Below are 72,089 nucleotides of genomic sequence, written 5' to 3'. Positions count from 1 at the left end.
TAATTGGAGCGAAGTGGGAGGGAACTGTGGAAGGCCAAGATGCGTCACCACGCGGAAATCGCATAAGTCTCCCTCCTTGCATGCACATGCACACGCGGATTATAAAATCCAGCCCACGCGCATCTTTAAATATCTACTCCATTATTCATTAGCTCACCATTATCCCCCTATTTATTGACCCTTTCAAAAAAATGTAGCAGATTGGTGAAGCATGACTTTTCTTGGGTAAATCCATGTTGGCTGTGTTCCATTAAACCATGTCAAGCTATATGCACTGTAATTTTAATCTTTAGAATAGTTTCTAGAGCATTTTCAAGTTCTAAGGTAAGGATGTTATGGAGACCAATGACATTTTTCTGAGCCAAAACAAGTTAGTTTTACTTTTTTGGCCTTTACTGAAGGTTTTAATCTTCACTAGTTCCATCTCTGCTTCTTCAGTTATTTTAACTTTCTCAAATTCTGCATAGATTACTTGGGATTACTACAAATCCAATACTGTACATCCATGTCTTTTCACCTACATCTTACCACAAAGTTTTGTAGTAATCTAAATAGCTACCAAAACTATTGAGACTGCTGCCAAAAATCCAGCCTTCTCCATCCTTGAGTTCTTGCTGGATGGTGCCCAGCCACCACCAATTTGGTTGTTTTCTGAGGAGTGTAAACTGTTAGTATCAACCTGGCTATCCCATGGCCAGTGGTATTGTTTCATGGTGCTTCTTTTATCCACCTTTTGTTTTGTTTTCTCCATATCTTGTCTCCCTTTACCTCTGCTCTTGAGGAAGCAACGGGTGGGTTGTTTGAAACAGTGCAACTACCCAAATCTGTTTCTACTACTGTCATAGAACATGAAAACAGATAAAAATCATTAGGGCCTATTTAGTCTGTCCAATTTAGTTTCTGGTGTAGTGCCATAGTCCCTTGCTGATCTCAGACTTTCCCTGTACATCTTCATGACTAGGGATCCTTCATGTTTAACCCATGATTTTTTTAATCCCCACCATCTCCACTGGGAATCCATTCCATGCATCTGCCACTTATTTTCTGAAGTTGTTCTTGAGTCTGCCCTCCCCGTTGATGCTCAAACATGACATCTTGTTCTAGAACATTCTTTCCTCTAAAAATGTTTTGGTTCTTGAGCCTTTTTCTGTCTCCATCATGCACCCCCCCCCCCCCCCCCCCAACACACACACACCACCTTTTACAACTAAACTAACAGAGTGATGACCTGGTAAGACATTCTTGCAGTGCTCTACTTATTCCTTACAGAAGAACATAAGAACATGTCATATGGGTCAGACCAAGGGTCCATCAAGCCCAGCATCCTGTTTCCAACAGTGGCCAATCCAGGCCATAAGAGTACCCAAAACCTAAGAAGATCCCATGCTACTGATGCAATTAATAGCAGTGGCTATTTTCTAAGTCATCTTAATAGCAGGTAATGGACTTCTCCTCCAAGAACTTATCCAATCCTTTTTTAAACACAGCTATACTAACTGCACTAACCACATCCTCTGGCAACAAATTCCAGAGTTTAATTGTGCGTTGAGTGAAAAAGAACTTTCTTTGATTGGTTTTAAATGTGCCACATGCTAACTTCTTGGAGTGCCCCCTAGTCTTTCTATTATCTGAAAGAGTAAATAACTGATTCACATCAACCCATTCTAGACCTCTCATGATTTTTTGAGATGCAGCGACCAGGATTGTTCACCATATTCAAAGTGTGGTCTCTTCATGGAGCGATACAGAGGCATTATGACATTTTCTGTTCTATTCACCATTCCCTTTCTAATAATTCCCAACATTTGGTTCGCTTTTGTGACTGCCGCAGCCCACTGAACTTACAATTTCAATGTGTCATCCTCTATGACGCCTAGATCACTTTCTTAGGTGGTAGTACCTAATATGGAACCTAACATTATAACATTATAACTATAGCATGGGTTATTTTTCCCTATATGCATCACCATGCTCTTATCCACATTAAATTTCATCTGCCATTTTGATGCCCATTTTTCCAGTCTCACAAGGTCTTCCTGCAATTTATCACAATCTGCTTGTGATGTAACTACTCTAAACAATTTTATATCATCTGCAAATTTGATTACCTCACATGTCGTATTTCTTTCCAGATCATTTATAAATATTTTGAAAAGTAAGGGTCCCAATACAGATCCCTGAGGCACTCCACTGCCCACTCCCTTCTACTGAGAAAACTGTCCATTTAATCCTACTCTCTGTTTCCTGTCTTTTAGCCAGTTTGTAATCCACGAAAGGACATCACCACCTATCCCATGACTTTTTACTTTTCCTAGAAGCCTCTCATGAGGAACTTTGTCAAATACTTCTGAAAATCCAAGTACACTACATCTACCGGTTCACCTTTATCCACATGTTTATTAACTCCTTCAAAAAAGTGAAGCAGATTTGTGATGCAAGACTTACCTTGGGTAAAGCCATGCTGACTTTGTTCCATTAAACCATGTCTTTCTATATGTTCTGTGATTTTGATATTTAGAACACTTTCCACTATTTTTCCTGGCACTGAAGTCAGGCTAACTGGTCTGTAGTTTCCTGGATCGCCACTTGAGCCCTTTTTAAATATTGGGGTTACATTAGCTATCCTCCAGTCTTCAGGCACAATGGATGATTTTAATGATAGGTTACAAATTTTTACTAATAGGTCTGAAATTTCATTTTTGAGTTCCTTCAGAACTCTGGGGTGTATACCATCAGGTCCAGGTGATTTATTCAGTTTGTCAATCAGGCCTACCACATCTCCTAGGTTCACCATGAAAAGCTTGACTAGTACTCACTTTCAAACTCCCTCCCTAAGTGGGACTCAAACTCATGGCCCTCAGCCTATGGAGACACAACTGCCTCACTGCCTACCACCTCCTGGTCTCTCATAGACATACACCATACTAAAATTCTCTCATGAGATGATCTAGTGATATGATTACCATGATACTCACTTTGGAGGTCATTTATCAAAATGCTATAATGCGTTTTTGCATGCGTTAAGGGCTTATGGCATGCGAAAATTGCTGTTAATGCATGCCATAAGCCCTTAATGCATGTGAAAATGTCTTTAACGCATGCGATAGTACCATAACGTATGGTGCGATGCAAATCCAAAAAAGAGGAGGAGTGGGCTAACCATTTTGTAAAGTCCTATTGCACAGCTTTAATGCTGATTTTAGCTACACCTTTTTCAGTAGTGTTAAGCTGTGTTTTTAAAGGCCTGTTTTAGTGGATTCCTGGGGAGGGAGAGAACCTAGCCATAATGCCTGCACCCTAGATAGGTATTTATATCTCTATAAGAGGCCCCCTTAGTAACTCAAGGTGAGGTTTAGGTATTAGTGTAGGGGGTTAGGGGCCACTTTGACATTCAAAATGAGACATACGAACAGAACAGTTGTGAAGATTTGATGACCCTCGGAGTGAGGAAACTCACCCAAAGATGAGATTTGTGCAATGTTCTCTCAACCTAGCTTGATGTTACCCAGGTAGAGAGTCCATCATCGCCCATTGAAGGTTCAATAACCTAGTAATATAAATAAACGTAATGTGATAAGCAAGCTAAGTGCATTTTTCTTAATGAACTTTGTATAACAAATAAGAGTAATCAAGCTTCCATTTAATTTCTATGTACTCACCCCCACATTCATATTAGGGGACTAGAGAAAGGATTGATTTCTAGAATTGTTATAGATTGAATGATGTTAATTTTCTTTTCTTTTCTGCACAAAGATGGAAATGCTTTGTAATTATCTGAAAATCAATAAATTAAAAATAAAAAAAAAAGATAGAATTGTTTTTGAAATGCAGGTTGCAAATAGACCTGTTGCTCTTCCTTATCCCTTAGAAGCAGCCATGTTCCATAACCATGGCACTAAGCTAAGCCCTCCCAGTGCATCTCAATTAATTGCATTCAGTGTTAAACCAGGGGAAAAACTTTTCCTTTCATTTCTGGACTTTAACCCTCCAGGACATTATGTTCAGAAAATACCTGTCACAGAGGTTATTATTCCTATTATAAACCATTCATATAAAAACCAGTAAAAGCAATTTTTAAAAGTATTTTGATGACTCTGAATACTCTGGGAGGAAAAAAGCAGGTTACCATGGAAATTCCTGAATTGTAAGTAGCAGCTTCTGTGACTAGCAATTACACAATGGTTTGCAAAAGTAGCACCCAACTGTTGAATATTTGTTGTTCACTTGAGTAAATGTGGACTCATAAAACATGCCACAAACAATCTAGACTGACAACTTAAAAGATGAATTTTTGAAAGAGCTGCTCCTGTAAAAATCAGCACAAGTATGTCAATAGCACATACTTGCATATATGCTATTTTTAAAAACTCAAAATTCACATGTAAATAAGGGTCCATGAGTACATGTGAGAGTGTAAAAAAAGGGGTACCAAGGGGCAATCCAGGTCAGGGCCAATACGCATGAAAATTTTGATTTGAAGTGATTTGGAATGAGGAAAGGTACACAAAGATGGGATTTCTACAAAGTACTCTTGCCCTACCACCACAATCAGACATTCCTAGAATACTGTAAATAATGGCTCTTACTGTTAAGTTCCTTTAGACTTTCCTCCACCCAGTTTTAGCATCCTGTTTTATTGTAACTTCAGAGTTTTTCATTTCACTTGTTACAGTTCTGTTCAGTTATTTATTTTAATTTACACCCCCCCTTGTTTAATGTAAACCAGCGTGATGTGATTCTAATCCTGAATGCCGGTATAGAAAACCGCCAAATAAAATAAATAAATAAATAAATAAATAGCACCCAGGTAAAGACTGCATCAGGCTAGGGTGAGAATACATTGTAGAAATCCCACCTTTGTGTATCTTTCCTCATTCCAAATCACATCAAATCTTCACTAACGTGTACCGTGCTGTTTGTACATCTCATTGTGAATGTAAAATTGGCCCCAAAACCCTAGAACACCATAAAACCTTACATCGAGTTTCTAGATGACCCTCCTATAGTGATATAAATAGTTGACTAATATGTGTACCACCCTAGAGGCTCTCTCTCTCTCTCTCTCACTCACTCACATCCATTTTGGGCATAACGCACAGCTATCGCAGTTCATAATGCTAGGAAAAGGTGTAGGTTTTGCCCGCGATAGCATGTATAACACATCATTATTCATTACCACATTTCATTTGCTCCTCCAAAAATCTGCCCACCTGATGGACAGATAACGCATACGTTATAGCATTATCGCGGGCATTAGGGCCCTAATGCATTTTGTGAATGACCCTGTTAGCTAGATAAGTAGCATTTTAAGATTTATTCAGCTAAGTCCAGGCCAAATACTTTTAACATGTCATTGGGATGGTTTTCTCAGACTAAATCAGACCTTTCTCTGGAGTGGTGGCATTTTTTGAACTGGTGGTGATCTAGTCCATCCTCCTCCCTTCCTTTGTTCCGATGTTCCACATGAGAATTCAAACCTAGCAGGGTTGTCTGTTTGCTGAATTCCAATGGGGGAGGGAGCAGCTGCCTCTGTTTTTAGATTGAGAGCATGCAGTTTGCTTCCCATTCTTTTCTGAAATTTTGCAGTTGCAATTTTTAGTTTTCCTCCATCTCTCCCTCATTCTTTTTCTCTTGTACATAACAAGAACCTTGTTATGTTTATTTATTTATTTATTTATTTATTTTTTTCTATACCGATGTTCCTGTAAGAATACAAATCACACCGGTTTACAATGTAACTACAAAAATTCGCTTAGGAGCGTTACATAGAACAGTGAGGCATATAAATATGGAATGAATTATAACTTAACGTCTCATAAACTGTAACTTATCCTATCATATAACTTAACATATCGTAAATAGCTGAAAGAACTGAGACAACATAACTTAACCAGACATTTCAAAACATAAAATGGCGTCTTAGAGGAGTGCGTGGGAGAGATAGCTATGAAACATAGTAGGAGCGAATTGACAGACTGTGTTGAACTGAATGGGGTGTCAGTTCGGAAGAAAGAGGGGAGGAATTAAGAGTTTGAGGTGGCAAGAATTAGGAGTCTGTGAAGGCTAGAGTCTGGAGTATGGGAAGGATAGCATTAAGAGTCAGGGAAGACTAGGCTGAATAGCCATGTTTTAAGTCTTTTTTTAAAGGAAGATGGACAATGCTCTTGCCTGAGGTCCGGAGGTAATTCATTCCATTGATGAGGTCCTGCTGTCGAAAGTGCCCTCTTTCTTAAGGATGATTTTGCTTGTGGGGCAAACAGGGTGTCTTTATAGGCGCTTCTAATTGGTCTGGATGAGGTATGTGGTGTGAATTGAATAGTGGTGTCGATGGATGTGAGGTTGTGTTTGGCTTTATGTATGATTGTGAGGACTTTGAAGAGGATCCTATACTTGATGGGTAGCCAGTGGAGGTGCTGAAGAGTGGGGGTGATATGATCTCTTTTTTTGATGTTGGTGAGGATCCTGGCTGCTGAGTTTTAAACCATCTGAAAAGGTTTTATGGTGTTGGCTGGGAGCCCGAGCAAGAGGGAGTTGCAATAGTCCAGTTTTGAAAGGATGATGGATTGCAGCACCAGTCTGAAATCTTGGAGGTGAAGGAGAGGTTTTAAGTTTCCGAGAACTTGTAATTTGAAGAAGCAATCTTTCGCGGTGGTGTTCACAAAGTTCTTTAGGTTAAGCTGGTTATCTAGGATCACTCCTAGATCTCTGACGAAAGGAGAGGATTTAATAGTTGAGTTGACCGAATGAGAAGAGGGTGGTGGAGTTGGAGGTTTGGTGAGGATTTCCTTTGAGATGATAAGAATCTCGGTTTTGTCATTGTTTAGGACCAGGTTGAGGGTGGAAAGTAGAGGGTTAATTTCTTGGAGGTAGGTGGTCCAGTGGTTAAAAGTTTTTTGAAGAGAGTCTTTGATCGGGATGAGGATTTGGACATCGTCCGCGTAAAGATAGTGGGATAGTTTTAGCTTTGTGAGTAGGTGGCAGAGTGGTAGCAGGTATATGTTGAAGAGTGTTGGAGACAGGGAAGATCCTTGTGGGACACCCAGGTTGGAGCGGACAGGGGGAGATTCTTTATTGTTGATCCTGACTTTGTAGAACCTGTTGGACAGGAAGGATCTGAGCCAACCAAGGGCAGGATCTTTGATGCCAATGTCTGTTAGTTGTTCAAGAAGGATGTTATGATTTACAGTGTCAAAGGCGGCGGACAGATCGAGGAGAGCGAGAAGATAAGTTTGTCCTTTTTCCATGTTTAATAGGATAGTGTCTGCTAGAGATATGAGCAGGGTTTCTGTGCTACGTGTTTTTCGAAATCCGTGTTGCGTGGGGGAGAGAATGTTGTGCTCCTCGAGATAATCTGATAGCTGTTTGTTGACTATTTTTTCCATGATTTTTGCAATCATGGGAAGGTTAGCTATTGGGCAGAAGCTAGATGGGTCTGTAGGAGATAAGTTCGGCTTTTTTAGAATAGGTTTGAGAATAGAGAGCTTAAGAGGGTCTGGTACTGATCCTTGGGATAAAGAGAGGTTAATGATATCTGAGATTGGCTTTGAGATGGTGTTTGGGATGTTGAAGAGCAGGTTAGGAGGTATCGGGTCAGAGGGTTGTGAGGCTAGTTTCAGTTTTTTGAGGATATTTTCTACTTCCAGTGATGATGTTGGTTCGAACACTTCAAGCATTGAGTTTGGTTTCGGTGAAGAGGGGAGGACGAGAGAAGGTGTTCCAGGGGGCGTGTGAAATGTGGCGGTTAAGTTATTGATTTTTTTCTCGAAGAATTGTGCAAGTTCAGTGGCTTTGTTGAGTGCTAGGTCATCAGGAATGGTGGGGGGAGATGGCTTGGAGAGTGCCGAGACATATGCAAAGAGAGCTTTCATGTCGAAGATGAAATGGTGGATTTTCTTAGCAAAGAAGTCTTTCTTCATTCTGAGGATGGCGATCCTGTAAGTGTTAAGGAGGGATTTGTAGGCTGCAAGTGTAGGGGTGGATGGATTTTTTCGCCAAATGTGTTCTTTTTTCCTTAGGTCTTGTTTGAGGGCCTTTAGGTATGGGGTGAACCATGGTTTTCTGTTCTGGGAGGAGGGGCATATGACTTTGGTAGAGGTAGGGCAAACTTGATCTGCAACTTTTGTGGTGATATTGATCCATGATGGCTGCGTCTGCGTTTGAGAGGTCGAGAGGAATTAGTTCCTTTGAAAGGTGGTAGTTGAGGTGGTCAGAGGAGCAGGGTTTTCTAAATTGTATGGTAGTTTTAGGGAAGGATTGAGGAGGGTGCTCTTTGATCTTCATCGATGTGGAGATGATTTGGTGGTCCGACCAAGGGACTGGAGAGCTGTCAGGCGTGGAGGAGATAGAGATGCCGTCATTGATGAATATAAGGTGTGGCCCGCTGTGTGTGTGGGGCAGGTAACTATTTGAGAGAAGCCAAGGTAGCTGAGTGAAGAGAGTAGCGTTTCACAGTTGTTAGATTGTGGGGAAGCATCTACATGCAAATTAAAATCTCCGAATATGATAGCTGGTTTGGTTGCGTTAATGTGTTTCGTTATCAGTTCGATGATGGGAGAGGGGTTGGAATCCAGGATTCCTGGAGGAGCGTAGATAAGACAAGATAAGATAAGATGTGTTTTGTCTCAGTGGTATGTTACCTGAATTCTGAATATTTTGGTGTGCAATTGGTTTGACATTTACAAGGATATAATGTGTGTTCAGGTTTGGTGGGGGAAAAGTGAGCACCTTGTAAGGCAGTGGCAGGTCGACATGGTTGCTGATCCACTTGTGAAATCTCCTGTTGAGCTGTGGCAGAGAGGTTTGGAGTGTGGCGGTCACCCACCAGAGTAGCCTGGGAAGCTGGGTTTGGCTGTAGGTAGCATAATATTGGATCATGGCAGTAGCTTTCCCAGACTTGGGAAGGGGAGCTTTGCATCATGTTAAGTCTCATGTTGGCCTTGTTTATGGTTGATGTTGCTGTTTTGTGGGGCTTGGGTGGGGGCTTCAATAAACTGCAGCCATATTTGAATCTATTTGCTGTGTATTATATGTTTTTGGGAAGAGGAAGTGGTAGAGATCCAATTTGTCCCCAATGTACAAGATAGTAACATTCAATATTCTAAAAAAAAAAAAAAAAAAAAAAATCCCTCTAGGAAAGATTAATGGTAACATACTTGACATTCTTATTTTGTGGGCATAAAACCATCTTGATTTGTAGATCTAATCTACCCATCATATTAAAAAGAGGAAAGACTAATGAAAAAATGTATTACTCAGATTTAACAGCCTTTCTACATTGTAAAGAATAGTATTGTTCAATTTTTTTTTTTTAATATAATACCCACTTATTGTATTTAATAGCCTCGCGTTTTCACTGAGAATGAAAGCAATCCAAGAGAGATTACTTGCATAATGCATTTAAAAACATCACCAGAGTTTTCCAGGTTGATGCTATACCCTAAAATGTGGTACTAAGAAGATTTCAAATTGAAGAAGTTGGATTAGAAAGAATACTTACACTGATATAATATTCCTATACACTCATATGACAATGATAGCAATAGCTACAGGTTCTTACACCAAAATAAACAAAAGAGACAACACCTTTGTCTCTTACATCCTACAAGTTGGTATTTGGAAGAGATATGTGCGGGCCCGTGCCAGGTGCCCAGAGCCCTGGGTGACCTGGGGCAGGGCCTTGCTCTCGGCCGCACAGCCGTATTCTTTTTCTGACGACTCAGAACTGGCTGGCTTCCTGGCTGTCCCCGACTCCCCGATGATGGCGGCACCTGAAGGGGGGTGGACCAGCCCAGGGCTGGGTGAGCTACTGCCAGCACATCATCGGGCGCAGCCGGCCCCTGGCCACTTTTGATGATGTGCCGGCGGCCTTTAAGGGGCGCAGTGCTTCCCAGGGTGGCCCCTTTTTGCCGGCAACCATGATGCGGCCAGTTTCTCTCTTCCTCACTGTGCCAGCTTTAGCTTTCCTCCCTAACTCCAGCCCTCCCTTATAATTAAAATATATATATATATATATATATATATTTTGTTTTTTTAAAGAAGAAAAAAAGGGGGGAAGCTCTACTCACAGCTGGGCTGGTCGGATCATCAGCGGCTCCCCACCCCCACCCCCTCTTAAGGCCACTGGTTTATGCCAGCTGCTTGTGACATCCAGCAACTCCTGCAGATCTTTGCCAAAAAAAGAGAAGAAAAGAAGAACGGAGAAGAGGAGAGAGAAGAAAAGAAGTGGATAGCAGGCAGGAAGGAGCCTAGCTGCCATGAGGAGGCCATCTTGTAGACACATGGAGGAGTTGGCAAAGCTTCCCTACCCTGTGAGTAATTAGGATTTGCAAGGGCTTGAGGGGGAAGTTTTCTGCATGCAGAGAAGGGGCTGTCCAATGGAGCATGGTCAGTCTTATTGATCACAGAGTCAGCGGACCCAATGCACACTCCGCAAAGCAGGGCAAAAAGCAGGGCTCAGAAGGGTATGAGGCTGCACATGATGGACCCTGTGATACAGGAGAGTGTCTGTAATGAAGCACTCCTGCTGAGTGATGGAGGCAACCTGCGAGAGGATCTTAGCCATAGTCATCCTGCAAGGGCAGGAGCACCACATCCAAATGTGAGGATGGAACCCCTGCAGATCCAGCGCAGTCTTTCAAGCCTGGGCAGGAGGTTCCCCTGTTGCCAGCTCGACAGCTCAGCAATCAAACAAGTGGATACATGCCGGCCAGCCCTCAGCTTCAGCCATTCTCAACATGGCCCTCCTTACAGCTCAACTTCCCTCACTGTACAAGTCTTCCCCCTGATGCAGGACTTCATAGCATCTGGCCATGTGAACCGTGGTATCCGCTCAGTAATTGGAGCATCAACCCATACATATATAACCTGATTTTACAGTGGTCCCCTGTGGGCTACCCAGGGGGTGTTCAGTGTCCTCCATTCCCATGGGCACAATGGCCAGGGCAACAGGACAGGTGCTCCTCACAGGAAGGTCGGCAGAGATCGGCTGGCACATCAGCGGTGAGCATCAGTGGTGCAACTGACACCAAGAGTAGGATGTGAAACCACCACCCACCGACATGTGGAACCAGAGGTATAACGCCGAGAAAGCACCACTGCTACCAACGTCCAGGGTGAAGGTCCATTCATAGAAACATAGAAACTTAGAAATGACGGCAGAAGAAGACCAAATGGCCCATCCAGTGAGCTACTGCCAGCACATCATATTTTTTTTTTCTCATACTTCTGTTAGTCTTGGTTCTTAGTAACCTTTTGGTTCTATTTCCCTTCCACCCCCACCATTAATGTAGAGAGGAGTGTTGGAACTGTATCTAAGTGAATATCTAGCTTAATTAGTTAGGGGTAGTAACCGCCACAATAAGCAAGCTACACCCATACTTATTTGTTTACCCAGACTATGTAATTCAGTCCTTGTTGGTTGTTGTCTGTATATAGATCCACTTTTCTTCATTCCCCCTGCCGTTGAAGCAGAGAGCTATGCTGGATATATGTGAATTATCGGTCTTTCTCCCATGCCGTTGAAGCAGAGAGCTATGCTGGGTATGCGTGAAGCATCAGTCTTTCTCCCGTGCCGTTGAAGCAGAGAGCTATGCTGGGTATATATTGAAAGTTAAATATCAGGCTTATTTGGTTTGGGGTAGTAACCGCTGCTTTTTGTGAATGCAAATCTTTTTCCACATTTCCTCTTGCCGTTGAAGCTTAGAGCATTGTTGGAGTCGCATTAACCGAGTGTATGTTTATTGAATAAGGATATTATCTCCAGGCAGTAGCCGTCATTCCCGCGAGCCACCCACTCTTTATTCACGTCCTCTAGACTTTATGGATCCACAGTGTTTATCCCACGCCTCTTTGAAGTCCTTCACAGTTCTGGGCTTCACCACTTCCTCCGGAAGGGCATTCCAGGCATCCACCACCCTGTCTGTGAAGAACTACTTCCTGATTGGTTCTGAGTCTTCCTCCCTGGAGTTTCAAATCGTGACCCCTGGTTCTGCTGATTTTTTTCCGACAGAAAAGGTTTGTCGTTGTCTTTGGATCATTAAAACCTTTCAAGTATCTGAAAGTCTGTATCATATCACCTCTGCTTCTCCTTTCCTCCAGGGTATACATATTTAGATTCTTCAATCTCTCCTCATAAGTCATTTGATGAAGACCCTCCACCTTTCTGGTCACCCTTCTCTGGACCGCCTCCATCTTGTCTCTGTCTCTTTGGAAATACGGTCTCCAGAACTGAAACCAGTACTCCAGGTGAGGCCTCACCAAGGACCTGTACAAGAGGATAATCACTTCCCTTTTCCTACTCGATATTCCTCTCTCTATGCAGCCCAGCATTCTTTTGACTTTAGTTATCGCCTTGTCACATTGTTTTGCCGACTTCAGATCATTAGACACTATCACCCCAAGGTCTCTCTCCTGTTCCATGCACATCAACCTTTCCCCCCCCCCCCCCCCCCCCCATCGAATACAGTTCATTCGGATTTCCACTCCCCATATGTATGACTCTGCACTTCTTGGCATTGAATCTCAGCTGCCATATCTTCAACCACTCTTCCAGCTTCCTTAAATCCTGTCTCATTCTCTCCAGTCCTTCCGGCGTGTCCACTCTGTTGCAGATCTTAGTGTCGTCTGCAAAAAAACAAATCTTACCATTCAACAACCAGAGCATGATAAGAGTGGCCCCTGTGGAGGCAGAAGCTGCAGAGCAGAGCCCAGAGCAACAAAAGGGTGAGTTGTTGGGAGGGGTGGGCTCTTCTTCACTATCTCCTGGGGTTGAGGGGGATGGCCACGCAAGTAGTGAAGAAAAAGAGGAAGGGAAAATGGAAGCACGGAGACAGCTCCAGCTCCAGTGGTTCTAGTTTGACTTACAATTCTAAGAGTTCGGACTTGGAACGCACAGTGAAGCCGTGTACATCCAGGGAAGAGGTGACAAGAGGTTCTCTGGCGCTAATAAGTTTATCCCAGTTGGGGGAGAGTGTGTATAGGTCACTGCACAAGAAATAAGTAAACGGTGATACATTGGAAAGAAGACAGAGGCCATGCGAGAAGAGAAAGGACAAGAACGACGATCCTTCACCAGCAGTGACACAAAGGTTCCACGGAACATTATAAACTGGGTGCGAGCTTTCCTCAGAATGATGAGTATTGTTACTCTGGAAGATCCATCACAATGCGGCCCCATGCTCAGTTATGCTGACACCATCTTGGAGTCTTACAGAGAATATGAAGGGTGGGCCTGGCTGAACTATGACAATTGCTTCCGGGACTCGATGGAGGAAAATTGATTCATGTCTTTGGGGGTCGCAGGACATAAGCCTCTGGCTGAAACAAATGATGAATAAGGCGGTCAACGTGGTTAGCCAGGGTTGAATATCGAAGAAACCTACCACCACAACAGCAGTTCCGATTGGGTTTGCTGGTGCTTTAACAAGTCATCCTGCTCCTTCAAGGTTTGCAAGTTCAAGCACATTTGCTTGATTTGTGCAACTCCCCATCTGTACCAAGTGTACCAAGAAAGCAGCAACTGGGATTTCTGCCCCAGGGTAATGATGCTCAGAAATTTCAGAAGGCTCCCTCATCAATCAGACTGGACCAAATGCTGGACTGGCTGGCCCTATACACCAGGTGAAATGAGGTGATCAGGATTGAGCAGGGCTTCCGGGATGGATTTAGAATTCCATACCAAGGCTGTATTTGCAACATGGTGGCTAACAACACCCCCTCTATGTTGCATAACGCTGAGATCGTGCAAGACAAATTGAATGTGGAACTCGCTTTGGGCAGATTGGTGGGTCCTTTCCCCTCTCCTCCATTCCATGAAATGGTGTTATCACCTCTGGCGGTGGTCCCAAAGAAGGAGCTGGGAAAGTACAGACTTATTCAGAACCTCTCTTACCCTGCAGGGTTCTCCATTAATGACCACCTGCCTCAAGAGGAATGCTCCGTCCAATATGACAGTGCCATATCCCTTCTGAGGAGGTGTGGCAGGGTGGTGATGACAGCAAAAACTGACATCGAGTTTGCATTCCATCTTTTACCAGTTCACTCATCCAACTTCCCGCTGCTGGGATTGAAATTCCATGGGCATTTCTATTTCAACAAGTATATGTCCATTGGGTGCTCCATGTCCTGCTCCTATTTTGAGTCATTCAGCTCCTTCTTGAACTAGGTAGCCACGAGAGTGGCAGACATGGACAACATTATCCACTACCTAGACAACTTCCTGTGTTATGCTCAGGCTTGTGGACCCTTGGGCCGACGGGAGGATGGAATACCTTGGGATGATGGTCTGTAGGTTCTCCCGTCGGGTGGCGAGGCAGGAACAGAAGGCGTGACCAGCTGACCCTCGGCACAGGAGACAGAGGCGACTGAGAAGGCTGATGAAGAGTGGTGAGATGAAGAAAGGAAGCGTGTCTTCACCACTGGAAGTCTGCGATTCCCCCCAGGAGGAGCCTGTAGGGACCCAGACCGCTGGGACTTAGAGGACCTTTGAGAGGTCAAGGAATCGATGCAAGGGCTGACTGGAGCTTCGCCCTGGAAGCCCGCGGTCCCCCCGGGAGGAGCCCGTAGGGACCCAGACCACTGGGACTTAGGCGGGCCCTTGGAGACGGTAGTCCGGAAGAAGTCCAAGGTCAGTGCCAGAGGGTCGTCGCTCACCAGTCCGAAGTCACGCACCGAGGGATCACCACTTGCCAGTCCGAAGTCACACACCAGAGAATCACCGCTTGCCAATCCGAAGTCACACGCCAGAGGATCACCGTCAGCCAATCTGAAGTCAGAAACCAGGAACACCAAGTCGAAACAGGAACAAGGATCCGAAGCACAAGGAACTCACCAAAGCAAGCAGACTAGACAGCGCTGGAGAACGTTGCCAAGTCACTGAATGAGCAGAGGAAGCCTCCCTTTATACTTCCCCTGCTTAGGCTGATCAGGAACAGGTGAAGCTGGTTAAAGGGATCAGGTCCCTTTAAATCTGTGAAGGAGGCACGGCCTCGTGCCTAAGGATGGTGGCAGCCATCTTTGATTTCCCCCACGGAGGAGAGACGCTGCTGGACACCGCGAGGGGGGAGCAGGGATGGCTCCCCCTGCAGCGAGCAGCACCAAGGGCCGTGCCAGAGCGACGGCTTGAAGTCAGTACCCTCCCCCGGGGCTCCCGTGGTGGGGAACCGCCGCGGGCAAGGTAGGGGACTGCGGTCATGGCCTGCCATGGCCGCGGAACACAACATTCCTGTTCGTTGGTCTGGCCAGAACCAAGACCTCCTCCGTGCTTTTCAAGGAGTAGCTGAAAACTTTGGCGTACCATTGGCCCAAGAGAAGATAAAAGGCCGGCCACCACCATATATTTTCTAGGCATCGAGTTCGGCTCCGAGCGAATGATATCCAGACTTCCTGATGACAAGTTGTGAAAACTGCGAGACATCTTGGATCAGGCCACTTGAGCCAAAAAGCTCACACACAAGAGGTCCAGTCCATTTTGGGCTCCATTAATTTTGCTAACAGGGTGATTTCCATGGGAAGAGCATTCTTGCACAGGTTGTCAGCCGCCAATGCTGGGATACATTAACCACACCAATTTATCAGAATATCCAAGCCTATGAGGGAGGACTTATGCTTGAGGTTTTCCTTTTTGAGTGATTTCAATGGGGTGTCCATATGGCAGCAGCCCCCTATATCCAGCTGCATCTTGGACATTCAGAAAGACGCTTCAGGAGGTTGGGGATTTGGTTTATACTACCAGGGTGCTTGGTGCATGGTGCCATGGTCCACCTCCTGGGTCGAGGTGGGGTTGACAGCAAGCATCACATTCCTCGAAATATTCCCCATACTAGTAGCATTAGTACTATGGGCAGACAGGTTACATGATAAGCATATTGTTTTCTGGTGCAATAATCAGGCCGTGGTTTATGTGCTGAACAAGTAATTGGCAAAATGCCCCAGGGTGGCTGAGCTCTTGAGGCAGGTGGTGCTCAGTAGCCTGTCCATTAACACCACAATTAGAGCGTGTCATGTGCCTGGAGTGTGCCACAGTGTGAACATAAGAACATAAGAACATAAGAAAATGCCATACTGGGTCAGACCAAGGGTCCATCAAGCCCAGCATCCTGTTTCCAACAGTGGCCAATCCAGGCCATAAGAACCTGGCAAGTACCCAAAAACTAAGTCTATTCCATGTAACCATTGCTAATGGCAGTGGCTATTCTCTAAGTGAACTTAATAGCAGGTAATGGACTTCTCCTCCAAGAACTTATCCAATCCTTTTTTAAACACAGCTATACTAACTGCACGAACCACATTCTCTGGCAACAAATTCCAGAGTTTAATTGTGCGTTGAGTAAAAAAGAACTTTCTCCGATTAGTTTTAAATGTGCCCCATGCTAACTTCATGGAGTGCCCCCTAGTCTTTCTACTATCCGAAAGAGTAAATAACCGATTCACATCTACCCGTTCTAGACCTCTCATGAGGCGGATTCTTTGTCTCACACTAAATGGACTTTATTTCGAAACCAGGTACCAGGGACCAACAAGGTCAAACACCAGTACTGGAACATTTATGGCACATTGAAATCCAACCATACTAGACATGCTGCAACAATCAGTGGCTCACTCTACTTGGGATGCCTATTATAGGGGATATGCGAGAATATGCTCCTTCTTAAACCAGCACAGATGGGAGTCAGGACCTATGTCAAATGACTTCATTGTGGCATAAGTATCAGGGCAAAGGACGGTTGATTGTCTAGGAGTGCGGTTGTGAAACAGTTGGCAGGACTTGTCTTTTTTATGGAGGCGCAGGTTTGAGGTGACCCTACAAAGGGATTTCTGGTAAAAAGGATGATGAAGGGTTGGGCTAGAAAAATTGGCACAAAAAAGAATGGGAGGCATCCCATAACACATGATTTGCTGGTAGAAATGTATGTTTTGCGCAACATATGTGACTTAGAATTTGAAACCTGCCTATTTTGTCTTGCTGTTGCGAGTGCGGGGGTATGGTCATTTGCTCTAGGGGGATTGTGAGCCCTTGGACCAAGGCGTGGCTCAGGAAGGAGCCCCAAGACACACACTGTGGGAGGTGAGAGTGTTCAAGCACGGGCTGGAGCTGGAACAAGGCTGGACCAGGAACAAGACATGGAACATCAAGGACTGGAACTAGATAGGCTCAGACATCCACTGGACCTGCATGCACCAGTGAGACCCAGCAACACAATGCTACACATCTTGGAGACTGGAGAAGATATCCCAATAACAATCAAATAAGGTTACATGCTTCACTGTTCAAGGATTACTCACTTTCTATCCGTTCAACATATATGATTTTATATCGTTTACGATTCTGAACAAGAACACCAATAGTCACAAAATATATTATGTATACAGCCCCTGAAGCAGCCCCCTGTAAGGTGGCAAAACTCAGCCAGAGTTGGGCAATTATTGAGCAACTTGTCTCCAATACAATAAAGCAATTTTAAGGACTTTTCGGATCTATCCTCTTTTTGTTACCCAATCAATGATTGGATGCAGACATCCCATGCAGGTCAAGGACTCTTGACGGAAGGCCAGCAGACTGAAGCCAAAGTTGAATCCTGGCTGCAGGCGCCTCCTGCAGGTCGAGAAAAATAACCCAATGGAAAAAACCTGAAGACTGGCAAGAGTCAAAAATGATTCCTTAAGCAGAGACTCATGGATCAAAGAAGTCTCCAGGAACAAAGCAAAGAGCTTGGGAGACCTGGGTGCAGGCATCTCCTGCAGGTCGTGAAAAAAAAAAAAACCCAAGCACAATAACAGATGCTCCAGAAAGGAGTGGATGATGGAAAACAACTGCAGGTGCCTCCTGCAGGTCGTTAAAAAAAAAAAATATCCAGACACAAATTAAAACATTTTTGACAATGATCACAAGAAAAAATCCAGGGAAACTTGGACAAAAATTCTTGACAAGAAACAAGGTATCAAAGGAGTCCAGAGAATGCTTGAGCCCACCACGAACACACCCACTGAACTCATGCCTTCGAATCCTGTTGTGAGCTTGGGGGTGTGGTCACTTGCTCTAGGGGGATTGTGAGCCCTTGGACCACGGTGTGGCTCAGGGAGAAGCCCCAAGAAACACACTGTTGGAGGTGAAACTGTTCAAGCATGGACTGGAGCTGGAACAAGGCTGGACCAGGACAGAGATACGGAACATCAAGGACTGGAACTAGGCAGGCTCAGACCTCCACTGGACCTGCATGCACAGGTGAGACCCAGCAACGCAATTCTGGTCTCAAGAGTAGCCCTCCGGCCACTCGGTAGCCCTTCCGGACCTGCTGCTTGGGAACAACAAATGCATGAAGCCAGAAGGAGGCTGAAGGCAGAAACAAGATGAGACGTGGAAGAATTTGGAAGACTCAGACGAGGACTTGAGGAACTTGGAAGACTCAGACGAGGATTCGAGGAACTTGGAAGACTCAGACGAAGACTCGAGGAGCTTGGAAGACTCAGACGAGGATTCGAGGAACTTGGAAGACTCAGACAAGGATTCAGGATTCAGGCACTAGTACAGGGTGAGTACTGCACTGCTGCGTGCCCTACACAGCCACCATGGCTGGTCGCGGACCACACTGGAAGTGAAGCAGACTCCAGACAAGAATATGGAGACTTGGAACTGGTAACATGACAAAGATTCAGGAGAGGCCTGCACCGATGCGCACCCTCACAGCCATCTGTGGCTGGTTGCGGACCATGCTGAAGTGGAGCAGGTTCTGGCTTCAGTCTAGGGAATGGTCGGAAGAAGGAACAAAGAACTCTGAAGAATGGGAACAGGATTCAAGACTCAGGATTCAAGGATTCAGAACTCGGATTCAGGAACAGACCTCAGCATTAAAAGCAAGGGCATTCCGGAGACTTGGCAGCAGACATGAAGACAGGCCTTGGGCCACGAAGCACCCTACACAGCCCCCCATGGGCTGGTCATGGACCACAACGGTGATATGCCAAAAAAGGTGGATGAGCAGGAAACCTGGAAGCAGGACAAAGAGCCGAAGTCAGAAACATCTGGACTAGGACTGGAACATGGAACACCAGGAACATCAGGAGCATGAACATGGAACATCAGGACACTGAAGAGATGACGAAGGAACTCCAATGAAGAACAGGAACATCCATGAAGACCAGGAACCTCTAACATGGAACACGGAACCATCTAGACAAAGGCAGACCACGGAGGACCTTGACCAGACAGAGGAAGCATGACCATAAAGGTCCAATGCGAAGGCCCCGAGGAGAACAAGCTGAGCCCTTTAATAGGGCTATAGGAGTGACGAGGCGATGACATCATAGGGGCTGCAGGGCTTTTCCTGCTGCTGGTCCTTTAAATAAAATGCTGAGGCATGCACGTGCGCCTATGCAGGGCCCGAGGAGTGAAGCAAGTCGGCGTCAGCGGATTCCCTTCCACGAGAAGAGGATCAGCAGCATCTCCCCAGCCACATGGGGAGCCAGGGTGGACAGCCTCCTCCATGCTACAACAAGGAGACATCAGCGGCAGCATTCCCCGCTGGGGAGGAGGAGGTATCAGACGTGACAGAGCTTCCCTGCTGCACAGGAAGACAAAGTCTGCGGCAGCCCTCCCGGCCATGGAGCATGGCGTTGGCAGCGGCCAGGCCGCATTGAAGTGGCAGCAAGCAGCAGTGGACTGGGGCGGTAGTGGTGCGGTGGTCCAGGCCATGCAGTAGCAAGGTCAGGCAGCGATGGTGATGACATCGGGCCGGGTTAGTGAGTAAGGTGAGGGAGCTGCTCATGGACCTTTCCCGTGGAAGCAAGCGCAACACTTGCATTTACATTCGCCTTCTTTGGTGCATTGCGTATAAGTGAGTTGGTGGCAGCCTCTAAGCAGGATGAAGTGGGTACGGGCATTCTTATTAAGAATGTGAAACAATCAGGTCAGATCATTAAAATCCAGTGGGAGCACTGAGAGGAGAGGATCACCTTGCTGGTGGCTGAAAGGAATCAGTAAGTTTTGCTTGGAAAAAGCTTTTTTAAAGTATTGGGGAGAAGTAAACTATTGGGTATATTATTTAGTGTGTTTTTGTATTTGTGCTTTTAATAGTCAGTAAGGTTGCTAATAAGCAGAAGTTAGTGTGTTTGTATTTTCAAACCCTCCCAGCCCTAGCTCATCTTTTAATTTATAAGCAGGTGCCACGTTCACACTAAAAAAAATAAAAATAAAAACAGGCTTTTAACTTCACTTCATGAACTTCCCATACCTTATTGAGAGCTTGATCATTCCCTTATAGGCCACTACCAGTCATATAGTGAATACACTAATACATTTAAAGGACACTAATTAGACACATTCCTACTCCCATAGCAACCTAAAACTTATCTAGGAACTGAACAAATTTGAGATGAAGGCAGTAGTCCAGCAGCAAGAGGGGGGGCCTCCCAGTCTTTTGCATCGAGTGTCACATGTATGATTTTTACCCGCCAGTGAGAAGTTGTACATGTGCATGCGATGCAAAGAGCTCCTGGAGGCTAGAGTGACAGACATGGAGGAGCTGAGGCAAACAGAGAGGTATATAGATGAGACCTTCAGGGACACAGTAGCCAAGTCCCAACTTCAGACTGGAAGCTCTGGTGCTGCCTTGGAGGAAGAAAGTGTCATGATCGGAAAGCATCAACCTGGTACAGCAGGAAAGGATCCTGTAGCAAGGACCTGCTCTCCAAGTGGTGCATTGTCCTTTTGTACCAAGGATGTGTCTCCCAGGGCTACTGCCCAGGAGGGAAGGGTTAGGTCGGCCGTCATAGTTGGTGATTCGATTATTAGGAATGTAGACAGCTGGGTGTCTGATGGGCGTGAGGATCACTTGGTAACATGCCTACCTGGTGCGAGGCTGGCAGACCTCACGTGTCATCTAGAAAGGATTTAGACAGTGTTGAGGAGGAGCCGGCTGTCGTGGTACATGTGGGCACCAATGAAATAGGAAAATGTGGGAGGGAGGTTCTGGAAGCCAAATTTAGGCTCTTAAGTAGAAAGCTGAAATTCAGAAACTCCAGGGTAACATTCCCTGAAATGTTCCCTGTTCCGCGCGCAGGTCCCCAGAGGCAGGCAGAGCTACGGAGTCTCAATGTGTGGATGATACGATGGTGCAAGGAAGAGAAATTCAGTTTTGTAAGGAACTGGGGAACCTTTTGGGGAAGGAGGAGTTTTTCCTAAGGGATGGGTTCCACCTTAACCAGGGTAGAAACAGTCTGCTGGCGCTAACCTTTAAAAAGTAGATAGAGCAGCTTTTAAACTAGAACAAAGAGGAAAGCCGACATTCGCTCAGCAGCGCATGGCTCGGAATGAGGTATCTTCAAAGAATACTAAAGCTCCTTTGTAGAGGTATCTACAAAGGATACTTAGAATTAGGGCATCCCAACTGGGAGGTTCCAATAATAAGAAAAGTAGTCCAAGTGCCTGTAATTAAAAACTCACCTGGGCTAAAAATTTCCAATTTATCCCTATCAATTAAAAAGCAGAATGAAAATACAAACAAAAAGCACACTTTGAAATGCTTGTATGCTAATGCCAGAAGTCTAAGAAGTAAGATGGGAGAATTAGAAGGTATAGCAGTGAATGATGACATAGACTTAATTGGCATCTCAGAGACATGGTGGAAGGAGAATAACCAATGGGGCAGTGCTATACCGGGGTACAAATTATATCGCAAAGACAGAGAGGAGCATCAGGGAGGCGATTTGGTGCTTTATGTCCAAGATGGTATAGAGTCCAGCAGGATAAAGTGCATGAGACTAAATGCACAATCAAATCTTTATGGGTAGAAATCCCTTGTGTGTAGGGGAAGAGTTTAGTCAAAGGAGTATACTACCGTCCACCTGGCCAAGATGGTGAGATGGACAGTGAAATGCTAAGAGAAATGAGAGAAGCTAACCAACGAGGACCTTGACTTTTACGGTCTGGGAAACAGATATGCATGGGGGGATAACCTATATGACACAGCAGATATTACCATAAGTTGCTGGGCAGACAGCATGGACCATTTGCTCCTTTCCTGCAATCATTTCTATGTTTTTATGTTTTCAGTTATTCCCATGCAGCTCACAAACACACCACTCATGAAGAAATATTTTTAGTGGTAAAGTAAGCTGGCTATGCAAACTTTTTCGCCATATATTCCAGATTTGTAAATGAGGGGAATAATGTGACCTCATCATCCCTCTATTTACATACATATGTAACCACATTTTGTTTTAACATGACTGTGATCAAACAGGAGTTTTCATTCATGCTAAACTTTTCGTGGTTAGCCCAGTTGTTAGTGTGTAGTAAAGCAAGGCAGTGTGTATGCTAATCATACCACAATTTAGTGAATCAACCACTGTGGATACTGATATGAGAAATCCCGAGTTTGATTTGCATTATTGCTTCCAACCTTCACATAGAAATCTTGATTTATTTGATGGCATATAAAAATTTGAAAGGGAAGAGTCACTCTTTTTACTCTTGTCCTTTGGGATTTATGGTACATTTTTCAATTAAAATCAAGTTAAAACATTTTTATTTCATGTCTTTAGGAATAATTATTTTCATAATATATCAAGGCAGTTACAAAAATGGCAGTGAACTACTACCAACTCTTGACAGATGTAGTCATTCCATATTACAATTTTCCCTTGCTACACACTTAAGGTGTTTATGGGAATTAAAAATATATGTACTCTGAATACAAGTAAGAAGCACTCCAGTGATAGGCACACATCAAAATCTCTTAGCTCAGCTTTATACCTCTTAGGTATAATGTAAATGGTGAAGGGGACGTAACTCTTCAAATATCAGGTTTTTATTAAAGAAAGCATTTTTTTTTTTAAATCAATCACAGGTGCACAGGAGGCAAAAGAAATGAGTGACATCTTGATGTCCTGTCTTCAGTAAGTCTACTCCCATGGCATTATCTTAGATGTACTTTTCATAACGGAGCTTTAATTTGCCTTGTTCTGGGTCAAACTATTGCGAAGGCTGAGAGGATGTATGTAAAAAAGGCATGCCTACTGCTCTGTAATTCACAGAGGACTGAGAATGTAAAGCAGTCATCCTTCACACGTTTCCATTCCAGGAGCCCCTTGGTTCAAAGTAGATCTACAAAGCATTTGTAATTACATATGGTGCTCTCACCAAAATAAAACAACAATCAAAATTATAGTTATTCATACAAGTCAGTGAATGCCAAGGATACAAACTAGAGTGCAATATTTTGAGCTGCTGCTTTTATGATAATTTTATTGATAGGACTATGTTTCAATAAACATACACACGGTTAATGCAACTCCAACATTGCTCTAAGCTTCAGCGGCAAAGAGGAAATGTGGAAAAAAGGATTTGCATTCACAAAAAAGCAGGGAGTAGCTTGCTTGTTATGGCGGTTACTACCCCAAACCAAATAAGCCTGATACTTCACTTTCAATGCATATAAAGCATAGCTCTCTGCTTCAACGGCAGGGGAGAAAGTCTGACACTTCACGCATATCCAGCATAGCTCTCTGCTTCAAGGCAGGGGGGAATGAAGAAACGTGGATCTATATTCATGCAACAACCAACAAGGACTGGATAAACAGATAAGCATGGGTGTAGCTTGCTTATTGCGGTGGTTAATACCCCTAACTAATTAAGCTATTTCACTTAGATGCAGTTCCAACACTGCTCTCTACATTAATGGCGGGGGTGGAAGGGAAATAGAATAAAAAAGGTTACTAAGAGCAACAGATAAGTATGAGAGAAAAAAAAAAGTGTGAAAGCTTGCTGGGCAGGCTGGATGGGCCATTTGGTCTTCTTCTGCCATCATTTCTATGTTTCTATGTTTCTATGTTAATATGCTGATAGTTTTATGTCTGTTGTTTCATTCTACTGTATTTGTGATTTTATACTATGGTTTTGGTTGTAGCACACTGAGCAATAACATGGGGAGGCAATACACGCGCTTGACTCGTCATCCTTTTCCCCCAAAAAAACACATAACACAAATATTTGGCATTGAAAATAGGCCGCAGTTTATTAACCTAACCTGAGCCCTTACAATCAATAACTTTATTAACATGAACAACATGCCTCTCCCCCTTTTGCCCCTTTTTCCTCCCCTTTTTCCTCCCCTTTGTCCGCCACCACCTCGCCCCAGTGGTGAAGTGCTGCCCCTCCCCCAATGACACCTACTCCGCCTCAAACCAGCGAAAGCAAGCTCTGACCATGAACTTTAGCCCCATAATTCACTGGCCATCCCGTGTAGCAGCCCCCCCAAACTACATGAGACACTCCCCTCCCCCAACTCCAATACACCAAGGCATTCCAATATAACCTGGGATCGGGATTCCGCCTACTGCGACATTACAACAGACTCCAACTAACACCCTCCACCCCGCAACAAACCCCAAGGGTGGGCGGGAGGGACAACTGGCCAAGTGCACCTCTTTCTGGCTGAGCCTAGTAGTTGTGGCAGGGAGCACTGCCACGTCATTAGCCTGCACTCATCAATTAGGATCTGAGGTTTGAATCCCCACTCCCCCACAGCCGTTAATCATCTCCCTCCCTTCCCTTCCTTTTCCTATTTGCTTGCCACCTCCTCTTCACTCCTCCCCTCCCTCCCCCTCCTAATCCCCCAGCCTGCCTTCCTTCCCGTAATGTTTCCCATGTTATCCCCACGGTGCTGGAGTGGCCTACCCTGCCGGTCTTTAACATGGGGAGGCAATACATGTGCTTGACTCACCATCCTTTTCCCCAAAAAAACCACATAACACAAATATTTGGCATTGAAAATAGGCCGCAGTTTATTAACCCAACCCGAGCCCTTACAATCAATAACTTTATTAACATGAACAACATGCCCCTCCCCCTTTCACCCCTTTCTCCTCCCCTTTGTCCTCCACCATCTTGCCCCAGTGGTGAAGTGCTGCCCCTCCCCCAATGACGCCTATTCTGCCTCAAACCAGCGAGAGCAAGCTCTGACCGTGTACTTTAGCCCCATAATTCACCAACCATCCCATGTAGCAGCCCCCCCAAACTATATGAGACCCCCCCCCAACTCCAATACACCAAGGCATTCCAATAGAATCTGGGCTCGGGTTTCCGCCACAGACAAGACGACCTATGTCGATTTGTTCCCCCACTGCAGCCTCCTACCACCTGCTGATCTTCCTCTCTAACCACTCCTGCAGGGATTTATTAAAAAGGTCCATCCCCACATCTGACAAATGGACCCCATCCCCACTAAACAATCCAGCCTCCACTTCCCATGCCCATTGATGCCTCACCCAGAATCCCCCTTCCCACCTCATCCACTTTCCCATCTGCCGGTTCAACTTCTTAACGCTGTTATTCCACAGCGCCTCCTCTTTATTCTTTAAATGGGTTATAACGTCAGACCACCCTATCCTCACCCGCGGCCATCGAATCATTACTTGGCCCAAATCTTTTTTCATGCACATGATTAAAATGAGGCATGATTTGGAGTCTATATTGTTTCCACCAAGGTGTATCAGTAGAATGTTGGGTACTCCCCACATGTCTACTCGCTCTTGCAGGAAGGGCAAGAGTTCATCCCACCCCATGCCCCTCCTACTAAACCATGCCAGTTTCCAACCCACATGCTTGAGGTCGAGGTGCTCTCCATAAGGGCATTTCAGCACTCTTCTCTGTGCCCTGTGAATGTACGAGTGGCCCACTATCCAAATACACCCTGTCACATGCTGAACCCCCAGCCGCTCTGCAACAGAAGACACACTCGTTAATACTTGATGAGAATCTGCTAGAGAGTTAGCAATCTGATGTGAATCTGCTAGGGAGTTAGCAATCTGATGAGAATCTGATGCCTGATGGGAGGAGCAAGCAGATAGGAGTTAGCAATCTGATATGTTCCCCGTGAGGAGTTCACAGTCTCTGTTATAGTTGGGGATAGTTATGGGTGGATCCTTGGGCTGGTGGCAGATGACCACGCCCCTGGGGGAAGATCCCGAGAGGGACCACCAGTCAGGCTCAGAGTTTGGAGACAGACACACTCTAGTTCTTTTATTAAACAATATATTGAACTACCAGAGATGGCAGTAGTGATCTGGAAAGCCCGGCTGGGCTGTAGTCCCTCAGATACTGGAACAGCGATCCCTGGAGGCTGAGCTGTAGAGAAACTGAGATATAGTGAGTAGGCAGGGTATGCAGATGGTAACTCTCACACAATGTCCCAATAAAGTAGCCTTTTCCAGTACGAAGAAGGAGAGTGATTCCGTATGAAGAGCTCCGGTGCAGAGAGTAACTGATTCAGTTTGGCAAGTAACATTTCCCGGTAAGGGCTCTCCATGAATGGAGGATAATCATAGTGGGTCTTTCAACTTGATGAAGGGAATCCTCAAATATTCCACTAGACTTCTGAGAATGAAGTTGCCTCCTGCCCGCGAGTCCACCAGGGCATGAGTCTGAACCGTGACTGGTCCATAGGTCAAGGAGACTGGGAGAGAGAGCGAAGGAGAGGGTGCAGTAAAGACCAAGAATAGTCCTCCTATAGGACTTTGGCCCGTTTGTGCTTTTGGATGAATAGAGCATGTAGAGATATTGTGGCCGGGCTGACCACAGTACATGTAAAGGCCACTCTTCTTTCGAAATCTTCTCTCTTTGATAGTCAAGTGTCCATGACCAAGTTGCATAGGTTCATCTGTATCAGCAGCAGGGGTTACTGGAACCATCCGAGGTGTAGAGGCAGCACTGGCCTGTTTCAACATGGGTACCACCCTAGGCCGGAGTTCCTTCACCTTGTCCCAGAGTCGTAGATCAATCCGAGTAGCTAAGACTATTAATTCATCCAGCGAGTCAGGTGTTTGGCGAGCGGCCAGCTCGTCCTTCAAACGGTTATCCAGGCCTCTTCAGAAGAGAGTCTTGAGACATCTGGGGTCCCAGCAAAGTTCTGCTGCAAGAGTTTTGAACTCTATGGCAAATTCAGCCAATGATCTGCTGCCTTGCTTCAAATCCACTAAAGCAGAACCGGCTACAGACATTCGAGCAGAGTCATCAAAAACGGATTTAAACAAGTCCATAAATCCTTCTATGTCCCACAAAATGGGGTCCTTGTGCTCTCACAAGGTAGATGCCCAAGACAAGGCCCTACCATCCAGGTATGAAAGTATGTAGGTGGTCTTGGAAGAGCCATAGGAAATAGAGACGGCTGTAAGGCAAAGTGCATGCAGCACTGGTTCAAAAAGCCCCGGGTCTTCTGGATTTCTCCGGAAAAGCAGATTGGAGCCGCCAGTGGTACAGCAGTTTTCAAAGTTACCTCCAGTGACTGACCTTCTTGGTTGGAGGTTGTGCCCCTTCTGTGTGTGTAGTTGATGAAATGCTGAAGTAAGTTTCTCCAAAGCGTCTTGCTGCTCCACAATGCATTGGGCCAGGCCCGGTATGGCCTGCAAAGCACTGAGTTGTGCCAGATCCATGGAGTTAGCACTCTGATGAGAATCTGCTAGGGAGTTAGCAATCTGATGTGAATCTGCTAGGGAGTTAGCAATCTGATGAGAATCTGATGCCTGATGGGAGGAGCAATCAGATAGGAGTTAGCAATTTGATATGTTCTCCGTGAGGAGTTAACAGTCTCTGTTATAGTTAGGGATAGTTGTGGGTGGATCCTTGGGCAGGTGGCAGATGACCATGCCCCCAGGGGAAGATCCCGAGAGGGACCACCGGTCAGGCTCAGAGTTTGGAGACAGACACACACTCTAGTTCTTTTATTAAACAATATATTGAACCACCAGAGGTGGCAGTAGTGAGGTGGAAAGCCAGGCAGGCTGTAGTCCCTCAGATACTGGAACAGCAATCCCTGGAGGCTGAGCTGTAGAGAAACTGAGATATAGTGAGTAGGCAGGGTATGCAGATGGTAACTCTCACACAGTGTCCCAATAAAGCCCAGGCGCTGGATTGTATAGGCCCTTGAGGAGTGAGTACCTGGTTCCAGGGAAAGCTCAGAGAGAGAACGATGGCAACTCACTGATGTAGCTGATATAGTTGGTAGTGATGACTTCCAGGCAGAAGAGTATGTGAAGCAAGTCTGGGAACAAGGGCCCTCGAGGAGCAAGTACCGGTACCAGACTGTCACCTGAAAAACAAAGGAGAGAGCGAGGCCCCTGAGGAGCGGGTACCTCTGGTAAGTCCAAGGAAGCAGAGTAGCTTAGGTAGCGAAACCCTTGCTAACTCGATGTGTTAGCAAATACTGAGACCTTAAATATCCGTCATGGGTGACGTCATCTTCGGGGGACGCCCCTGAGGTTTGCGCCATTGCTGGTACTTCAGTCAGGGCCGTGCCACTCGCGTGCCCCTAGGCCTCCAGGAACATGGCAGATAGCACCGTTGAGCTGGATTGGGAACACCCCAACACTTGCGGCAGAAGGACGCCGCGGCAAGCAATCTTCCCGCAGATGGAGAGGGAGGCGCCAGAGAGGTAAGGAAGGCGGACAGAGGACGTCGGGCACTGATGAACACAACAATACTCCCCGTAACCCTGGATCCCCTTCCCCTACCTATCTGCCCCGCTCCTACAAACGTACATATGCCAGGAATGCATTGAACCTCCATCGTCCAATGCTCTTAATCCTGGCGTCCGATATACCAGCTGATGCTGCAGATTTCGCCGCTCCAATCCTGAAAGAATGAGAGCTGTACCTATTCGCATCCCAAGCCAACCTGCCAATGACCAAACTTAACACTTTGCCAAACTGAAATCTGGTCAAAGGCAAGCCATCCTCGTGTACCAAAAATGAGCCCAATACCGCTGCACGCAACCCCACATATTCCTGTGCTGCCCAGACCGGACACACCTGTACACTCTGTGCTGGTAGGAGTGTAATAAACTTCCCTCTCCCTTTCTGATCTGTTTCTGATCTTGAGAAACAACATCACTGATGTCTTTCGCACTTGTACATACTGTGCTCGCAACCCGAGTTCCCTCGCACTTGACCGAGATTTTGCCACCAACTCGCTGATCCTCAGAGCTCCAAAAAATTGCTAACGAGAAAGCCACCCTAAAAAGTGCCTCCTCATACTGGACCAGCAGACACCTACCAACTGTTCCAACAAACATATCAAGTCCTCGTAACAGATTGGTCGTCTCGAATCGGAATAGTCTCCCCGTCCTCTTTGCCATCCCCCAAGTACACATAACACCCTAAAGCTTTACATCGGATTCCCCCAACCCTTCAACTTTTGGAAGAAGGAGAATCCCGCCATCTGAGTTCTCACCGTCGCCAACGAATAGCCTGCTCACTTAGCCCCTGTACATGGGGGAGAATTTGTACCCAGAGCTTTGGGGAGGGGGGAGAGTGCAAGCGGAGGCGCTAGGATCTTTTCTGAGGATGTTAGGTTTGTAGGCATCTTGGGGGATGGGGGTACCAGGGAGGTGCGGGGGCACGATTATAGGATGGACCCTATAATCTAGTGTATTTGTCTCCTCAGGTTATGCAGCCGTCGAGTCTCCTGCACCGTCCGGAAGGGAAGCTTGGAGGGAGAAGCTGCTAATTCGGACCCTAGGATGGAAGAGACAGCTGGTGGGTCACAAGGACAGAGGAGAGGGAGAAATCATGTTCGGGTTATGTGGAGTGGCGGCAGGTGAATAGGTTATGGTGCAGAAACAAAAAGAAAAGAAAAAGGGTGTGAAGAGGAAGAGTGATTCCTCAGCAACATCGTTCAGATTCTAGTTCCACAGCAACTTCCTCCTCGGATGCTAGTGCAACAAGGAGACGGGTGGGGGATGGGGGTTAGGACCCAGCCAGGACATGGGTCATCCGGCTTTGGCATCCTTGATGGAGTTATAGGAAGGGGTTCCTAAGAAATTATGCAGAAGGATCAGGAAAAGGAAATATGTAAAAATATTCCAATTGCTGGAGGGCAGGATGGGAGGTAGGAAAGGGAGGAAGAAGGGTAAGAAGAAGAAGAGCGAGAGCGGGGGAGGTCCCAAGGTATCCAAGAACATCCTGAACTGGGTCAGGGGGTTTTTGAGGCTAGCTAGTGTGGTTGGGCATTACCAGCCCGGGCAGTATGGGGCGCTTCTAGCATATGGGGACAGCATCAGCCCAACCTTCAAGGATTATGAGACAAGATGGCAGGGAATCATTTCGTGTCCTGGGGCACACAGGATATCAACCTCTGGCTTACACAAATGACTAACAAGAGCGCAGGGAACATCAAGAGCGTAGGGACTGGAGCGATGGGTGGGACTAGCGCAGGAGCAGGCAATGTGAGTGGAAATGTTAGCTCCTTTCATGGAGCAGGGAACGCCATTAAAGGGAGTGTGGCGCAGAAAGGGGTCACTGGGAACGCAGATGTGTGTTGGAGATTTATTAAGGCAACATGTTTGTTCCCCGATTGTAAGTTCCGGCATGCTTGTTCTACATGTAACGGAGAGGTGTCCAAGTGTACACAGCCACTCAGGAGTGTCCCCACCAAAGGGGGCAAGCAGTGAGGGCACATTAGGAAAAGTGGATTCCCCGATAGCATTGGATCAGCTGGAGAGGTGGTTGCAGCGCTATCCAGATCATGATGCAGCTATGTTTCTTTATTTAGGTTTCAGGGATGGCTTTAGGATTCTGTATATAGGACCTGGACATGGGGGGAGGGTACGCAATTCCAGGTCAGCATCGCAATTGGCAGACGTGGCCAGGCAAAAATTGAAAGGGGAATTGAGCATGGGGAGGATCGCAGGGCCTTTTCGGCAACCACCTCTTCAGAAAATGCATTTATCCCCGTTGGCAGTTATTCCCAAGAAGGCACCGGGAAAATTCCGGCTTATTTTGAATCTGTCTTACCCGTGGGGATCATCGGTTAATGATTTCATTCCTAAGGATTGTTGTTCAGTGAAGTTCGCCTCATTTGATGTAGACTTAGATATGGTGAGATCTGCAGGGTGCGGAGCCATGATGGCAAAGACGGACATTGAATCAGTCTTCAGGTTGTTGCCTATTCATCCTAGTAGCATGCATTTACTGGGTTTCTTTTTCGAGGGTCGTTATTTTGTCGATCGCTGTTTGTCAATGGGTTGTACGGTGTCTTGTGCATTTTTTGAGAAGTTCAGTTCCTTTTTATAATGGGTTGCAGAGCAGTATACAGGAAATAATTTTTTTGGATGATTTTATGTTCATAGGAACCAGGGAATCTCTAGGATGTCAATGGTTGTTAGAGGGAGTTTTGCAGGTGGCGGCACAGTTGGGTGCCAATAGCAGCGGAGAAGATGGGAGGCCCTGCTACTCGAATCACTTTACTGGGAATAGAATTGGATACGGTAGAAATGGTATCGAGGTTGCCGGAAGAAAAGGTACCGCAGTTGCATCATTTAGTGCATAAGGTGAAGATGGCGACCAAGCTGACATTAAGAAAGATGCAATCATTGATCGTTTTTTTGAATTTCGCGTGTAGGGTGATACCCATGGAGACTAGGGATGTGAATCGGACTTCGGACGATTGAAAATATCAGACAATATTTTCAAAATCGTCAGAAATCAGGGGCTCCTGATAAGAGAACCCCACAATTTTGTTTTTGGGGTTCTCTTATCGTTTTGGGGGAGGGCGGGAAAAACGGCACACCAAAACAATCCATAAACCCACCCCGACCCTTTAAAACTGTTCCCTTAGCTTCCCCCACCCTCCCGAACCCCCCCAAAACTTTTTACAAGTACTTGGTGGTCCAGTGGGGGTCCTGGGAGTCATCTCCTGCACTCGGGCCGTCGGATGCCACTAATCAAAATGGCGCCGATGGCCCTTTGCCCTTACCATGTGACAGGGTATCCGTGCCATTGGCCGGCCCCTGTCACATGGTAGGAGCACTAGATGGCCCGCGACATTTTTAAAGATGGTGCCGGCCATCCATTACGCCTACCATGTGGCAGGGCCTGGCCAATGGCATGGATACCTTGTCACATGGTAAGGGCAAAGGGCCATCGGCGCCATTTTTATTAGTGGCAGCCAACGGCCCCCGAGAGCGGGAGATGGCTCCCGGGACTTCCACTGGACCACCAGGTACTTGTAAAAAGTTTTAGGGGGGTTCGGGAGGGTGGGGAAAGCTAAGGGAACAGTTTTAAAGGGTCAGGTGGGTTTTTTTGTTTATCGGCTCAGGCGCAGGGAGCACTGCCACGTCATCAGCCCACACTCACCAATTAGCATCCGAGGTTTGAATCCCCCCCCCCCCACAGCCATTAATCATCCCCCCTCCCTTCCCTTCCTTTTCCTACTTGCTCGCCGCCTCCACTCCTCCCCTCCCTCCCCCTCCCCCTTCCCCTCCTAATCCCCCAGCCTACCTTCCTTCACGCGATTTTTTCCATTTTATCCCTGCGGTGCCGGACTGGCCTGCCCCGCTGGTCTTTTATTTGGAAAGGTATGGATAAAGGAAAATAAATGCATTTTTAGTACAGCACATGTGGACTTATATATAACAGGGACATGCTTTTTAGCACATTTTATCATGGTAACTGTAGAAAAGTAATGCAAAATGTCAGCCATGGAAACACAGTACATCACCCTGGCTAACAAGGGTTATTTGAAACTTTTTCTTGTTTAAGATAGTCCTAGTGCTAATCCCTGAAGTAGCCATATTTGAAAGAGAATCATAAAACGTTCCATGCATACACATACCATGTTGCGCTCGGGGGTGGACCCTTGTCCTGGGGCAAGGATGGAATGGCTCCTGAAAGGGAACAGGAGGGAAATGGCCCCAGGGGGGCTGAGCACTGAAAGAGACAGAGGCTAGGTAGAGCTTCACCACTGGAAGCCAGAGGTCCCCCCGGGAGAAGCCCGTAGAGACCCAGGCCGCTTGAACTTAGGTGGGCCTCGCAGGGTCTCCTGGGAGAGTGGAAGTCCGGCGTGCCCACAGACACAGAAGGAGAGTAGTCGGGTTCGAGCTGGAGCAGGGAGAACCAGAACAGAGTTGGTGATGACAAGGCGAGGAACAGAGCCAGAATCTGGAGGCGAGGTCAGGCAGGCAAAAGGTCAATGTCCATAGGTCAGTCCGAGGAGTGGTCACCAAAGCAAGGGTCAGATACCGGAGGTCAGATGTAGTCAGGGACAAGCAGAGGTCTAGAGGCAGGCGGCAGACAGTTGAGCAGATCTGGAACAGGCTGAGGTCCTTCAGGCAGGCGGCAGACTGGCGAACAGGTCTGGAACAGGCTGAGGTCTTGAGGCAGGCGGCAGATAGACGAGCAGGTCTGGAACAGGCTGGGGGTTTTGAGGCAGGAGGCATACAGACAGACCAGTCGGGAACTAGCTGGGGTCGTAGACAGGCGGCAGACAGGCAGGCAGGTCAGGAACAAGCCGAGGTCAGTACCAGAAGTCAGTCCGAGGGTACTACCTGGGAAGGCAGATAGACGAACACAGGAACAGGCAGGACTCAGGAACCAGGATACAGGAACAAGACAGGAACGGAACTAGGAACAAGCAGGAACAAGCACGGAGAGAATCTAGCATACAAGCCGACCCGATTGCCAAGACAAGGAAGTGAAGTCAGGAACTTCCTTATATTGTAGATCAATCAGGGCGCACTGCGGAACCCAGGCCCGCCCTCGGCCCTACAAGTGTCGGGGCAGGCCAGGCGCATGTATGGGCATGGCTAGCATGGAGGAAGACGCCGAACCTCAGCGTGCGGCCTGGCGTGCAGTGGAAGGCCTGGCGGCAACCGCCGCCGCGGGACGCTGGGGCCTAGCTGGACTAGCAACTACCGCGAGGGAGATTGTCCCGGGACCCGCTGAGGAACTATGCAGGTGAGCGGTCCCATGCGCGGGACGGCCACGGGCGGGGCGCATAATATAACATGCATGTGATATCTCCTTTGTACCAGGGGGGGCTGTCAGAATAATATGGCAGCCCCCAGTAGAACAAAGGAGATATCAAATGAGCAGTTTCAAGATGTGCAGGTATAATGAAATAATTAAGAGTAACATTTTCAATGGATAAAAACAATTATGTTGGCTATAGCAAATTTTAATGGTTTATATTCAAAAGGGACTAACACATTTTTCTTACTTTGTGTCTATGGAGTAAATGCTTAGTACATAGGCCCCTAAATATAGGACAACTAATGCGCATGAGGTTTCCTTTAAAGATATTTTTCTTTGTTGTGTGTTTGATCCATGGAAAATTAATAAAACTCAGATCTTATATTATGAATCTGATAGGGGGCTTATCACTCTTCTTTACATGAGGCTAATTTCTTTTGTGCTATATATTATTGTTTGGATCCAATATACAGGTTTTTCTGTTCATCTAAATATTGCATTCAAGTCAGTGGTTCCCAAAGTCGTCCAGGGACCATCAGCTGATTGGGTTTTCAGAATATCCACAATGAATATGCATGAGAGATTTGCATGCACTGCTTCCATTTCATGCTCAAAGATCTCATTAACAATCATTATAGATATCCTGAAAAACTGACTGATTGGGAGACTCCTGAACATACGTTTGGAAACCACTGATTACGGCAAATTCACTCTTCATATTGACTACTTTCAAGTCATTAAAAATAAAATAAATATGCCTACCCCATAAGGATCTTGAAATAGAGTTACCTTAGTGGCAAACTGTTGAGGATGAAATTATTCAAATTTTCTGAAACCCTTATTATACTGCCTCAAAATAGATGGCAAGCAAATTGCATTAATACAATACTATATTGATGCTAAGAACCCGTTCAGTGACATTTCTTTTGTCACAGATTAAACAAGCCTAATTTCCAGCGGTGAAATGGGTGCATCATGTAGTTATGGATTATCTGTTTCTAATAATCACATTCATCAATTTTCTGCAAATGCTTTGGCACAAAAGTTGTGTCAATAGCTTTTATGGTAGACTCGTATAATTGCTAATGGTCCATGTTGATTCCTTGTGAAGCAAAATCTTTAATGATATCTCAAGCCATAATGCTTGACTTGTTTCATATTGGCTGACTATTCTGAATAGTTTATCATCCTGCTTTAGTAGCACATTTTACACCTCTGTATGTTCTTACATTTGCAGGCATTTTTCAACAGGTATATTTATTTAAGTCGTACTACATCTATCAAAGGAGGATATAATTATTTTAGTTAATTTCTCTTCCCTGGTATTTGCATTCATTTCTGGAGGCTAAACATCTGGTCATTTATCCTTGTGTGCTTGCAAGCTCAAAAATGCACAATTCAACCATATTTTTTTTGTGCAGTCAATATTTAGTACATGTATTCATGTTTTATTCTAAGATATAGCCCAGACAACTCTGATTGGACAGTTAAGGCTTTTGTAGCAAAAAAAAAAAAAAAAAAAGAGTTGTGATAGCACCATCTCATTTCCCCCATCTTCAATATAGAAAAAAATGTGCTGGAGAAGCAGAGTTTTTAAGGGATAACTAAGTAAATTATATTGTACTCAGTGTGAAAATATACATTTAAAATTCATTTCTGAGCAAGCAATATGCAAAACAAAACATGTATTAAATATTAAAGTTGTATGACTTCTGGTTCGGAACCTGGAAATTGATTATGGTGATAGCATTAAATAAAGTTTAGAAAACAGGGACTTTTTTTTTAAGTTGAATTAATGATTTTTCAGCACCAACTATATAGGCCCACAGTTTTTAATGATGATGCACCTGATTAAATAAAAAGGCAAGAAAAATGAAAGTTCTTGGAGACATTAAAATGAATAATGACTTTAGATTTAAACCAAAAGCAATTTAGCTTTAAACATTTATATGAAATTAAATGAGCCATTGAATTTGCTATATAAGCAAGCATTAATCTTATCAAACCATGAAGACTGGAGTGTTACACAGTGACCCATTAATTCCAAATCCTAATACAAGGTCTGTTTAATGCTTACAGTCCATTAAAAAGTCATATCCCACATAATAAGTGATTTTTCATAAAAGTTTAAACCCGCAATTCATTTTTTTAGTCTTTTAATCGTTTGATAATCTCCCTTGACCAATCTGTTACTATAAATCGAACCCAGGCTGTTTTCCATTTGAAAATGCAACAACCTGAATGATTTACAGACTTTTGTTTGCATATTATTGAGCCTTACTTTTGCCTAATTCATACATCTGGCCCATGCTCTCGTTCTTCTGCCGAAATGTGCAAGTTCATCCTGCAAAGTGGAATGGCACAGTTTTTAAAAATGACACTTTATTTGATTCTTTCAGAAGCATTATGAGGCCTATTTACTAAAGCAGTTTAACATGCAATGTGAATTAAATGGCCACATTGACAAGTGTTATAGTCATCAAAACTGCATCAATGTGATTTAATGGTAATGCAAGAACTTGTTTGACGTTAACGCCCTCCAAAAAATGTACTATGTTAATAAGCCACATCGCATGCCAAGGCATTCAAATCAGTTCATTCATTTTAACCATAAAAGTTTATAGCTTGTGATGTTAACTGTTTTTGAAAGCGGCAGGGCTAATGTTCCTGCTAATGTCTCGGCCCTGAGTACCCCACCCAGTGAATAAAGGATCCTCTGTTGTTTGATGTATCCCTCCCCCAGTATCCAAGCCCAATCAGTTGGTGCTCCCCCCATCTGCAACCCCAACTTCTGAGAAGGGGGCATCAATATCCCCCTCCCCATCCCTCCCCCATCTTTCCTCCCATGTATCAGATTGATGACATCCATGCAGTATACAAGTCAACTGTTGCACTGGAGGTGGACCTTGGGCCGAGGTGGAGTTGACACTACCCGTAGGAGGTATCCTATGGGTCCCCACCATGAGCAGGCAGAGAGGGCTGATGGACAGAGGCCAGCTGGTGCTTCACCAATACCAGCCCTCATTCCCCTCGAGTTGAGCCTTTGGGTGCCGGGGCTGACTGGACTTAGGTGGCCTCCATCAGTGATGATCAATGGGTGGATCGAGGTAAGCCCAGAGGCAGCAACTGGTGTAGGTATCAGTCTGTACTGGACGAGGCAGAGTCCCAGAGACCCCGGTGCCAATAGGAACACATTCTGACAGAGGGCGCCTGTGCAAGAGCAGGCCAAAGCCTGAATGAACCACGTCCAGGACAAAGGCTGAAGAGGCATCTTTAAGCAAGCTGGGTTCTGGACTGGCAGCACTCTGGAAGCAGTGGCGAGCAAGGCTGAGGTCTAGATGAGGAGAGAGTCAAAGGATGGTCAGACGAAGCAGAAGTCCAGGGCTGGAGAGAAGCAACGACGTGGTCAGGCATTGTAGAAGTCTGGGGCTGGAGAGAGGAAACGGCGTAGTCAGGCAATGCAGAGGTCCGGGGATGGAGAGAGGCAACGGCATTGTCAGGCAATGCAGGGTCAAACCAGGTTAGCAATCCGAAGGAGAGATGAAGGAACAGGAACATCGGAATAAAGAAACAGGAACGAAGGCAATCAGGAACCAGGATCAGAAGACGCAACAAGTACTCAACTAGCAAGGAAACTGTTGCAAAGGCAATTTGAGAGAGCAGAGCCCTGCCTTATATACCAGAGCTTAGCTGATGTCATCATCCGGAGCCGCAGCTAGGTCTCCGCTGCGGGACCTATTAAAGGATCCGCTATGCGCGTGCACATGCCTAGGGAGGGGCGCGGCATTGATTGAGACAGCGTCTCTCCACGGGCCATGTGGAGAGGCCCGATGTGGAGCATCAGGAACTGTAGCAGAGCCGGAGGCCCCAGGGGAGGCCCAAGAACGGAGCCAGCAGCCCACAGCCACCAGAGACGAGGGATCAGGTGCTGGATCACTTTGAAAGAGGTGAGGGGGCCGAGCCACGGGTCTGCTGTGGCCGGCGTGCGTAACATCAACTCCGGTTCAAAATATAACAAGGGATTTGTTCAAATATATCTAAGGCTCCCATAACTTGGAAAACACGTGAATACAAGCACAAAAGAAAAAAGTATAAGAGAAGAAAAGTCAACTCAACAATTTTATCAACTGCAGGTTTCATCTGTATCATCTGCGGTTTCAAGGATTTGTATCATCTGTATCATCTGGGTCAAGGATTTGTTTTTCATCACATCAACAGTGTACTGCCCTCAGCTCTCGATCCTAAGCTTGAGGGCCTATGCAATCAGTTAAACCTTATTCCCAGCTTCAAACACCAGACAAACTCAGTCCTTGAATACCAAACAACATTTATTTGAATAATGAACAGTTCAAATACTCATGGAATGAGAAGACATCAAGAGTAGCTACACAGAAAGGAGAGGCTGTCACAGCTGAGATAAGTTCTGTCTGGAAACTCAATAGTCTGAAGGAGGCAGCTGGAGCTGAGATAGAAGCTGTAGAATATGAATGGTGAAAAACAATATTTCTGCTTAACTTGAAAAAGGAGTCAGGAGGAAATGCAGAGAGCCCAGTTCCAACTGAAGGAAATCACAGGAAACAAATTGCCCAGGCATTCCTAGCACAATAAACTATTGAGAGCAGGCAAGAGAAAGAAGACAAAAAAAGTGAAAAGAAAAAGGAGAAATCCAATAAGGAATTTCAAATCATTCAAAAGACAACCAATCAAGAGAGAGAGCTCTCTACAACAAGTAGAGAATCCAAACTGTAAAATATCAATAAGATGAGATACTGTCCATGGGTGCACATCACCACAGGACACATAGCATATCAGAATTTTCTTGGGTGGAGAGAGTTGGCAAGATGGCGTGCTGATGGGAGCCATGATTTAGCCCTGCTCTTACCTTTTGCTTGGTTCCGATTTCCTTGTTTGCTATGCCTCCAAAACACAAGGGCAAAGTGAGGATTTTTCCCTCAATACCTACTTACTTTGCAGATTTAATCCTTCATGTCTCCGTGAGCTGGAAAAATCGGGAAGGTCGACCCTGCTGTGATGGAGAAGCCTCATTTTCATTGGGGGTAAGGTTTCTTTCAGCCCCTCTGACACTAGATTGCCACTGGCTCGGAGAGATTCAGCTCCAAGTGTGCTGTTAGCATCACTGACCGATGATGTCAACATTTCAATGCCACAGGAGGGAGCACACAGAAAGCTGCGGGAGGGAGCTGTTTTGCCATTTTTACAACCTGGGAAGGAAGGAAGGAGTAACTCTAGTAATTGGCGCTTCAGTTGGCGGAGATCCCCTGATGTCCTCTCCTCCCAATGGAGTCCCTGTAACACCCGATGAGCTTACCATATCTCCTACCAAGCCAGTGGTAGTAACATTAGACACTATATGGGAACTTACTGCTGGGCTAACACAGGCTATCAAAAACTGTAACACAAAGATTGATTTGCTTACTAATTCCTTGGACTCAAAAGTGAAGGCCCATGAAGACTTTGCAAAGTTTACATCTTTGGTTTGAAAACTGGAATGAGACATTCAAGAACTCCATTGGTTTAGTGAGGCATCTATTAAAGACAGGAATGCATTATCCAGAAGGGTTGAGGTCCTGAAAATTGGAACCGGCTCATTAATTTTCCTAAAATTATGGGGGAACATCCTATGTTCACCTTTAAAAGATATTTGCATGAAGTTCTTCTTATACCTGATGCTGAGTTTCCCTCTATTAATAAGGTTTACTTTTTACCAGTTTTAGCAGGTGAAAGGCGTTTGCCCCAGGAGTCCAGCAAGGTTCCTTTGGATATGCAGAATTGAATACATTTTCTTGAACATTCTGGTTTAGAAGTTATAGATCATCCTTCTTTATTTGTTTCCTTAAAAGCTGAACAGGATATTAGTAAGTTAATATCTCACTACTTCCATCACTTAAATGCTTCTTTTCATGTTTCCAGATATTTCAAGGATAATGCAAGAAAGGAGAAAAGGGTTTCTTTCAATGACACAGGAAACTGTTTCTTTAGGTGCAATGTTTCTTTTGAGAAAGCCTTGTAAATGCATTGACAAAAAAGATAGTGAATGTTATATCTTCTTTATTCCAGAACAACTAAGAGTTTTCTTAGATTCTAGAGCCCAGTCACAGTGACTATTATTGTCTTATGTATCTAGTAGTTAATGAGATTGCAGCTCTATACAGGTAAATTATGTTTCTTTTTTTAATTCTCTCCTCAGATTATATGCCCTCTCTTGTGGTATCATTAACCATGTATTGAACCAACGATTTGTTGTTTCTTTATCTTTATTATTTCATTTCTTTCCCTTATTTTCCTTGTTGGACTATACAGTATTTCATATTTTTCTGAATGATGTGCGTATGCTTTGAAAATTCAATAAATTAAAAAAAAAACCAATTCTCCTGGGTGCAGCTGTATGGACATACAGTCCTAGGGAGCATGTGACCATAACAGAAGGGGGTTCCATCACCTGTCGTCCCCCCCCGCCCCTCCAGGTGTCATCATGCAGCCATGAGTCCTCGCTGCATATGGCTGTGACCAGCAAAGAACACCACGTCATCTGAAAAAGAGGTGGACGCCTCTCCCATTCCGTTCCCATCCCCCCTGCCCCCAGCTCACCACCCACCCATACACACATACACACATGCACACAAACTCTTGCTGCAGCTGGAGAGTCCAGGGCCAAGACAGGTGCTTCCATTAGGCAAGCTAGGCAATCAGCTAGAGTGCCAAAGGTTTGGGGTGGTTTATGCCAGCACCAGTACCACCAAAGAGACTGCTGTGCTGTGCTCTAGCCACTGCCATTGGTAGGAGGGAGCGCTGTGCTCGAGCTTCTGCCATTAGGTAAGTTGAGGGAGGGAGTGAATGATTGAAGGTTCACCTAGAATGCTTAATAAGCTCCCACTGGCCCTGCTCTGGGGCAACATTTGTTGCCAAATGTGAGTACCCCTAGCATTCTGGAGGAGTTCCCCCCTCTGATATTAAAGGCCGGCCAAAGTGGTGTCCCCCTCTGATGACACGGACACATGGGACTTCTGATGCCTTTGTGATGGTGGCAGTTTTGTGCGCTTGTGTCTAGGGGCAGGTGCCCATCTTGCCTGCACTTTCCAGCAGACCAGGACCCTTTGTTATTACCAGCAGCTTTTTTGTATGGGTCGCAGCAACACCTATTTTACTTTAAAATGCTTCCAGGTCCTTTGTTTCACTTTACTGTTTAAAATGTTTATGTATTTCCATGAAAGAACAGGGAAGGAAGGTTATTTTATATAGTAATATAGTAAACACAATGGTAGGGGAAAAAAAAGGCACAAATGGTCTATCCAATCTGCAAGATTTGTTCAGGACTGTAACTGCTGCACTGTGCCAGTTACCCACCACATCCTCTTTTTAAGTTTGTAATTGCATCTTTGTGCAGGTTACCCCAGTGCTTCATCACCATCCTATGCATCCTTTGCTTTTATCCCATGCCTTCTTGAATTCAGATACAGTTTATCCTTCACCTCCTCCACTGAAAGAGCATTCTTGGTATCTAACAGCCTTTTCTGATGCTGGTTTTGAGTTTACTTCCTTGGAGTTTCAAATCATATTCTCTAGTTTAAGAGCTTATTTTCCATTAAAAAACGTTTACCTCTGGTGCAATACTACTTCCTTTCAGGCAGTTAAAAGTCTGTATCATAGTGCCCTGCCCTGTCTCTCCTGTGCTCTAGGGTAATACATGTTTTAGATTCCCAAGCCTCATCTCATATAGCTTCTGATGTGGACCCCACGCCATTTTAGTTGTCTTTCTCTGGACTGACTCTAGCCTCTATCTTTTCTGAGATGTGATCTCCAGTATTCCAGGTCAGGCTGCCGAAATCACCAAGGACCAGTAATGGGATATTGTCAGCCCCTACCCTGTGTTGGGAGGCAGAATCATTTCTGTTGGCTATGCCTCTCACTATGTATCCCAGTGTTATTGTGGCTCTAGCCACGGCCTTGTCACACTGTTTCAGTACCTTGAGATCATCAGACACTTTCATACCCAGGTTTCTCTCCTGGTCAGTGCATCCCAAAATCCTATATAGCTCATTTGGATTTTTTGCATTAAATCTCAACTTCTGTGCACCTGACCACTCCTCAAGTCCTTACTTAAAAATTACTTTTTTCCCCCATCTGTGCCTATGGGGAAAAATATTTAATAAATAAATTCTTTTGTGTCTTTTATATGAGTTAATTAGGGCTAATTGAAATGAGTTCTTTTTTTCAATTAGGCAGCTTTTGGCTGGAAAACTGACCAGTTAAGGAATACTTTTTATACAGGGTGGGCCATGGAAAAGTAGCCCGCTTCCAATACCAGTGCCACATAGGCAGGCTAATTTTCCATGGGCCACCCTGTATATGTGCTATGATGTCACCACAAAGAAGGGGCAATAATAAAAAAAAATATATTGTTCTTAATTTAATTATTACATGACCTCATTTGTATATGTGCTAAACCTCTTCCATGATTCCCCAAACAACTCTAGATTGCTTTAATCTGTTTGAAGGAATCATATAAACAATTATGTAGCTATCACATGCCGTTCACCTTTTTTTCCTCTATTTCCAGTAGCAAATAAATAAATCCTACATTGGTGCACCATTGTGAATTGGTCTCAAGTTGTTTGTCTGTTTAATGTTTCCATTGCTACTGTAGTACAATGTTCTTGATCTCAGTCATTTTTCACATTCAATGCTCTGCAAGGTTTTAGTCATGAATAGCTCTGCCTGTTACAGATGTCAGACTTCAGGTCTTTACCTCCTGCCTATAATTAGAGATAATGTATCTGACAAGAACTGTCTTTTTAGTGTATCACCAAGAGATTCCCCTGTTTGTGTTCATGGTGTTTATATTTAACTGAACTTGCTATCACATTCAGAGGTGTAACTCGATTTTTACTTATTGCATGATGGAAAATGTTAATTGAAGTCTGATCTGTAAGAATAAACTATAACAGAGAAACAAACTGAGCTAAGGTTAGCTGGAATAAGGTCCCAGTTTCCCAGTTGAGAAAATGCTTCATGTGTCACAATTATTAATGCCATTGAAAGAAATTCGACTGGATATGAGTGATGGGAACATGTGACTTTATAGTGGATCGGTCTTAGCTGTGGGAAATTACATTTACACTCAGGGGTTTCTACACTGATGGAATATGTTCATTTTCCTGCTGAAGAAAGTAAATAATTCTAAAGGGGAAGAAAAAAAAGTTCAGCCTTTCAGGACAAGACATATTTGGTCTCCACATGGATGGACAATCTATCAGGCTGGAAATTATACAGCTGTGGATAGAGTTGGCTATTTTTCAACGGCAGCGAGCTGTTGTCTTCCAGTGACTTCTTGCAAACACAGACTATAAAACCAAACAATATCATTTTTCAGACACTTGGCTGGCTTTCCCGTAGCGTTTTGTATATCTAGTTTAAAGGCTGTTCCAAACAGAATCTTGAAGCGAGGATACGCTGCTTTGCTCCACTCTGTTCTCCTGTTTGCTTAGTCTCATTATTTAAAAGTACAAAGCTATAAAATGTACAGTCTCCTGGGCACTATGGAAATGTATCCAATTGGGACTGTGATCCTGTGCATGATATATGTTTTGCTCATTGCGTTGTTCTAGTTCATTTCTACGTTTTTTTTTTTTGTTTTTTTTTACTTCCTTTTTGAGTATTACAAAGTCCTCACTTGCTTGTTGACTGCAGTCTCCATGAAGATTTGAGATTGTAAATGGCGATAATCTGAGAAGCCTTTGGACTGAAGTGCACTAATGCATGTTCTGCTAGGGCACACACACAATCTAGTTTAACAGCTCTTTTTTTTTTAAATGTTGTTTATTTGTGTTATATATAACCAACATGATGAGAAGCATGAATAAGATACAAAACAGGCTGTATACATTCAGTTTGAATTTTACAAATTGTATTTTCTCCCCATGCACACACACATTTAGCCCTACTCATTCTCACCATATAACCTTAACTTCTTTGAGGACATCAAGTACAGACACCAATAATTGGCAAAGATACAGAGCAAACAAAGTATTTTCCCTTCTCACGATGAAAAATTGTTTCACTGATTTGAGTACTTTAAGCCATAACTGAAAATATCCCTTTAACTTACCGTATTTTTCGCTCCATAAGATGCACCTGACCATAAGACGCACCTAGGATTCAGAGGGGGAAAGTTAAAAAAAAATATGGTGTGCTATACCGGCTCTGTTCCCGGGCGTCTGTACATCTTATGGAGCAAATTAGGGGAGTGCATAACATTTTTTTTTGTCCCCTTTTCATTTTCGGGTCTGGGGAGGGCCATTTCGGTCCACTCCCCAGATCAGAAAACTTTTATCATTCTCTTTCTGTGGGAACCCTCCCCCCTAAAAAAAAATCTCAATCCCAACCCTTTAAATTTAATTAACTACAACCCCCCACCCTCCTGACCACCCCCTCAAGACCTGCCAGAAGTCCCTGGTGGTCCAGCGGGGGTCCGGGAGCAATCTTCTGCACTTGGGCCGTCGGCTGCCAGTAATCAAAATGGCACCGACGGCCCTTTCCCCTTATTATGTCACAGAGGCCGACCAATGGCACCGGTAGCCCCTGTGACATAGAAAGGGCAAAGGGCCATCGGCACCATTTTGATTACTGGCAGCCGTCGTCCCAAGTGGAGGAGATCACTCCAGGACCCCTGCTGGACCACCAGGGACTTTTAGCAGGTCTTGGAGGGGTCAGGAGGGTGGGGGAATGTAATTCTTTTTTAGTTTTTTTTTAATATCTGCTCCATAAGATGCACAGACATTCCCCCCACCCACACACACACACACACACTTTTGGGGGAAAAAAAGTCCATCTTATGGAGCAAAAAATACGGTAACCGCTTGATGTGGATTAGTAATCTTTTTTCTTCATTGCATTTCATACAAGGCATTATGTTGCATCAGTCTAATCCATGAATTAAACATCTGTAGGGTAGATGGGGGGGTGCAGGGGTCTATCTGCTAAAAGACACTGCTAGCTGCCCTCCCACCTTCCTTGCGATCATAAATCAGGCAATATACAATGTGTATGCGCCTCTGAAATAGACTTTATTTATCAGATTTGGCAGGACAGAGCATTTAGAAAATAATAATAATTCCTTTCTTTAACATCCTGGCTACTAAGCACCAGTTTTCCCTAAAGAAATTCTGTATCATGGGTGGTAAAAAAAAACATGCCATAGGCCTTAGCCTGCTTTGATATAAATAATAGTGGCTAACTTACTTAACCCTGATTCTAATTTCTCTGTTCACCTCTGAAGCAGGTTCTGGCTGGAGAGTAGGGATGTGAATCGTTTTAGAACGATTAAAATTATCGTCCGATAATTTTAATATCGTCTTAAACCGTTATGGAACACAATACAATAGAGATTCTAACGATTTATCATTATAAATCGTTAGAATCGTGAGCCGGCACACTAAAACCCCCTAAAACCCACCCCCAACCCTTTAAATTAAATCTCCCACTCTCCCGAACCCCCCCCCCCAAATGACTTAAATAACCTGGGGGTCCAGCGGCGGTCCGGAACGGCAGCGGTCTGGAACGGGCTCCTGCTACTGAATCTTGTTGTCTTCAGCCGGCGCCATTTTCCAAAATGGCGCCGAAAAATGGCGGCGGCCATAGACGAACACGATTGGACGGCAGGAGGTCCTTCCGGACCCCCGCTGGACTTTTGGCAAGTCTTGTGGGGGTCAGGAGGCCCCCCCCAAGCTGGCCAAAAGTTCCTGGAGGTCCAGCGGGGGTCAGGGAGCGATTTCCCGCCGCGAATCGTTTTCCGTACGGAAAATGGCGCCGGCAGGAGATCGACTGCAGGAGGTCGTTCAGCGAGGGTTCCGGCGCCTCGCTGAACGACCTCCTGCAGTCGATCTCCTGCCGGCGCCATTTTCCGTACGGAAAACGATTCGCGGCGGGAAATCGCTCCCTGACCCCCGCTGGACCTCCAGGAACTTTTGGCCAGCTTGGGGGGGGCCTCCTGACCCCCACAAGACTTGCCAAAAGTCCAGCGGGGGTCCGGAAGGACCTCCTGCCGTCCAATCGTGTTCGTCTATTGCCGCCGCCATTTTTCGGCGCCATTTTGGAAAATGGCGCCGGCTGAAGACAACAAGATTCAGTAGCAGGAGCCCGTTCCGGACCGCTGCCGTTCCGGACCGCCGCTGAACCCCCAGGTTATTTAAGTCATTTGGGGGGGGGTTCGGGAGGGTGGGAGATTTAATTTAAAGGGTCGGGGTGGGTTTTAGGGGGTTTTAATGTGCCGGTTTTGCGATTTTACGATTTTACGATTTTTCACGATATTTTACCCCCCCAAACGGCAACAATACGATTCCCTCCCCCTCCCAGCCGAAATCGATCGTTAAGACGATCGAGGACACGATTCACATCTCTACTGGAGAGCATGGGCAGGGGAGAGGCTTGTTTCCTGGACTGGCTGGCAGAGCTCGCAGGGCTGGCTCTCACCATTCAGGATGGCAGGGAGATCTTGCTGGCTTTGGACCCTCCTTTTGCTTCCAGGGACACCTCGGCACAGGCTCTTGCTCTCAGGGTTTTCTCCCAGGGTTTGGGTTCAGGATTTGGGCTTCTTCAGGGGTCCATGCCTGCTCCCTTTTAGGCTTCTCGGTCCCTCTGCCAGGAGTTTCTTCCTCTTTCAGGCCTCGCTCTTTTCTGGAACCGAACTTCTTTTCTTTCCGGAACTGAACCTCCTTTCTTTCCGGATCTGGGCCTCTTTTCTTCTGGATAAGAACTTTTCTTTTTTCATCCCCCTGGCCCCCCGTCATACTTCTCTGCTGATAAATATATATAAGCTCATGCATACCCTCATGATGGGTGGAGGATCTCTTGCTGCATTGCAGGTCTTTTCTTTACTTTGAGGGGGTACTGGCAGGTCCCTACCCCCTCTCCCCCAGTTTCTTTGGGGAAGAAACTGTCACGTAGTCATCCCAAGCTGTGTCAGAGTATCAGCATTGTGTTAGGTTGTAGAGATGTGAATCGTGTGATCGATCGTCTTAACGATCGATTTCGGGTGGGAGGGGGAGGGAATCGGATCGTCGCCGTTTGGGTTTTTTAAATATCATGAAAATCGTGTAAATCGAAAACCGGCACACTAAAACATCCCTAAAACCCACCCCGACCCTTTAAAATAAATCCACCACCCTCCCGAACCCCCCCAAAATGCCTTAAATTACCTGGGATCCAGAGGAAGGGTCCCGGTGTGATCTTTTACTCTCGGACCTCCGGTGCTTGTAGAAATGGCGCTGGCGCTACCTTTGCCTTGTCATATGACAGGTCAAAGGTAGCACCTGCGCCATTTTGTTTTTTGTCCCCCGAGGTCAGGAGCGTAGGAGATCGCTCCCGGACCCCTGCTGGACCCCCAGGAACTTTTGGCCAGCTTGGGGGGGCCTCCTGACCCCCACAAGACTTGCCAAAAGTCCAGCGGGGGTCCGGAACGACCTCCTGCAGTCGAATCGTGTTGTCTACGGCCGGCGCCATTTTGCGCCGCCATTTTGCGCAAAATCTCCTGCCGTGAATTGTTTTTCCGTACGGAAAAACCAAAGGTAGCGCCGGCGCCATTTCTACAAGCACCGGAGGTCCGAGAGTAAAAGATCACACCGGGACCCTTCCTCTGGACCCCAGGAAATTTAAGGCATTTTGGGGGGGTTCGGGAGGGTGGAGGATTTATTTTAAAGGGTCGCGGTGGGTTCTATGGTTGTTTTAGTGTGCCAGTTTTCCCGCCCTCCCCCTTCCCCTCCCCCTTCCCCCGATTTACGATTTTTTGACGATAAATCGGGGGAATTGTTATTGTATCGCCGCTCTAACGATTTTTGACGATTTAAAATATATCGGACGATATTTTAAATCGTCAAAAAACGATTCACATCCCTATTAGGTTGCTCTTCTTTGCAAAGTTGAGGGTCTGCTTGCCTGTCCCTGACATTCTGCTTAGGATCTTAAGTCATATTGTCTCTTCAGTTTCTTTATTTGCACAGGAACTGCAAATAGGCACATCTGATAACACATTTAATGCTGCTTAGAACAAGGCCTTTAGTTTCCACTCATGCAAGGGAGTTTAAAGGTCACCTGGGACTGTCAGAATTTATCCTCTTCATAGCCATTATAATTCATAACTGGTACATCATTGGTAAACAGGAGATATCGCCCTACACATCAATGTATCCACTCCTTTCCAGGACAGCAGAATTGTTTTCTTAGCCATTAATAGAGATATGGACAAAAACTACCTCTCCACTTTGTAGTCTCATATCTCTGTCATATAAATGTCAATAAAAGATCTTACCTGAGCGATCAATAGGACAGTCCAGAATCATTTCTAGGAAATTACACACTTTGTGGCCAAAAACCTTGCAGTTTATACCCCCTTTGCAGTTTGTACCACCATGCTGATTACATTTCAAAGATCTGTCATTGTCCCAAAGCTTCATTTTAATCTCCACCTCTCTAGTCACATAACTCCTATGGATCAACTTGAATTTCTTGCAGATTAGCTGCTAAAATATGTTTGTATATTTCTGAAAAGTGCTTGAATGATATCAGATTCCTCCAGCTTAATTCCCAGGTTCCTGCCCCATTTAGTGGTCAAAATAAGACACTTTTAACAATTTTGTAATTGTAAGTACCCATTATATTTAGAAGTGGTGTCAAAAAATGCTTCCACTTCCTCCAAGAACACAAGATTTTCCATTCTTCTTCTGCCCTGACTTCGGCAATAATGTCTCGTCTGCAAATATGAAAAATAATAGCAATTTGGAATGGACCAGTCTTCTTGAAGATGTTGGAAAGATAATGCTTTATCAGAGTGGAATAATTGGCCCATGCCATTTAGTCCCCGGTTAGTCCAATAAAGAAATATAGGGAAGCTAGGTCCCACGATTAAGTCCCTATTACCTGTCAAGGACAAACATGGCAATATAGATGTATTTTTGTCCTATATCCATCACCACCACTTCCATGTCTTTTTAAATGCACTCTGCCAAAATGGGATATAGTAAGAACTGATTGCCAGACCTCTAGGCAAGTGCAAAACATTAATAGGATTATACGGTAGAAAAGTCTCTTTCTGGGTCATATTTATTGCCAAGAGACCCAATCCTAAATAAATCAGAGGAGAGAAGAAACATTTTATATACTGTAAATAAATCAGGCAATGCCAATCCACCCCTCCCTTTTTCTATTGACAACACATGTAAATGTATTCCAGCTCTTTTGTCATTCCACACAAATGAAGTGATTATGGACTGAAATCTAAGAATATCTTTTTGCCTAATCCATATTGGTAACATCTGTATATCTAAATATAAATCTAATACAATATTTTTGGTAAAATTACTATTTTGACTACTGTGCAGTGACCATTAAGGATAATGGAAAATTCCTCCACCGTTTCAAGATCACATCTATATTATCTAAACTTCTCCCAAAATTTGACTTATATATGAAATTCACAGAGTGTGCTAAATTGATACCAAGATATTTTATCTCCCCTTTCATCCAAGTAAATGGGAAAGGTTCCCTCCAACTATCTCTTAATGTCTCATTTAGGAGGAATGCATGAGATTTATCATAGTTTAAAGTGGAAAAAGTTCCAAATTTGTTGATTGTTTCCATGATAAAATTAAGGCTTAATTCCATATTCCCCACGAACAACAGCATATCATCTGCAAGCATGCTCAATTTGACCCTCTCTTTTCCCATAGAAATACCCTCAAATACGTCCATCTGCCTGAACTTGATTACCAGCAGTTCCAAAGTTAAGGTAACTAATAGTGGAGATAAAGCACAGCCCTGCCTTGTACCATGACCCAATTCAAATTTTTCAGATAGGGACCCATTTGTCAAAATCTGAACCCGGAGCTTACTGTACAACATTTTTATCCATGCCATAAAAAGTGACTCAAAGTTCAATTTTTCTAAGACGCCAAACAAGTAGAGATGTGAATCGTGTCCTCGATCATCTTAACGATCGATTTCGGCTGGGAGGGGGAGGGAATCGTATTGTTGCCGTTTGGGTGTTTAAAGTATCGTAAAAATCGTTAAAATCGTGAGCCGGCACACTAAAACACCCTAAAACCCACTCCCGACCCTTTAAATTAAATCCCCCACCCTCCCGAAACCCCCCCAAATGCCTTAAATTACCTGGGGGTCCAGCGGGGGTCCGGAACGGCCTCCTGAAATAGAATCGTGTTGTCTTCAGCCGGCGCCATTTTGCGCCGCCATTTTGCAAAATGGCGGCGCAAAATGGCGCCGGCCATAGACCAACACGATTCGACTGCAGGAGGTCGTTCCGGACCCCCGCTGGACTTTTGGCAAGTCTTGTGGGGGTCAGGAGGCCCCCCCAAGCTGGCCAAAAGTCCCTGGGGGTCCAGCGGGGATCCGGGAGCGATCTCTTGCTGCGAATCGTTTTTCCGTACGGAAAATGGCGCCAGCCATACGCGCCGGCTGAAGACAACACGATTCAATTTCAGGAGGCCGTTCCGGACCCCCGCTGGACCCCCAGGTAATTTAAGGCATTGGGGGGGGTTCGGGAGGGTGGGGGATTTAATTTAAAGGGTCGGGGGTGGGTTTTAGGGTGTTTTAGTGTGCCGGTTTTCGCGCCCTCTCCCTTCCCCTCCCCCTTCCCCTGATTTACGATTTTTTGACGATAAATCGGGGGAATTGTTATTGTATCGTGGCCCTAACGATTTTTGACGATTTAAAATATATCGGATGATATTTTAAATCGTCAAAAAACGATTCACATCCCTACAAACAAGCAGGACAACTCCAGCTGATAAAACGCCTTTTCAGTATCCAAGTTGAGTAGCATCCCTTTCTTATTATTTCCCCATTTTGAATATACAGCTGATAATGCTTTGACCATATTTGTGGAGGAAAGCTGCCCCTTAACCCAAATGATCTGGGGCTATCAGCCCCTGAATTACAGCATTCATTCGTTGTGCCAATACTGCTGCCAGTATTTTAATATCCTGGTTAAAGAGCAAAATTGGTCTGTATGATTCAAGGTAGCCCGCATCTCTGTGGTAAAATTACCATGGCCAAGTTATGATCTGTCTAGAACCACGTGCTCTGTCTGAATGAAACATGTCTTTTAGGGGGGTAGATAGGGAGTTTCCCAAAATAGTGTAAAATTCAGGAATTAAGCTGGAGGAATTTAAAATGCAGGGCCAAACGTATCAGGCCAATTTCAGTTGTGAAATTACTGGCTGTATTTCTATCTTCATAAATGTAGCTTCCAATACCCTTATATGTTCCTTTGTTAGCCAATGTATTTGTAAATGCTTAGAAAGCTCATTTCTATCTTCCTCAGATACCGGTCCACAATATATAACTTTTTATAAAAGGATTTAAAAGCTTCTAGAATAGCATTAGTTATCATGTGAGTTTTATTCCTATAAAAAAGATTTGTGATCATGTTTGGCTTTTACATTCCTAATCAAGTGGTCCAAGCATGTAATTTATATTTGTAAAACCAGATATTCAATCACTTGGGCTTTCCTGCTTAGCACTAAATTCAGTTCTTTTTTAATCTTACTCAAGCGCTCACTGTCATCTGGAACCGTTTGCATATGTATTTGTTTCACGTCCACCAATTGTTTATTAAGCTCCAATATTTATTATTCTCACTTTTCCATTTATGGGCACAATAAGAGATAACCTGCCCTCTTAATATTGCTTTGGCTGCATTCCAAAATATCCCTGTATCTGTTTCTCCTTATAACATTCCCAGAATTCTTTAAAATACTTGACAAAATTTGTGTCATCATACAATCAAGGTGACATCCTCCATGACAAAGTAGGTGGACCACCCACTCCCATTGAGAAATGGATACATTCCATTGCTTGGTCTGTGAATGCAAGGTCCACCATATCACTGCATGTAAGCTTATCAAAGAAATTATTGAACAACAATATATAGACAATTTTTTAATAAACCTGGTGTGGATGAGAAAAATAGGAGTATTCTAGCTCATCAATATGCAAGGTTTGCCAGGCATTGAACAGATATAGTTCTTGCAATAAAAAAAAAAACTATCCCCATCTCAGCCTGATGTTTTTTTGGTGTCTTTGGGGGCTTGCAGTCAATGATTGGATTATCCATTATACAAAAATCCCCTCCCAAAATCAGAATATAATTCTCCCATCGAGACACTTTGGCTACCAAACTAGAAAAGAAATTATGTGAGTAACAATTTGATGCATAAATGTTAAGCAAAATTATTTTTTTGTTGATATAGGGTACAGCCACCATGATATACCGTACCTCCCACTGGAATCTGCCAACCTACAAGCGAGAATGGTGGATTTTTGTTAACATGGCCACCCTTTTTGTTTATCGGTAATGGACATGAAGTAGCATTGTCCCACCAACTCGAGGCACAATTTTTGATGTTCCTGATCTGTTAAATGAGTTTCTTGTATAAAAGCAATGTTTGTCTTTCTTTTGCGAAGTTCTATCGGCATCTTTTTTCTTTTTACTGGTAAATGCAACCCAACTATATTCACATAGCAAAGACCTATATCACTCATGTACGCTCAAATTCCAATGTTTTGCTGAATATAACCCCCGAGCCTAGGTTTCCTCCTGTCTTCCACTTTTATCTTAAAAGCAAATTAGAGACATCCTCTCAGGTGCATACACATAAGAACATAAGAACGTAAAAAAATGCCATACTGAGTCAGACCAAGGGTCCATCAAGCCCAGCATCCTGTTTCCAACAGTGGCCAATCCAAGCCATAAGAACCTGGCAAGTACCCAAAAACTAAGTCTATTCCATGTTACCATTGCTAATGGCAGTGGCTATTCTCTAAGGGGAGGATTTTAAGAGCCCTGTTCGCCTAAATCCGCCCGGATTTGGGCGGATTTAGGCGAGCAGGGCCCTGCGCGCCGGTGAGCCTATTTTACATAGGCTCACCGGCGCGCGCAGACCCCGGGACTCGCGTAAGTCCCGGGGTTCTCCGAGGGGGGCGTGTCGGGGGCATGTCGGGGGCGGGCCTGGTCGTCGCGGCGTTTAGGGGGCGTGTCAGCAGCGTTTTGGGGGCGGGTCCGGGGGCGTGGTTACGGCCCGGGGTGGTCCGGGGGCGTGGCCGTGCCCTCCGTACCCGCCCCCAGGTCGCGTCCCGGCGCGCTAGCGGCCCGCAGGTGCGCGGGGATTTACGCCTCCCTCCGGGAGGCGTAAATCCCCCGACAAAGGTAAGGGGGGGGTTTAGACAGGGCCGGGGGGGTGGGTTAGGTAGAGGAAGGGAGGGGAAGGAGAGGGGAGGGCGTTAGAGGATTCCCTCTGAGGCCGCTCCGAAATTGGAGCGGCCTTGGAGGGAACGGGGGTAGGCTGTGCGGCTCGGCTATATGTAATTGATAGCCTTGCGCGCGCTGATCCAGGATTTTAGCGGATACGCGCGGCTCCGCGTGTATCTACTAAAATCCCACGTACTTTTGTTGGCGCCTGGAGCACCAACAAAAGTACGCCAACGTGCCTTGTTTGAAAATCTACCCCTAAGTAAACTTAATAGCAGGTAATGGACTTACTGTTTAGCTCCCTTCAAATGAAATTCTCTAAGTGAACTTAATAGCAGGTAATGGACTTCTCCTCCAAGAACTTATCCAATCCTTTTTTAAACACAGCTATACTAACTGCACTAACCACGTCCTCTGGCAACAAATTCCAGAGTTTAATTGTGCATTGAGTAAAAAAGAACTTTCTCCGATTAGTTTTAAATGTGCCCCATGCTAACTTCATGGAGTGCCCCCTAATCTTTCCACTATCCGAAAGAGTAAATAACCAATTCACATCTACCCGTTCTAGACCTCTCATGATTTTAAACACCTCTATCTTATCCCCCCTCAGTCATCTCTTCTCCAAGCTGAAAAGTCCTAACCTCTTTAGTCTTTCCTCATAGGGGAGTTGTTCCATTCCCCTTATCATTTTGGTAGCCCTTCTCTGTACCTTCTCCATCGCAATTATATCTTTTTTGAGATGCGGCGACCAGAATTGTACACAGTATTCAAGGTGCGGTCTCACCATGGAGCGATACAGAGGCATTATGACATTTTCCGTTTTATTCACCATTCCCTTTCTAATAATTCCCAACATTCTGTTTGCTTTTTTGACTGCCGCAGCACACTGAACCGACGATTTCAATGTGTTATCCACTATACACCTAGATCTCTTTCTTGGGTTGTAGCACCTAATATGGAACCCAACATTGTGTAATTATAGCATGGGTTATTTTTCCCTATATGCATCACCTTGCACTTATCCACATTTGGATGCCCAATTTTCCATTATCACAAGGTCTTCCTGCAATTTATCACAATCTGCTTGTGATTTAACTACTCTGAACAATTTTGTGTCATCTGCAAATTTGATTATCTCACTCATCGTATTTCTTTCCAGATCATTTATAAATATATTGAAAAGTAAGGGTCCCAATACAGATCCCTCAGGCACTCCACTGTCCACTCCCTTCCACTGAGAAAATTGTCCATTTAATCCTACTCTCTGTTTCCTGTCTTTTAGCCAGTTTGCAATCCACGAAAGGACATCGCCACCTATCCCATGACTTTTTACTTTTCCTAGAAGCCTTTCATGAGCAACTTTGTCAAACGCCTTCTGAAAATCCAAGTATACTATGTCTACTGGTTCACCTTTATCCACATGTTTATTAACTCCTTCAAAAAAGTGAAGCAGATTTGTGAGGCAAGACTTGCCCTGGGTAAAGCCATGCTGACTTTGTTCCATTAAACCATGTCTTTCTATATGTTCTGTGATTTTGATGTTTAGAACACTTTCCACTATTTTTCCTGGCACTGAAGTCAGGCTAACCGGTCTGTAGTTTCCCGGATCGCCCCTGGAGCCCTATTTAAATATTGGGGTTACATTTGCTATCCTCCAGTCTTCAGGTACAATGGATGATTTTACTCATAGGTCTGAAATTTCATTTTTTAGTTCCTTCAGAACTCTGGGGTGTATACCATCCGGTCCGGGTGATTTACTACTCTTCAGTTTGTCAATCAGGCCTAAAACATCTTCTAGGTTCACCGTGATTTGATTCAGTCCATCTGAATAATTACCCATGAAAACCTTCTCCATTACAGGTATCTCCCCAACATCCTCTTCAGTAAACACCGAAGCAAAGAAATCATTTTATCTTTCCACGATGGCCTTATCTTCTCTAAGTGCCCCTTTAACCCCTCGATCATCTAATGGTCCAACTGACTCCCTCACAGGCTTTCTGCTTCGGATATATTTTAAAAAGTTTTTACTGTGAGTTTTTGCCTCCACAGCCAACTTCTGTTCAAATTCTCTCTTAGCCTGTCTTATCAATGTCTTACATTTAACTTGCCAATGTTTATGCTTTATCCTATTTTCTTCTGTTGGATCCTTCTTCCAATTTTTGAATGAAGATCTTTTGGCTAAAATAGCTTCTTTCACCTCCCCTTTTAACCATGCCGGTAATCATTTAGCCTTCTTTCCACCTTTCTTAATGTGTGGAATACATCTGGACTGTACTTCTAGAATGGTATTTTTTAACAATGACCACGCCTCTTGGACATTTTTTACTTTTGTAGCTGCTCCTTTCAGTTTTTTTCTAACAATTTTTCTCATTTTATCAAAGTTTCTCTTTTGAAAGTTTAGCACGAGAGCCTTGGATTTGCACACTATTCCTCTTCCAGTTATTAAATCAAATTTGATCATATTATGATCACTATTGCCAAGCGGCCTCACCACCGTTACCTCTCTCACCAAGTCCTATGCTCCACTGAGAATTAGATCTAAAATTGCTCCCTCTCTCATCGGTTCCTGAACCAATAAAGCTATCATTTATTCCATCCAGGAACGTTATCTCTCTAGCGTGACCCGATGATACATTTACCCAGTCAATATTGGGGTAATTGAAGTCTCACACTGTAAACAGTTATAATCAAACACAACGAGGAGAATTCTCACTGAAGAGACGTCATGTAATTATGTTTTCCTTAATGTGCTATTACTGTTATACTGTTACTGTTATACTGTTACTGTAACAGTAATAGCACATTAAGGAAAACATAATTACATGACGTCTCTTCAGTGGTAATTGAAGTCTCCCATTATTACTGCACTACCAATTTGGTTAGCTTCCCTAATTTCTCTTAGCATTTCACTGTCCGTCTCACCATCTTGACCAGGTGGATGGTAGTATACCCCTATCACTATAGTCTTCCCCGACACACAAGGGATTTCTACCCATAAAGATTCAATTTTGTATTTAGTCTCATGCAGGATGTTTATCCTGTTGGAATCTATGCCATCCCGGACATAAAGCGCCACACCTCCTCCCGAGTGCTCCTCTCTGTCATTGCGATATAATTTGTACCCCGGTATAGCACTGTCCCATTGGTTATCCTCTTTCCACCATGTCTCTGAGATGCCAATTTAGGGGGTCATTTTCAAAGGAGTTACGCATGTAAATGTGACATACTATCGTAGCAATTTTCAAAAGCTATTTACTCGAGTAAAGTGCACTTACTTGAGTAAATCCTATGGACAATTCAATGGCATATATTGTAGCAATTTTGAAAAGCCCACTTACTTGAGTAAAGTGTATTTACTCGAGCAAAAACCAGTTTTGCTTGAGTAAATGCTTTTTAAAATCAAACCCTAAGTCTATGACATCATTCACTGCTATACATTCTAATTCTCCCATCTTACTTCTTAGACTTCTGGCATTAGCATACAAACATTTCAAAGTTTGTTTTTTGTTTGTATTTTCATTCTGCTTTTTAATTGATAGGGATAAGTTAGAATTTTTTAGCTTAGGTGAGTTTTTAGTTACAAGCACTTGGACAACTTTTCTAATTATTGGAACCTCACTGTCGGGATGCCCTAATTCTAATGCATCATTAGTATCCTTTAAAGATACCTCTCTCCGAACCATGCGCTGCTGAGCGACTGTCGGGTTTCCCCTTTGTTCTAGTTTAAAAGCTGCTCTATCTCCTTTTTAAAGGTTAGTGCCAGCAGTCTGGTTCCACCCTGTTTAAGGTGGAGCCCATCCCTTCGGAAGAGACTCCCCCTTCCCCAAAAGGTTCCCCAGTTCCTAACAAAACTGAATCCCTCTTCCTTGCACCATCGTCTCATCCACGCATTGAGACTCTGGAGCTCTGCATGTCTCTGATGGCCTGCGCGTGGAACAGGGAGCATTTCAGAGAATGCTACCCTGGAGGTTCTGGATTTAAGCTTTCTACCTAAGAGCCTAAATTTGGCTTCCAGAACCTCCCTCCCACATTTTCCATTCACACTCCTCATACAATCCCCACACTACCCCGAGCCTCACTTTTTCCTTCCTCAAACCTTCAGATACTCCCATCTCCATCATCTCTCAGCATCATTCAGGAATCTTCACTTCTTCACCGTCATATGCTTTCCACGGAATCTCTTGCACTCAACATTGACATTCCCAAACATTGCAGCATTAACAGCTTTTTTAACATGTTAATTAGCTTGCAAAATGCAAAACTCTATGCTAATGAGGTAATGAAAGGCAAAACTATGAAAAAACTCATTATCCCTTAGTGCACAATAAAATAATGAATGCTAAAATGAACAAATGTGAACATATAGCTGTTAACGCAAAAAAAAACCCAAGGAGATGTAGTTTTGTGATAATGATCTGTATAATTCTGTAACTAATGCTGGGAAATTACTGCTAAACTCATTTGTACATCATCAACATATGCCATTAACACAAGCTAATTAATATGCATTAATGATTACCAGATCCTTATCCTCCCCCTGCCATAGAAGTAACTGAGTACCTCAGAGAAGGTGGTGGTCCTTTCTGTTCTGTTTCACCCTTGTACTTTATTTAAATAATATGTTAGCAGTTTGTATTTAATATCCTTGGTCCCCGTTCGATGTAACCCCTGTTCTATGTAATGTTTTTCAAAAAGTTGTTTTGCTGTAAACCGATGTGATATGTATTTTTACATGAATGTCGGTATAAAAAAAGTTCAAAATAAAATAAATAAATGATTGTCAATGAACTTTAGTACATTGGCTTTTGAGTTAACAAAACTAGCTGCCACTATATAGCACAATGTCACATGTTTACTCTAAGCGCAGATCATGATATACAATACAACCATATTCAGTGACTGTCTTAATAAGTAGGACCGACCTAGCACCAAGCACATTGCTGGAATTTATGTAACATGAACCCTCTATATTCACATCACAGTTTGTTTTCTGATTCGTAAATGACGATCAGTTGTCTAAGAGTTCATTCCTTTTTGAAGATGGTGGTTTGGTGATGCAGTTTTTTTGCTACTGTGACAATTCAAGCATGGGTTTTAAAACTATATGGAAGAATTTAGGCTTTAAACATTTGGAGCAGAAAAAAAGATGATGATATACATTTAAAAACAAATGAGACTGAAATTCACTTCCATTTGTTTCAACAAAGGTGAGTTGTTCATCTCAGATGCCTTGGAAACTCAAATAAAAATGCACTTCTAAATCAGTTTTGGGACAACTGAAAGATGTGATGTGATAGCTGTTACCATGGTAGCAGAGTTTCCAGTCTCCCTGCAACAAAGCAAGAGGTCACAATATTGCTAATGTAAAATGAGAGATTCATAAAAATGTTATCGACTGGATGTTCTTGTGACAGAAATAGAACTTAAGAGACCATAGTTTTCAAGTGACTCCTGCAGCATGATCTTCAATGGAGTTTAAAATTAATTCCATTTGACTTTCAAACATTCATGCTAATGACATGAAGCTGATGGCAAACTACTGACTTCATCTGGAGTCCCCATGTTTCCTACCTACCTACTGCTTATACCTCTATTTTTACTTTTGCTACTCCACCATTAATGATTCTCTGTGCTTGTCCCAAGCTTCTTTTAATTCCATTACCATTTCTGTTATCCACCACCTCCAAAGGGACACTGCTCCTTGTGCCAGACACCCTTTCTATGGCTACTGTTGAAAACAGGATACTGGACTTGATGGACCCTTGGTGTAACCCAGTAGGGCAATTCACATCTTCTTAAGGGATGTTTTTCAAACTGTCCACACTGGGGCAAAGACCACAAGTACTTTTTAACCTACAGGCTTTGCACTGGTTTTGAAAGCAAAAACAAACTCATACTTTCTCTTTGATACAATGCATGCACAGTAGGTTGCACCTGTTTTGTTTGCGGGTAGATTTTTTTTTCTGAAAAAGCAAGCAAGAGATTTGAAAATGCCATCTATGCACGTACTTTTCTTCCTCCAACCTAAACATGCTCCTGGAAATGTCTTCTTACAAGATGGCTAAAAGAGAGTGCATTGTTCTGCAATGCGTGGACTTTTAACTGCATTGAGGGAAGGCAGATTTCAGATGTTGTTGTGAGTGCAGGAGAGTGCGGTTGCTTGCTCAAGAGAGTGAGCCCGTGTGCAATGGCACAACCCCAGGACAGCTCCAGGGTACACACCATGGGAGGGGAGCATGTCCAGGAACTGCCTGAACTTAGAACATAGCTTGGACTTGCCACATGGATTGCTCAGACCCCGGAGAACTTGTGGGCAAAGGAGTGAGACCCAGCAATGCCATGCTGGTCTCTGGGGTAGCTCTCCAACCACTCAATAGCCCTTTCATATCTACTGCTTGGGAATAGCTTGTGAGTCAGGACAGACAAAGGCTGAGGACACAAGATATAGAATGCAAATGAAGGCACTGGAGATGTGGATTGCAGACAAAGGCACTGGAAACTTGGACAAGATGAAGGCACTGAAGGCGACTGGCACCACTGCACGCCCTACACAACCCAAAGGCTGGTCGCAGACCACGGCTATAGCAATGCGAGCATCGGCTAAGGAACAAAGACAAAACAGAGGCCCTGAGGGTAAATGGCACTGTTGCACATCCTACACAACCCGAAGGCTGGTAGCGGACCACGACTATGGTAATGCAGGCACCAGGTTCAGAAACAAGGACAAGACAGAAGTTTCAAGAGCAAATGTCACTGCTGTGCGCCCTACACAACACAAAGGCTGGTCGCCGACCATGGTTATAGCAATACAGGCACAGGGCTCAGGATCCAGGTGGAAGCTGGAACAAGACTCCGAAGATCGGGGACTGGACAGGTTCAGGAACTCATATTCAGGTTCAGGCTTTAACATCAAGGATGGACTTCCAGAGACTAGATCTAGATAGTGAAGATCAAAGTACAGGATGAAGACTGGAACATCAGGATGCAGAAACAGGCTGAAGACACACGGACTGTCGAGAGACCAGAAACATGGAACAAAGGACATCGAGGAGCTCCCATGAAGACAAAGGCCTTGAAGAAGCAAGACTGGACTACTGAAGACTCCTGGAGGGTGAGCTGGAACAGGACTCCAGGAGCAGGAACTCCTTGAGAAGGCAAGGATCAGCAGACTGAGGAGCCCTTCTTAAGGACAAGCAGGCTGATATCATCTGAAGGGGTGGCGGGGCTTTTCCCGCCGCAGGCCCTTTTAAAATTTGAGAGAGGTGTGCACGCCTTGGAGAATGGCAGCTGCAGAGTGGCATCGAATGTAGAGGAGCAGTGAGATGGTGGTGCTTCCAGCCACATGGAGGAGCGGAGATAACGGTATCCAGCCACGCTAAGCAGGCCGGCACAATGACCCTGCCACAGGGAGACAGCCGAATGGCTCGGCACCAACAGGTGGTCGCTGAGGAAAGCAGCACTTCAGGCCACACCAGCAACTGGCAGCGTTCACAGCATTCCCTGCCGCGGGGAGAGCAGAGCTGGTGTCCAGCTGGCAGGGAAGGTGAAAGGCCATGCGCTGGCTTGTGCTGTGGTGATATCACAACAGATGTTTAAGCAGGTAAAATGCTTTCTACCCATGCAAATTGCTTTAAAATTGTCCTCTAAAGAACAGTGTACTATAAGGGCCTGAGGTTTCTGATATTCTACTCCCAGAAGTTCAGTTTTGAAACCCATGATGTAAATAGATTCCCATTACATGCCTATTATACAGTCTGTATAATAGTGATATGAATTAGCTGAAGTAAAATTATTTTTGCTGCACTGTCAGTATACCATCCCATGACCTGCTAAATAGTGCCAGTTATTCATTACTGTGTCCATTAATGTACACACCTACTAAATCTCCTAGGATACAGCTGTTTATATGTAGATAAACAACTATACATTTAGCAATGGTCCTGAGTGCTCTGGTGGCTTTTTTGTTTTTATTATCACATTCATATTTCTCATTTGTTCCTAATATATGTCAGATACTTAAGTTCATGTACATCTAGCCTTTCTTTCACCAAGCGCTTGACTAAAAATAAGTCTTTCATTTTTCACTGTGATAAATGAAATAATAAGGAATATTTCTTTATCCACAGCTAGGAAGTTCTATTAGCAAAAATATGATGTAAACTAAAAACGTTACCAGCAGTATTAGATGCAGACAATATAGCATATTCTACTGTGTAGTCTTCCATGCCATTGAAATTAGGAATGGGAAACCGTGTCCGAGCCCCAGCCAACTGATTTACACTGTCCAATGGCGTGCCATTGCAGCAATAGACTATCACAGCTTTATTAATTGCTTTATTTATTTTTATCGTATGAGACAATAAGATTGGGAATCTACATCCTTATATTAGTATTTCTGTGTGGAACAGGACCTGAAACTTAACTGACCCTGCTCCCAAGATCTGACTTTCATATGCAGATATGAACAGTTTTTACAAAATATTCAAGCTGAAAACTAACAGGCTTTGAAGAATATATGTCAATCTTTGACATGCCTGAATGTTGGCACAAACCACATGCATTATGCATTTCATGTAAATGTCATCCACAACTCAAAAATAATATTATGTGTTTTACAAAATGAGTATTTTATTCCACCATAGTAATTTATGTGCTTGCAATGTTTTGCTGTAGTGAAATCCTAAATATTCCCTCAAACTATCAACATTTTGGATCAAAGAATTATCTGATTGTGGCCCATTGTTTTTCAAGGCAATTAGAGTGGTATACTATCTACAAGGGCCTAGATAGCAGATGTGTAAAATAAAAGACAGTTATGAAATGTTAATATTTTTCATGAAATTTTAAATATCTCTGCTTGAAGTCTAGATTGTAAAGGCAGTATGAGGTTATTTAGTATCCAGATATCCAAGAAAGAAATAAAAGAGATTGAAAAGGGCCAGGTTTTGTTCTGCCTTAGTGCTGTACTATAAAAATTGGTAAAATCAGGGTGGTTTTCCAAACCTAAACCCTGCTAGTAAGCCATGTGCATAATAAACCTAATGCATAATTTGGTAAAATTTAAGAAAAATATCCTCACTGCACAGGAGAGGTCTGGATGACTGTATTTCAAATCAAGATAGAGGTATAGCGGCAGATGCTGCATATTTAAGAAGCACTAATTTAAAAACATATCGACCTATTACGCCTACTTCATGACCATTGTTAGAATTCTGATGGAGAGACCATCATATTGCATGACTATTAGCTCAAAACTCAGTTCCACAGTCTCTCTAAATTTCATATACTATGTTGATCCTGTCCAATAGCCAACATAGGTCCCATATTTTGAATGTATCTACTTCAGTGGAATCTTCAAATTTTCTGGATATCTGAATTGTATTGGCTTACAGTCATGGCTTTTCTGCACATTAATACAAACAACAGCCATTTTATTTATTTACTGCTGGATGCTCATTTTAAAGAACTAATAAAGACTGGAGAATTTAAATAAACTTGCTTGCGGATTGGTGGAAGTCAATTGTATCTTATTCAAATAATGCTATACCAGTGCATAAACACATTTTTACAGATTTAAGTTGGACAATCATACAGTGCATTAAAGCATCTGCCAGGAGAGGAGATTTTGAGGCCTGATTTAAATTATTTCAAACAGTTTTGGATTTTGACTGGAGGCGTTCAATGATAAGGCGTTATTTGAATATTTCTTGAATGTAGTTGTACTCCTCTTTAAAGTAACTGAAAAATGGAATATAAACCATATAAATAAATAAAAGAGCACAATGCCATGGAAATGAGTTTTGAGCTAACAGGTGTGCAAGTATGATCATCTCTCTATCAGCATTCCAATAATCGTCATCATGCATAATAGGTGGATATTTTTTTTTAATTAGTGTATATTATAATTTTCCGCTTATGTGGTTGAATACAAGTAGCATATTTAAGAAAGCCTTTTAAAAATGAAGTTCCATTCTAAATGTATAACAAAGGGGTTAATCTTCAAAATGTTTACCTGACTTCAGAAGATAGCTGGGTAAACCTCTCAAGTGAACATTATTTTTCCCATTTATCAGCTAAAATTGCCTTCCCAGATTCACAGGGTGAACAATTTTAACAGTTCAAAAATAGTTTCACAGGAGGCTCTTTGATTATTAGAAAAGTGGGGTGAGTAGTGGGTTAAGGCTTTGGAGGGGCCACTTATATTGGGTTAGGAGTCATGCCATGGAAATTCAATTTAATGCAGCCTACTAAGGCTGCAAAAGTATCTACACCAGTCAAGGTACAGTTACCTGCAGCATTAGGAGGGTCATGATAAGAATCTTAGGTATGTTTTAATGATTAATAAGGTCATTTGCATTTTTTTGTTATTTTCATGCACATTAATGTTATCAACCATTTCCTTTTATATTGGCTGCCATTCTGTAAACCTGAATATGAAATGAAGCCAAAAAATCCTGGGGTAGGGAAGGAGAGGTAAATTTAGATCTTTCTTACCTTTGTATGAAAAGCAGAGTTTCCATGCAAAGCTTTAAGCAAAATTAAGTGTTTTTGGTCAGGCTATAATGATAATGCTAGATACTAGCAAGTTTTACATTCTGGAATATTTCTTCCTGGTCTTTGTGAGCATATTAACATCCTGTATTATCTCATACTGTAAGTATATGTGTTGATTCATCATAGTCAGAGAGGTGCTTACTGAACAAATTGTATGCTGCTCCCTTCCCAAAAAGAATGACCCATCAGCTCATAAAACATAATTTCCTTTGGTAGCAAACACAGCCAGGCTCTTTGTACAGACGGTCAGAAGCAATGAAAAATCTATTTTACTGGAAGTAGTTTCCTTGCTTGGAGTAAGGGTAAAATGATGGATATGTAGTAAACCATATAGTAGCCATGCATTTTTATAGTAAAGGACAAGACAACTGTAACTTCTTTACATATTCATGAATCAGTGGGTAATATACATGAACTTAAAATAGAGATAAGGGCACATCTCAGCCAAGTGACTGAGCTTTTATTTTGCTACCTATTGAACTTGGATTATTACTTTTATAACTAGAGAATCTGATGTAGTGCCATATACACAATACAATGTAATGCCATATAGCTATGCCTCTTATTTAAGTAAAAATATACATTAAGTAGTAGTATTGCCTCATTTTAATCGCAATAATTAGGACTTATGGTTATTAGTATGTCAACATTGTTTCTTGGGACCCAATATGCATCCGCTTATCAGATAAGAACATAAGAACATAAGAAGTTGCCATGCTGGGTCAGACCAAGGGTCCATCAAGCCGAGCATCCTGTTTCCAACAGAGGCCAAACCAGGCCACAAGAACTTGGCAATTACCCAAACACCATGAAGATCCCATGCTACTGATGCAATTAATAGCAGTGGCTATTCCCTAAGTAAACTTGATTAATAGCAGTTTATGGACTTCTCCTCCAAAAACTTATCCAAACCTTTTTTGAACCCAGCTACACTAACTGCACTAACCACATCCTCTGGCAACAAATTCCAGAGCTTAATTGCCATTGAGTGAAAAAGAATTTTCTCCGATTAGACTTAAATGTGCTACTTGCTAACTTCATAGAATGCCCCCTAGTTCTTCTGTTATCCAAAAGTGTAAATAACCGATTCACATCTACTCATTCACTGATTAAATGGACAAATTAGATTAGACCAGGGGTGCTCAAACCAGTCCTTGGAGTCCTCCCAGCCAGTCAAGTTTTCAGGATATCGCTAATGAATGTGCATCAGATGTATGTGCATGCTACCTCCTATGTATGCAAATATTTTTCATGCATATTCCATTAGGGTTATTCTGAAAACCCGACTGGCTGGGGATTGTCAGAAGACCATTCTGAGTACCCCTGGATTAGACTATATTGTCCTTCCCAATGAATTAATCAGTTTGTGTCTGTACATTTGAATTGGGTAACTGATGTTGAAACAATGCAAGTCTTTTAATACCTTGTTCTTATTTATTCTCTCCTGTATTCCAGCTCCAAAGTAAAGTTAATAGTCATGTACTCCAGTATGGATATGGATCAGGAAGATTTAGAAGTGAGGAATCATCTGAAAAACAAAATGACTTCCTAGAGAATTATGATCCTTAAAACTCTTCAGTTATGCGGGAGTGTGATAACTTGGCAATAGTGGCTTGACAAACAGCCAGAAGGAATAAGGAGGCAGACTCTGGCTGTTTCTTTTATGTGCAATCTATTTACAGTGAAAGAAAATTCAAATAAATAAATGCAGCTCACCTTAAGTTCAGGTAGCACACAGACCACACATAGAAGGTCCTTGCATAGAATGGGTTCCTGTCTACTCCACGGAGCTTCTCAAACCCTTCTAGGCCCTGTTTTCTCATACACTGGTGAAGGGCTCCTCCCTTCACCCAGGAATCCTTATGGGTGTGGATCTTAAGGAAGACTGGGCGAGACAGCTGTGCCCGGTCCCTTAAGGCGGTCTGAATGAATTTCCGACAGCCACCCCCTTCAGCTTACCCTTATTTGGGGGAGTGCCTACCTGTGCTAGGGACACCTCTCAGTATAGGAAATCCACATTGGTGTTTTCCTTTCCTGCCTTATGTTGTATTTTATAGTTGAAGGACTCTAGGGCCTCACATTGGACTCCTTATTTCTATTTACCTAAGGAGTGGCTTGTGGTCCATTATGAGCATGAACTTTCATCCCAGCAAGTAGTAGCACAAGGCCTCCTTCTAAAACTTTTGAAAAACTCCTTTCCCGTGGCATCTGCTTCTGGCTAATATAAGCCACAGGATGTTCTTGGCCATCCTTCTCTTGGACTAAGACTGCTTCCAAGCCTACATCTGAGGCATCAGTCTGCACCATGAAGGGACTGGTTTGGAGCATAATGCCTCTTTCAGAGCCAGGATGGCCTTACCTGCTTCAGCTGACCACTGGACCTTCTCTAGTGCTTTCCTCACCAATAGCCTTATGAGAGGCTCCATTTTCTCTGAATAATTGGGGATAAATTTACTATAATACTCCGTGATGCCTAGGAATCTCTCACTTTTACGTTTGTTTGTCAGACTGGCACCTGAGTGAAAGTCTCAATCTTACAGGTCTGCGGATGAACCTTGCCCTTCCCCAGGCTGTAGTCAAGATATTGGACTCATTGAACCTCCTAAGAAACACTGCTTAGAGCATTTCTTCAGATGAAGCCCAAAGTTATATCTTTGGGTGCAAGTTTTATTGTGAAATACCCTTGTAAATGTGTTATAGGCTGGCATGGCTCTACTTATATTTTCTTTGATACACCTCAACTGAGAGATTTCTTAAGTGCTAGACATCCAGTAACAGTTGAAACATCATGACGGGTTAATAATTAAGAAGTTGGCACTCGCTTGATCATTATATGTTTTATTTCCACATTAAAACTCCTCTGTGATTTCTAATACCGCCCCCCCCCCCCCCCCATTATTTCCTCTGGGGCGGATTTTCAGAGCCCTGCTCGCCTAAATCCGCCCAAATCCGGGCAGATTTAGGCGAGCAGGGCCCTGCGCGCTGGTAAGCCTATTTTACATAGGCCTACCGGCGTGCGCAGAGCCCCGGGACTCGCGTAAGTCCCGGGGTTCTCCGAGGGGGGCGTGTCGGGGGCGTGTCGGGGGCGGTCCCGGTCGTTGCAGCGTTTTTGGGGCGTGTCGGCAGCGTTTTGGGGGCGGGTACGGGGGCATGCTACGGCCTGGGGCGGTCCGGGGGCGTGGCCGCGCCCTCCGTTCCCCCCCCCCAGGTCGCGGCCCGGCGCGCAAGAGGTGGGGGCTTAGACAGGGCCGGGTGGGTGGGTTAGGTAGGGGAAGGGAGAGGAAGGTGAGGGGAGGGCAAAAGGAAGTTCCCTCCGAGGCCGCTCCGTGGTCCCCCCAAGCTGGCCAAAAGTGCCTTTTGAGCCCAACGAGGGGTCCGGGAGCGAACCCGAGGGGAATCACGTGACGCCGCGTCACTCCGACGTGACGCGGACGTCACGTGATTCCCCACGCGTCCGCTCCCGGACCCTCACGGAACTTTTGGCCAGCTTTGGTAAGTCTTGGGGGGGGGGGGGATTAAGGAGGGTGAGGGGTTTAAATTTTTATTTAGATCAACAATCGCGATTTCCAACGTATTCAACATAGCTATGTTGAATAAGTTGGAAATCCGATCGTTTAAGCCTCATCTTTTTTTTAAGTTAAAAAAAAAAAAAAAGTTGTGTTTTCCATTTAAGTTCAAAACGAATGCACACCCCTAGCACAGGCAGGCCACCAGTTTTTTAAGGCAATCCTGCACTCAGAGAATGTAGTCCATGAGGTTCTTCTTAGAGATTTTGTCATCTTCCCAAGTTTTCCAAGCTATGACCAAAATTTCTCTCAGCCTTCTCCCATATAGTAATTCAAAAGGGACTACAAATTAGAAACAAGCATGCAGACAAAACTGAAAAGGAAAACCTGAGAAACCAGAATCTGTGAACACTGGAATACTGAAGAAAAAGCAAAATTCAAATATATAAGAACTGTACGTTCCCAAAGATGGCATATTCCAATCGCTGAAAGGCAAAATAATTTTTTTACCTTTGTTATCTGATCTTATTTTTCTAATCAGTCCCTTTTTTTCCCCTTGTCTGTCTTTTTCTTATTCCTTTTCATGGTCTCTTTTATTGTGTTTCTTCTCTCTCTTCCTGTCTTTTTTCCTTTCTCCTGCATACACACACACACACACACAGGCTCTCTCTCTCTCACATACACACAGGTACCCACTCCCTCACACATACAGGCTCTTACTCTTACATGCTGTATTTCACACACATGCTTCCATTCCTACAAACATAACACATAGGCTTTTACTCTCATATGTTGTCTCTCACATGAAGACTCCCATTCCCCCCTACAGACATACACAGACTCTCACTTTTGTTCTCTCACACATACACAGGCTCTTACATGCTCTCTCATAAATGCAGGCTCCCATACCCATACATACGTACAATTATAGGCTCTTACTCTCACATGCTCACACACAGACAGGCTCTCACATGCTATATCCCATTCCCCCTTACAGACACAGAAACAGGCTCTCACTTTTACATGTTCCCTCATACTCAGCTCCATATTCCCACATAAGCACAAAGGCTCTCACATGCTATCACATGCAGGCTCCTCTTCCCATTTTCATACATTCGTGCACACACAGACTCACTCATGCAGGCTACCATTCTCACACAAACACACAGGCTCCCACTTTCACATACTCTCTCTCATATGCACGCTCTCACTCCCACGTACACAAGTTCTCACTCCCACATGTTCTCTCTCTCTCTCGCACATACCCAAGTTCCATTCACCCTCCCCAAGCCTGGCTCCCATTCACACACACACACACACCCAAATAGACTACCATTCACACATCTACCCAGGAAGGCTACCATTCACACACATACACACATGCCCAGGCAGGCTACCAGTCATACACACCACTAACCTCACCCAGGCTACTATTCACACACACGCACACACCCAGGTAGGCTCCGATTCTCACACATATACACCCAGGCAGACTAACACTCATAGGCATTCACACACACACACACACACACACACACATATACACACACCCAGGCAGGCTACCAATCACACACACACACACACACACAAAACACAGACAGGATTCCCATCAGGAGCAAAAGGGGGGGCCTGTTTTGCTGCTGCTCCTCGTGTGCTGCCCACAGTATTCAAAACTCACAGGGCTAACATATTCTCTATGCTGATCTCGCGATGCACGAGATCAGCATAGAGCATTTACTGGCCGCACGTGTTTTGAATGCAACAGGACTGCCTCACATAGGGGGAGCAGGAGAACCGGCACTTTCTGGTGAGGGTTTTTTTTTTCTTCAACCACCAGCTTCACGGTCCTACCGCTCTTCACGGCTGCCAGAGGGAAAGAGTGCACTGGCGGCCTCTTCCTATTCACGGCCACCGATGGGATGGATCCACCAGCAGCCTCGTGGGCCTGATCCACTTATCAGCCATTGGTGGGATAGGATCCACAGCAGTCTTGTAGGTCTCAACCTCTTCTCAGCCGCTGCTTCCCTGGATGTGCATGCCTGGAGTGTCTGCTGTGACCCTGATAAAATAGACTGGCATTTATTATGAGGTTTTTTTTTTCCTGTTTAACTTATCATTAGAATTATTTTGGTTTTTAATTATATTCTCAATTTCAGACGAGATTTTTCTCTATAACACTCTATATTTTCCATTTTTCATTGCTTAGTCATTTGATTTTTAGATACTTTTGAGCAACATCTGTTTACTGCAGTGATACCATGGACAGCATGATTTGAAGTATGATTAATTCATCTGTTTTATTTCAAATCTTATAAGACCACAATAGCTCCTTAATTTAGAGAAGAAGTGTTTTTCTGGGTTCGTGGAAAAAAAGCTGAAGATACCGGAAACCTCTTTGGTGATTGACAGCTTTTTCACGCCCTTTCTTTGATTTAAAGCCCAAAAGAAACTGCCCGGGGTCAGCTAGCATTTTTCCTGACCATGGATCAACACGATGCAGGGAGATGAATAATGAGTGCTATGATAACAGTAAGTTTTGAGATAGCTGTTATTTAAATGTACCTTGTTATGTATAATTTGCATCAGTCTGAATTTTTTATATCTCCCAACATTGGCAGCTTTTCTCCCACATCATCTAAAGCATTTTTCCTCTTATGACGGTGTGTATATTTTGATCATTTTAGTTTTTCCTTGTTGCCAAATGTAATTGATGTGTGCTTAAAGAGCTCTTGGTCATTTCCCCTATATTTGATGTATATTTTTTTGCAGACATTGGGGCTCTGCTGATCCCATTTTGCTTGTGCCCCCTTGAAGAAGGAAGAAAATATTGTTTGACAAACTTATTACAATGATGTGGAATTAATTATATACAGCATCCCTCAGACTTCTACACAATAACTCTACAGATAAATGGTATTTGAGTTATTTATACACTGCAAAAACTGTTTCAATATATATATATAAAAAAAGGGGAATATGGAACTGCACAATAGTGGATCTTTACTTGTGCAATTAAATTCCAGAGTGACATGATTAAAAAATCAATGCACTTAAAGGGACAGCATTTGGAGCCCTAAATGATGTGTTTTACACAGTGCAATATGATGGTCATTCTTTCTATCTAAAAATTTAGTATTCTTTTCACACATCTTTATTTGATCAAGTGAGATTGTTTTTTGTATTGCTGTGAACCTGTGACAGGGCCTCTCTTTTTGGGCTGCTGGGCAATGCTGTTTGGTAGGGATGTGAATCGTTTTTTGACGATTTAAAAAAAATCGTCCGATATTTTTTAAATCGTCAAAAATCGGTACAGTGCGTGATACAATAGAAATTTTCACGATTTATCATGAAAAATCGTTACTCCCGTTAGTGTCCATTTGGGGGGACACTAACGGGGGGAATATATACAACTAATCCCTTACCTTCCCCCACCCCCCCGAACCCCCCCAAAATTTTTTACGAGTACCTGGTGGTCCAGTGGGGGCGCGGGGACCGATCTCCCGCTCTCGGGCCATCGGCGCCATTTTGGCTGCCACTCAAAAATGGTGCCGATGGCCCGATTAAAAAAACCCCACCCGACCTTTTAAAGATGACCCCTTAGCTTCTCCCACCCTCCCGATCCCCCCAAAACATTTTTAAATTACCTGGTGGTCTAGTGGTGGTCCCGACAGCGATCTCCCATTCTCGGGCCGTCGGCTGCCACTCATAAAGATGGCGCTGATGGCCCTTTGCCCTTACCATATGACAGGGTATCCGTGTCATTGGCTGGCCCCTGTCACATGGTTGGAGCACTTGCTGGCCAGCGCCATCTTTAAAGATAATATCCGGCGCCAGATATTATTATGTTTATGCCTCGCTACCCTATTGTTTTTCGTTGATTATTGTATCACTCTCCAGTTGTTATCGTTATAATATCTTTCCTGTCTTCCATCTCCCATGTTTTCGCTCCCTGTTTAATGTAAATTTACCTTCTACATGGTTGTTAATTGGTTTCCCCTTGTTCTATTGTAAACCGGTACGATAAGACCTCGTCTTGAGTATCGGTATAGTAAAAGAATTTAAATAAATAAATAGATAAACAAATAAATAAATAAATTATATCATGGAAAAAACAAACACTGTTACATATATTCATTAGACTTTGCAGTTTTTCTTACAGGGATATGTTTGTGGATGTAGAGCAGAAAGATGGAATTAATCAAGCAGTCTTACTATTGAAATCAATCAGGTTCAGATTGCAACTTTAAAGAAAACTTCCTTGTTGAAATTCATACATGTAGAATGGGTGCTGCATGGCACATTTCTTATAAGGATTTAAGTACATAAAACAAAAAATTATTTAATGAGAAGATCTGACAGAGACCCTGGTCTAAAATTTGTGCATTTTTAGATCTTTATGGTATGTACTTAACCATTACCTAATGTTCACTTTACCTCCACACATAAAACTATGGGTTGTAGTAGATTTAGTGATCAATGGTGTAAAATGGGATTTTCTTTAAGCTTTGGTGATATCATAGGAGAAGATCTAGTAGTATAAAGGGTAAGACTGTGAAGAGGGAGGGTCTTTGTTTATTTTTGTCTTCCTTTTGCTTAGCTCTGAGTTGAGCTGCTGTCTGCTTCCCTGGTGCAGAAACTAGTTGACGCATCATCTTCCATGGAAGAGTTACATTACATAACTTTACTCCTAGGTTAAGGCCTAGCTATCTTTGGAAGATTCACTACGAGGAACTGTATGGGGACACCACCTAAGAGCCCAGCCTGCTTTTGAACTCTCATGATTTAATCACAACTTCCGATGCTAAGTAAGTGATTTTTTTTTTCATATGAATTGTACTGGATTATCAGGAATTAATTTCCTTTGAGGAGGGACCTTTTGTGGTGCTGCTAAAGTGTTGGATTTGCTGCTGATTGTCTGCTTGACTGTTCAAATCCTATGTAAGTGGAACTTGTGAAGACACTCGGTGGGGAAGAGAGGCAGTATGGGTTTATTAAAGTAATAGTGACTGTGTACTCTC

Source organism: Rhinatrema bivittatum, chromosome 7 (assembly GCF_901001135.1).
Source record: "Rhinatrema bivittatum chromosome 7, aRhiBiv1.1, whole genome shotgun sequence".
NCBI lineage: Eukaryota > Metazoa > Chordata > Amphibia > Gymnophiona > Rhinatrematidae > Rhinatrema > Rhinatrema bivittatum.
This window is presented reverse-complemented; position numbering follows the sequence as displayed.